The sequence below is a fragment of the Oncorhynchus clarkii genome, chromosome 25 (genome assembly GCF_045791955.1).
Source record: "Oncorhynchus clarkii lewisi isolate Uvic-CL-2024 chromosome 25, UVic_Ocla_1.0, whole genome shotgun sequence".
Lineage (NCBI taxonomy): Eukaryota > Metazoa > Chordata > Actinopteri > Salmoniformes > Salmonidae > Oncorhynchus > Oncorhynchus clarkii.
Window position 1 is genome coordinate 25186989 of NC_092171.1, and position 72089 is coordinate 25259077.

General features: G+C 44.1%; 1 protein-coding gene and 1 pseudogene across 3 annotated transcripts; both read right to left on the reverse strand.

Moving 5' to 3' along the window:
- Positions 1–15740: 15740 nt before the first annotated feature.
- LOC139383603 (RNA helicase aquarius-like) lies at positions 15741–42597 on the reverse strand (annotated as a pseudogene).
- A 17522-nt stretch (positions 42598–60119) lies between these two features.
- LOC139383928 (zinc finger protein 770-like) lies at positions 60120–64856 on the reverse strand. 3 transcript variants are annotated; one of them, XM_071128543.1, is made up of 2 exons: positions 64720–64856; positions 60120–64243 (listed from the first exon to the last, which is right to left on the reverse strand). In XM_071128543.1, exon 2 carries the CDS (start codon positions 64178–64180, stop codon positions 60710–60712), a length of 3471 nt encoding a protein of 1156 aa, XP_070984644.1. In that variant the 5' UTR covers positions 64181–64243; positions 64720–64856; the 3' UTR covers positions 60120–60709. The 3 variants fall into 3 exon arrangements, with proteins under 3 accessions (XP_070984644.1, XP_070984645.1, XP_070984646.1); XM_071128544.1 differs by having other exon boundaries at positions 64670–64844; XM_071128545.1 differs by having other exon boundaries at positions 60120–64239; positions 64720–64839.
- Between the last annotated feature and the right edge of the window lie 7233 nt (positions 64857–72089).

Sequence of the window (72089 nt, forward strand, 5' to 3'; positions counted from 1 at the left end):
TTAAGGCTGTCTGGGTCCTTGGGTCTAGTTAAGGCTGTCTGGGTCCTTGGGTCTAGTTAAGGCTGTCTGGGTCCTTGGGTCTAGTTAAGGCTGAGATGTCATTGAGTCTAGTTAAGACTGTAGAGGTCATTGGGTCTAGTTAAGGCTCTAGGGGTCATTGGGTCTAGTTAAGGCTGTAGAGGTCATTGGGTCTAGTTAAGGCTGTAGAGGTCATTGGGTCTAGTTAAGGCTGTCTGGGTCCTTGGGTCTAGTTAAGGCTGGGTCATTGGGTCTAGTTAAGGCTGTAGGGGTCATTGGGTCTAGTTAAGGCTGTAGGGGTCATTGGGTCTAGTTAAGGCTGTAGAGGTCATTGGGTCTAGTTAAGGCTGTAGAGGTCATTGGGTCTAGTTAAGGCTGTAGAGGTCATTGGGTCTCGTTAAGGCTCTAGGGGTCATTGGGTCTAGTTAAGGCTGTAGGGGTCATTGGGTCTAGTTAAGGCTGTAGGGGTCATTGGGTCTAGTTAAGTTTGTAGTAGTCATTGGGTCTAGTTAAGGCTGAGGGGTCATTGGGTCTAGTTAAGGCTGAGGGGTCATTGGGTCTAGTTAAGGCTGAGGGGTCATTGGGTCTAGTTAAGGCTGAGGGGTCATTGGGTCTAGTTAAGGCTGAGGGGTCATTGGGTCTAGTTAAGGCTGTAGGGGTCATTGGGTCTAGTTAAGTTTGTAGTAGTCATTGGGTCTAGTTAAGGCTGTAGGGGTCATTGGGTCTAGTTAAGGCTATGGGAGTCATTGGGTCTAGTTAAGGCTGTAGGGGTCATTGGGTCTAGTTAAGGCTGAGGGGTCATTGGGTCTAGTTAAGGCTGAGGGGTCATTGGGTCTAGTTAAGGCTGAGGGGTCATTGGGTCTAGTTAAGGCTGTAGGGGTCATTGGGTCTAGTTAAGGCTGAGGGGTCATTGGGTCTAGTTAAGGCTGTAGGGGTCATTGGGTCTAGTTACGGCTGTAGGGGTCATTGGGTCTAGTTAAGGCTGAGGGGTCATTGGGTCTAGTTAAGGCTGTAGGGGTCATTGGGTCTAGTTAAGGCTGAGGGGTCATTGGGTCTAGTTAAGGCTGTAGGGGTTATTGGGTCTAGTTAAGGCTGTAGAGGTCATTGGGTCTAGTTAAGGCTGTAGAGGTCATTGGGTCTGGTTAAGGCTCTAGGGGTCATTGGGTCTAGTTAAGGCTGTAGGGGTCATTGGGTCTAGTTAAGGCTATGGGAGTCATTGGGTCTAGTTAAGGCTGTAGGGGTCATTGGGTCTAGTTAAGGCTATGGGAGTCATTGGGTCTAGTTAAGGCTGTAGGGGTCATTGGGTCTAGTTAAGGCTGAGGGGTCATTGGGTCTAGTTAAGGCTGAGGGGTCATTGGGTCTAGTTAAGGCTGAGGGGTCATTGGGTCTAGTTAAGGCTGAGGGGTCATTGGGTCTAGTCAAGGCTGAGGGGTCATTGGGTCTAGTTAAGGCTGAGGAGTCATTGGGTCTAGTTAAGGCTGAGGGGTCATTGGGTCTAGTTAAGGCTGAGGGGTCATTGGGTCTAGTTAAGGCTATGGGAGTCATTGGGTCTAGTTAAGGCTGTAGGGGTCATTGGGTCTAGTCAAGGCTGAGGGGTCATTGGGTCTAGTTAAGGCTCTAGGGGTCATTGGGTCTAGTTAAGGCTGTAGAGGTCATTGGGTCTAGTTAAGGCTGTAGAGGTCATTGGGTCTAGTTAAGGCTGTCTGGGTCCTTGGGTCTAGTTAAGGCTGGGTCATTGGGTCTAGTTAAGGCTGTAGGGGTCATTGGGTCTAGTTAAGGCTGTAGGGGTCATTGGGTCTAGTTAAGGCTGTAGAGGTCATTGGGTCTAGTTAAGGCTGTAGAGGTCATTGGGTCTAGTTAAGGCTGTAGAGGTCATTGGGTCTGGTTAAGGCTCTAGGGGTCATTGGGTCTAGTTAAGGCTGTAGGGGTCATTGGGTCTAGTTAAGGCTGTAGGGGTCATTGGGTCTAGTTAAGTTTGTAGTAGTCATTGGGTCTAGTTAAGGCTGAGGGGTCATTGGGTCTAGTTAAGGCTGAGGGGTCATTGGGTCTAGTTAAGGCTGAGGGGTCATTGGGTCTAGTTAAGGCTGAGGGGTCATTGGGTCTAGTTAAGGCTGAGGGGTCATTGGGTCTAGTTAAGGCTGTAGGGGTCATTGGGTCTAGTTAAGTTTGTAGTAGTCATTGGGTCTAGTTAAGGCTGTAGGGGTCATTGGGTCTAGTTAAGGCTATGGGAGTCATTGGGTCTAGTTAAGGCTGTAGGGGTCATTGGGTCTAGTTAAGGCTGTCTGGGTCCTTGGGTCTAGTTAAGGCTGAGATGTCATTGAGTCTAGTTAAGGCTGTAGGGGTCATTAGGTCTAGTTAAGGCTGTAGGGGTCATTGGGTCTAGTTAAGGCTGTAGGGGTCATTGGGTCTAGTTAAGGCTGTAGGGGTCATTGGGTCTAGTTAAGGCTGTAGGGGTCATTGGGTCTAGTTAAGGCTGAGGGGGTCATTGGGTCTAGTTAAGGGTGTAGTAGTCATTGGGTCTAGTTAAGTTTGTAGTAGTCATTTGGTCTAGTTAAGGCTGAGGGGTCATTGGGTCTAGTTAAGGCTGTAGGGGTCATTGGGTCTAGTTAAGGCTGAGGGGTCATTGGGTCTAGTTAAGGCTGTAGGGGTCATTGGGTCTAGTTAAGGCTGTAGGGGTCATTGGGTCTAGTTAAGGCTCTAGGGGTCATTGGGTATAGTTAAGGCTCTAGGGGTCATTGGGTCTAGTCAAGGCTGAGGGGTCATTGGGTCTAGTTAAGGCTGTAGGGGTCATTGGGTCTAGTTAAGGCTGTAGGGGTCATTGGGTCTAGTTAAGGCTGTCTGGGTCCTTGGGTCTAGTTAAGGCTGTCTGGGTCCTTGGGTCTAGTTAAGGCTGTCTGGGTCCTTGGGTCTAGTTAAGGCTGAGATGCCATTGAGTCTAGTTAAGGCTGTAGGGGTCATTGGGTCTAGTTAAGGCTGTAGGGGTCATTGGGTCTAGTTAAGGCTGTCTGGGTCCTTGGGTCTAGTTAAGGCTGTCTGGGTCCTTGGGTCTAGTTAAGGCTGTCTGGGTCCTTGGGTCTAGTTAAGGCTGAGATGCCATTGAGTCTAGTTAAGGCTGTAGAGGTCATTGGGTCTAGTTAAGGCTGTAGAGGTCATTGGGTCTAGTTAAGGCTGTAGAGGTCATTGGGTCTAGTTAAGGCTGTCTGGGTCCTTGGGTCTAGTTAAGGCTGGGTCATTGGGTCTAGTTAAGGCTGTAGGGGTCATTGGGTCTAGTTAAGGCTGTAGGGGTCATTGGGTCTAGTTAAGGCTGTAGAGGTCATTGGGTCTAGTTAAGGCTGTAGAGGTCATTGGGTCTAGTTAAGGCTGTAGAGGTCATTGGGTCTGGTTAAGGCTCTAGGGGTCATTGGGTCTAGTTAAGGCTGTAGAGGTCATTGGGTCTAGTTAAGGCTGTAGGGGTCATTGGGTCTAGTTAAGGCTATGGGAGTCATTGGGTCTAGTTAAGGCTGTAGGGGTCATTGGGTCTAGTTAAGGCTGAGGGGTCATTGGGTCTAGTTAAGGCTGAGGGGTCATTGGGTCTAGTTAAGGCTGAGGGGTCATTGGGTCTAGTTAAGGCTGTAGGGGTCATTGGGTCTAGTTAAGGCTGAGGGGTCATTGGGTCTAGTTAAGGCTGTAGGGGTCATTGGGTCTAGTTACGGCTGTAGGGGTCATTGGGTCTAGTTAAGGCTGAGGGGTCATTGGGTCTAGTTAAGGCTGTAGGGGTCATTGGGTCTAGTTAAGGCTGAGGGGTCATTGGGTCTAGTTAAGGCTGTAGGGGTCATTGGGTCTAGTTAAGGCTGTAGAGGTCATTGGGTCTAGTTAAGGCTGTAGAGGTCATTGGGTCTGGTTAAGGCTCTAGGGGTCATTGGGTCTAGTTAAGGCTGTAGGGGTCATTGGGTCTAGTTAAGGCTATGGGAGTCATTGGGTCTAGTTAAGGCTGTAGGGGTCATTGGGTCTAGTTAAGGCTATGGGAGTCATTGGGTCTAGTTAAGGCTGTAGGGGTCATTGGGTCTAGTTAAGGCTGAGGGGTCATTGGGTCTAGTTAAGGCTGAGGGGTCATTGGGTCTAGTTAAGGCTGAGGAGTCATTGGGTCTAGTTAAGGCTGAGGGGTCATTGGGTCTAGTTAAGGCTGAGGGGTCATTGGGTCTAGTCAAGGCTGAGGGGTCATTGGGTCTAGTTAAGGCTGAGGAGTCATTGGGTCTAGTTAAGGCTGAGGGGTCATTGGGTCTAGTTAAGGCTGAGGGGTCATTGGGTCTAGTTAAGGCTATGGGAGTCATTGGGTCTAGTTAAGGCTGTAGGGGTCATTGGGTCTAGTCAAGGCTGAGGGGTCATTGGGTCTAGTTAAGGCTCTAGGGGTCATTGGGTCTAGTTAAGGCTGTAGAGGTCATTGGGTCTAGTTAAGGCTGTAGAGGTCATTGGGTCTAGTTAAGGCTGTCTGGGTCCTTGGGTCTAGTTAAGGCTGAGATGTCATTGAGTCTAGTTAAGGCTGTAGGGGTCATTAGGTCTAGTTAAGGCTGTAGGGGTCATTGGGTCTAGTTAAGGCTGTAGGGGTCATTGGGTCTAGTTAAGGCTGTAGGGGTCATTGGGTCTAGTTAAGGCTGTAGGGGTCATTGGGTCTAGTTAAGGCTGAGGGGGTCATTGGGTCTAGTTAAGGGTGTAGTAGTCATTGGGTCTAGTTAAGTTTGTAGTAGTCATTTGGTCTAGTTAAGGCTGAGGGGTCATTGGGTCTAGTTAAGGCTGTAGGGGTCATTGGGTCTAGTTAAGGCTGAGGGGTCATTGGGTCTAGTTAAGGCTGTAGGGGTCATTGGGTCTAGTTAAGGCTGTAGGGGTCATTGGGTCTAGTTAAGGCTCTAGGGGTCATTGGGTATAGTTAAGGCTCTAGGGGTCATTGGGTCTAGTCAAGGCTGAGGGGTCATTGGGTCTAGTTAAGGCTGTAGGGGTCATTGGGTCTAGTTAAGGCTGTAGGGGTCATTGGGTCTAGTTAAGGCTGTCTGGGTCCTTGGGTCTAGTTAAGGCTGTCTGGGTCCTTGGGTCTAGTTAAGGCTGTCTGGGTCCTTGGGTCTAGTTAAGGCTGAGATGTCATTGAGTCTAGTTAAGGCTGTAGAGGTCATTGGGTCTAGTTAAGGCTCTAGGGGTCATTGGGTCTAGTTAAGGCTGTAGAGGTCATTGGGTCTAGTTAAGGCTGTAGAGGTCATTGGGTCTAGTTAAGGCTGTCTGGGTCCTTGGGTCTAGTTAAGGCTGGGTCATTGGGTCTAGTTAAGGCTGTAGGGGTCATTGGGTCTAGTTAAGGCTGTAGGGGTCATTGGGTCTAGTTAAGGCTGTAGAGGTCATTGGGTCTAGTTAAGGCTGTAGAGGTCATTGGGTCTAGTTAAGGCTGTAGAGGTCATTGGGTCTGGTTAAGGCTCTAGGGGTCATTGGGTCTAGTTAAGGCTGTAGGGGTCATTGGGTCTAGTTAAGGCTGTAGGGGTCATTGGGTCTAGTTAAGTTTGTAGTAGTCATTGGGTCTAGTTAAGGCTGAGGGGTCATTGGGTCTAGTTAAGGCTGAGGGGTCATTGGGTCTAGTTAAGGCTGAGGGGTCATTGGGTCTAGTTAAGGCTGAGGGGTCATTGGGTCTAGTTAAGGCTGAGGGGTCATTGGGTCTAGTTAAGGCTGTAGGGGTCATTGGGTCTAGTTAAGTTTGTAGTAGTCATTGGGTCTAGTTAAGGCTGTAGGGGTCATTGGGTCTAGTTAAGGCTATGGGAGTCATTGGGTCTAGTTAAGGCTGTAGGGGTCATTGGGTCTAGTTAAGGCTGAGGGGTCATTGGGTCTAGTTAAGGCTGAGGGGTCATTGGGTCTAGTTAAGGCTGAGGGGTCATTGGGTCTAGTTAAGGCTGTAGGGGTCATTGGGTCTAGTTAAGGCTGAGGGGTCATTGGGTCTAGTTAAGGCTGTAGGGGTCATTGGGTCTAGTTACGGCTGTAGGGGTCATTGGGTCTAGTTAAGGCTGAGGGGTCATTGGGTCTAGTTAAGGCTGAGGGGTCATTGGGTCTAGTTAAGGCTGTAGGGGTCATTGGGTCTAGTTAAGGCTGAGGGGTCATTGGGTCTAGTTAAGGCTGTAGGAGTCATTGGGTCTAGTTAAGGCTGTAGAGGTCATTGGGTCTAGTTAAGGCTGTAGAGGTCATTGGGTCTGGTTAAGGCTCTAGGGGTCATTGGGTCTAGTTAAGGCTGTAGGGGTCATTGGGTCTAGTTAAGGCTATGGGAGTCATTGGGTCTAGTTAAGGCTGTAGGGGTCATTGGGTCTAGTTAAGGCTATGGGAGTCATTGGGTCTAGTTAAGGCTGTAGGGGTCATTGGGTCTAGTTAAGGCTGAGGGGTCATTGGGTCTAGTTAAGGCTGAGGGGTCATTGGGTCTAGTTAAGGCTGAGGGGTCATTGGGTCTAGTTAAGGCTATGGGAGTCATTGGGTCTAGTTAAGGCTGTAGGGGTCATTGGGTCTAGTCAAGGCTGAGGGGTCATTGGGTCTAGTTAAGGCTGAGGGGTCATTGGGTCTAGTTAAGGCTGAGGAGTCATTGGGTCTAGTTAAGGCTGAGGGGTCATTGGGTCTAGTTAAGGCTGAGGGGTCATTGGGTCTAGTCAAGGCTGAGGGGTCATTGGGTCTAGTTAAGGCTGAGGAGTCATTGGGTCTAGTTAAGGCTGAGGGGTCATTGGGTCTAGTTAAGGCTGAGGGGTCATTGGGTCTAGTTAAGGCTATGGGAGTCATTGGGTCTAGTTAAGGCTGTAGGGGTCATTGGGTCTAGTCAAGGCTGAGGGGTCATTGGGTCTAGTTAAGGCTCTAGGGGTCATTGGGTCTAGTTAAGGCTGTAGAGGTCATTGGGTCTAGTTAAGGCTGTAGAGGTCATTGGGTCTAGTTAAGGCTGTCTGGGTCCTTGGGTCTAGTTAAGGCTGGGTCATTGGGTCTAGTTAAGGCTGTAGGGGTCATTGGGTCTAGTTAAGGCTGTAGGGGTCATTGGGTCTAGTTAAGGCTGTAGAGGTCATTGGGTCTAGTTAAGGCTGTAGAGGTCATTGGGTCTAGTTAAGGCTGTAGAGGTCATTGGGTCTGGTTAAGGCTCTAGGGGTCATTGGGTCTAGTTAAGGCTGTAGGGGTCATTGGTTATAGTTAAGGCTGTAGGGGTCATTGGGTCTAGTTAAGTTTGTAGTAGTCATTGGGTCTAGTTAAGGCTGAGGGGTCATTGGGTCTAGTTAAGGCTGAGGGGTCATTGGGTCTAGTTAAGGCTGAGTGGTCATTGGGTCTAGTTAAGGCTGAGGGGTCATTGGGTCTAGTTAAGGCTGAGGGGTCATTGGGTCTAGTTAAGGCTGTAGGGGTCATTGGGTCTAGTTAAGTTTGTAGTAGTCATTGGGTCTAGTTAAGGCTGTAGGGGTCATTGGGTCTAGTTAAGGCTATGGGAGTCATTGGGTCTAGTTAAGGCTGTAGGGGTCATTGGGTCTAGTTAAGGCTGAGGGGTCATTGGGTCTAGTTAAGGCTGAGGGGTCATTGGGTCTAGTTAAGGCTGAGGGGTCATTGGGTCTAGTTAAGGCTGTAGGGGTCATTGGGTCTAGTTAAGGCTGAGGGGTCATTGGGTCTAGTTAAGGCTGTAGGGGTCATTGGGTCTAGTTAAGGCTGTAGGGGTCATTGGGTCTAGTTAAGGCTATGGGAGTCATTGGGTCTAGTTAAGGCTGTAGGGGTCATTGGGTCTAGTTAAGGCTGAGGGGTCATTGGGTCTAGTTAAGGCTGAGGGGTCATTGGGTCTAGTTAAGGCTGAGGGGTCATTGGGTCTAGTTAAGGCTATGGGAGTCATTGGGTCTAGTTAAGGCTGTAGGGGTCATTGGGTCTAGTCAAGGCTGAGGGGTCATTGGGTCTAGTTAAGGCTGAGGGGTCATTGGGTCTAGTTAAGGCTGAGGAGTCATTGGGTCTAGTTAAGGCTGAGGGGTCATTGGGTCTAGTTAAGGCTGAGGGGTCATTGGGTCTAGTCAAGGCTGAGGGGTCATTGGGTCTAGTTAAGGCTGAGGAGTCATTGGGTCTAGTTAAGGCTGAGGGGTCATTGGGTCTAGTTAAGGCTGAGGGGTCATTGGGTCTAGTTAAGGCTATGGGAGTCATTGGGTCTAGTTAAGGCTGTAGGGGTCATTGGGTCTAGTCAAGGCTGAGGGGTCATTGGTTCTAGTTAAGGCTCTAGGGGTCATTGGGTCTAGTTAAGGCTGTAGAGGTCATTGGGTCTAGTTAAGGCTGTAGAGGTCATTGGGTCTAGTTAAGGCTGTCTGGGTCCTTGGGTCTAGTTAAGGCTGGGTCATTGGGTCTAGTTAAGGCTGTAGGGGTCATTGGGTCTAGTTAAGGCTGTAGGGGTCATTGGGTCTAGTTAAGGCTGTAGAGGTCATTGGGTCTAGTTAAGGCTGTAGAGGTCATTGGGTCTAGTTAAGGCTGTAGAGGTCATTGGGTCTGGTTAAGGCTCTAGGGGTCATTGGGTCTAGTTAAGGCTGTAGGGGTCATTGGTTATAGTTAAGGCTGTAGGGGTCATTGGGTCTAGTTAAGTTTGTAGTAGTCATTGGGTCTAGTTAAGGCTGAGGGGTCATTGGGTCTAGTTAAGGCTGAGGGGTCATTGGGTCTAGTTAAGGCTGAGTGGTCATTGGGTCTAGTTAAGGCTGAGGGGTCATTGGGTCTAGTTAAGGCTGAGGGGTCATTGGGTCTAGTTAAGGCTGTAGGGGTCATTGGGTCTAGTTAAGTTTGTAGTAGTCATTGGGTCTAGTTAAGGCTGTAGGGGTCATTGGGTCTAGTTAAGGCTATGGGAGTCATTGGGTCTAGTTAAGGCTGTAGGGGTCATTGGGTCTAGTTAAGGCTGAGGGGTCATTGGGTCTAGTTAAGGCTGAGGGGTCATTGGGTCTAGTTAAGGCTGAGGGGTCATTGGGTCTAGTTAAGGCTGTAGGGGTCATTGGGTCTAGTTAAGGCTGAGGGGTCATTGGGTCTAGTTAAGGCTGTAGGGGTCATTGGGTCTAGTTAAGGCTGTAGAGGTCATTGGGTCTAGTTAAGGCTGTAGAGGTCATTGGGTCTAGTTAAGGCTGTAGAGGTCATTGGGTCTGGTTAAGGCTCTAGGGGTCATTGGGTCTAGTTAAGGCTGTAGGGGTCATTGGGTCTAGTTAAGGCTGTAGGGGTCATTGGGTCTAGTTAAGTTTGTAGTAGTCATTGGGTCTAGTTAAGGCTGAGGGGTCATTGGGTCTAGTTAAGGCTGAGGGGTCATTGGGTCTAGTTAAGGCTGAGGGGTCATTGGGTCTAGTTAAGGCTGAGGGTTCATTGGGTCTAGTTAAGGCTGAGGGGTCATTGGGTCTAGTTAAGGCTGTAGGGGTCATTGGGTCTAGTTAAGTTTGTAGTAGTCATTGGGTCTAGTTAAGGCTGTAGGGGTCATTGGGTCTAGTTAAGGCTATGGGAGTCATTGGGTCTAGTTAAGGCTGTAGGGGTCATTGGGTCTAGTTAAGGCTGAGGGGTCATTGGGTCTAGTTAAGGCTGAGGGGTCATTGGGTCTAGTTAAGGCTGAGGGGTCATTGGGTCTAGTTAAGGCTGTAGGGGTCATTGGGTCTAGTTAAGGCTGAGGGGTCATTGGGTCTAGTTAAGGCTGTAGGGGTCATTGGGTCTAGTTACGGCTGTAGGGGTCATTGGGTCTAGTTAAGGCTGAGGGGTCATTGGGTCTAGTTAAGGCTGAGGGGTCATTGGGTCTAGTTAAGGCTGTAGGGGTCATTGGGTCTAGTTAAGGCTGAGGGGTCATTGGGTCTAGTTAAGGCTGTAGGAGTCATTGGGTCTAGTTAAGGCTGTAGAGGTCATTGGGTCTAGTTAAGGCTGTAGAGGTCATTGGGTCTGGTTAAGGCTCTAGGGGTCATTGGGTCTAGTTAAGGCTGTAGGGGTCATTGGGTCTAGTTAAGGCTATGGGAGTCATTGGGTCTAGTTAAGGCTGTAGGGGTCATTGGGTCTAGTTAAGGCTATGGGAGTCATTGGGTCTAGTTAAGGCTGTAGGGGTCATTGGGTCTAGTTAAGGCTGAGGGGTCATTGGGTCTAGTTAAGGCTGAGGGGTCATTGGGTCTAGTTAAGGCTGAGGGGTCATTGGGTCTAGTTAAGGCTATGGGAGTCATTGGGTCTAGATAAGGCTGTAGGGGTCATTGGGTCTAGTCAAGGCTGAGGGGTCATTGGGTCTAGTTAAGGCTGAGGGGTCATTGGGTCTAGTTAAGGCTGAGGAGTCATTGGGTCTAGTTAAGGCTGAGGGGTCATTGGGTCTAGTTAAGGCTGAGGGGTCATTGGGTCTAGTCAAGGCTGAGGGGTCATTGGGTCTAGTTAAGGCTGAGGAGTCATTGGGTCTAGTTAAGGCTGAGGGGTCATTGGGTCTAGTTAAGGCTGAGGGGTCATTGGGTCTAGTTAAGGCTATGGGAGTCATTGGGTCTAGTTAAGGCTGTAGGGGTCATTGGGTCTAGTCAAGGCTGAGGGGTCATTGGGTCTAGTTAAGGCTCTAGGGGTCATTGGGTCTAGTTAAGGCTGTAGAGGTCATTGGGTCTAGTTAAGGCTGTAGAGGTCATTGGGTCTAGTTAAGGCTGTCTGGGTCCTTGGGTCTAGTTAAGGCTGGGTCATTGGGTCTAGTTAAGGCTGTAGGGGTCATTGGGTCTAGTTAAGGCTGTAGGGGTCATTGGGTCTAGTTAAGGCTGTAGGGGTCATTGGGTCTAGTTAAGGCTGTAGAGGTCATTGGGTCTAGTTAAGGCTGTAGAGGTCATTGGGTCTAGTTAAGGCTGTAGAGGTCATTGGGTCTGGTTAAGGCTCTAGGGGTCATTGGGTCTAGTTAAGGCTGTAGGGGTCATTGGTTATAGTTAAGGCTGTAGGGGTCATTGGGTCTAGTTAAGTTTGTAGTAGTCATTGGGTCTAGTTAAGGCTGAGGGGTCATTGGGTCTAGTTAAGGCTGAGGGGTCATTGGGTCTAGTTAAGGCTGAGTGGTCATTGGGTCTAGTTAAGGCTGAGGGGTCATTGGGTCTAGTTAAGGCTGAGGGGTCATTGGGTCTAGTTAAGGCTGTAGGGGTCATTGGGTCTAGTTAAGTGTGTAGTAGTCATTGGGTCTAGTTAAGGCTGTAGGGGTCATTGGGTCTAGTTAAGGCTATGGGAGTCATTGGGTCTAGTTAAGGCTGTAGGGGTCATTGGGTCTAGTTAAGGCTGAGGGGTCATTGGGTCTAGTTAAGGCTGAGGGGTCATTGGGTCTAGTTAAGGCTGAGGGGTCATTGGGTCTAGTTAAGGCTGTAGGGGTCATTGGGTCTAGTTAAGGCTGAGGGGTCATTGGGTCTAGTTAAGGCTGTAGGGGTCATTGGGTCTAGTTAAGGCTGTAGGGGTCATTGGGTCTAGTTAAGGCTGAGGGGTCATTGGGTCTAGTTAAGGCTGAGGGGTCATTGGGTCTAGTTAAGGCTGTAGGGGTCATTGGGTCTAGTTAAGGCTGTAGAGGTCATTGGGTCTAGTTAAGGCTGTAGAGGTCATTGGGTCTGGTTAAGGCTCTAGGGGTCATTGGGTCTAGTTAAGGCTGTAGGGGTCATTGGGTCTAGTTAAGGCTATGGGAGTCATTGGGTCTAGTTAAGGCTGTAGGGGTCATTGGGTCTAGTTAAGGCTATGGGAGTCATTGGGTCTAGTTAAGGCTGTAGGGGTCATTGGGTCTAGTTAAGGCTGAGGGGTCATTGGGTCTAGTTAAGGCTGAGGGGTCATTGGGTCTAGTTAAGGCTATGGGAGTCATTGGGTCTAGTTAAGGCTGTAGGGGTCATTGGGTCTAGTCAAGGCTGAGGGGTCATTGGGTCTAGTTAAGGCTGAGGAGTCATTGGGTCTAGTTAAGGCTGAGGGGTCATTGGGTCTAGTTAAGGCTGAGGGGTCATTGGGTCTAGTCAAGGCTGAGGGGTCATTGGGTCTAGTTAAGGCTGAGGAGTCATTGGGTCTAGTTAAGGCTGAGGGGTCATTGGGTCTAGTTAAGGCTGAGGGGTCATTGGGTCTAGTTAAGGCTATGGGAGTCATTGGGTCTAGTTAAGGCTGTAGGGGTCATTGGGTCTAGTTAAGGCTGTAGGGGTCATTGGGTCTTGTCTAGAAAAAACACCACTACACAATTTGGAAAGACTCAAACTATTTTTATTTCCATTTTCATCAGTGCTTTTCCAGGGCAGAAGTTGCTCACAGACTAGTGGAGGCTAAAACTTGGAATGGAGTTTACTTGATGGTATATTCATTTAGCCACGTCACACCTCAGGTAAGTCTCAAAAGCCAGTCCACTTTATACACTACAGACCCTAACACAGAATAACACATATAAACAGCTCAAGACGATAGGAGAAGCCTGGGACTGGGAGGCTGCCTTGGCTGCTAACGATTGTCCCGGCACATGCCAGTGAGTGGTTTGTGTGTGTGTGTAGAGTTGTTTTACGACTGTGCTGATAGCCATGCTGCCATATTTACTCCCCAGCAGTCACCCAATAAATAACAGACAGATCCCTGTGCCAGCTATGAGTCACCAGGCCAGGAATAAGCTTCATCAAAGCAAGGCAGCTGTGTGTGTGTGTTAGTGAATGTGTGTGTTTCTGTGGATGAGAGGCTGAGTGTTTGCGAGGCAGTTGTGTGTGTGTGTGTGTGTGTGTGTGTGTGTGTGTGTGTGTATGTTTTCGAAGCAGCTGTGTGCGCGCTCCATCGTCACCTTTTAATTTAGTGGAGGTGCTTTCAGGGCAGTAATTCACTAAGAGGGCCTGACTGAGATCTGCAGGAGTGAGGAGGAATGGAACGCTAAATAACTCCACATTACTAGTGTCTGAGGGAAGGTCCTAGCCAGTCCCCTGCGTCAGAAAGAGTAGTTACAAATCCTCAGCTCTTCAAGAAGCCAGGGCCAATAATACACCTGTCATAGGTAGCCAACAACCCACTCTGGGCTATGAGTGATTGAAAAGCACAGCATAACCAACGAGCCAATGGATAGGAGACTTCAGCTGTGGCTCAAACTTTTAATGCTGTCCGTCTATTGCCTTGGTTTACTCAAGTGGCTAGATATGAGTGGTCAAAAAACATTGAAATGTTTTTTTTACCAGACAAGATGTTTGATCTTGACCACATCTTAAATTATGAAAATCAATATTGTCAATGGTTCTATGGCCAGTATGAGTTCAGTTTATTGTATTAGTATAAAAATGTAAGTAGCAGACAAGAGGTAAACATAAGACAGTAAATGTTCTTACCATAGTGGGTTCAGGCTGCATCCCAGCATGGATGGCTTCAATCTGAGTTGGTGTAAACTGGATGGTATTTCTGTTCAAACACACACACAGTTATCACTCATGGTTAGAGAATTTGTTTTATTTTTATTATTTTTTATTTTTTATTTTTTTGAATTTTACCCCTTTTTCTCCCCAATTTCGTAGTATCCAATTGTTGTAGTAGCTACTATCTTGTCTCATCGCTACAACTCCCGTACGGGCTCGGGAGAGACGAAGGTTGAAAGTCATGCGTCCTCCGATACACAACCAACCAAGCCGCTGCTTCTTTAACACAGCGCACCAATGCGCCGGAGGAGACACCGTGCACCTGGCCACCTTGGCTAGCGTACACTGCGCCCAGCCCGCCACAGGAGTCGCTGGTGCGCGATGAGACAAGGACACCCCTACCGACCAAGCCCTCCCTAACCCGGGCGACGCTAGGCCAATTGTGCGTCGCCCCACGGACCTCCCGGTCGCGGCCGGTTACGACAGAGCCTGGGCGCGAACCCAGGACTCTGATGGCACAGCTGGCGCTGCAGTACAGCGCCCTTAACCACTGCGCCACCCGGGAGGGTTAGAGAATTTTAAGGAGCATGTTGAAAGCTTGAGAAGCAAAACAAGAGCTGTTTTCAACAATATTTAGATACTTTGACCCCAAGTTTCAATTTGTATATATATAGGATTTTTAAGCCTTGAGAGAATTGAGACATGGATTGTGTGTGTGTGCCATTCAGAGGGTGAATGGGCAAAACAAAAGATTGAAGTGCCTTTGAACGGGGCATGGTAGTAGGTGCCAGGTGCACTGGTTTGAATGTGTCAAGAATGCTGCGGGGGGTTTTCCATTCTCAACAGTTTCCCGTGTGTATCAAGAATGGTCCACCAACCAAGGGACATGCAGCCAACATGACAACTGTGGGAAGCATTGGAGTCAGCCTTGTGGAACTTGTAGAGTCCACGCCCTGATGAATTGAGGCTGTTCTGAAAGCAAAAAAAGAGTGTTCCTAATGTTTTGTACACTCAATGTATATGTTTTGTACACTCAACGCAATTTCAATGTACATTCAATAAATTGTGCAGACCTAGCTTGTTTGCACATGAAATCGACGGCAAGGGTCTGAAATTACACTCAACATGTAAAACACACATTCTTTCAAGCTCTTTAAAGGGGTTAAAACACTTGAGAAACAAAAAATAAAACCAAGATAGTTAGTTAGTGGCTACATTTAAATTTCCACGATAACTGGCGCTCTTAGCCATTTCTGCCAGCAGCAGCCTCCTCTGGTAGCGCAACCAGATCTAACAGAATGTGCATCGTACTACAAGCATGACTCCAGAGATGGATGCCTAGAGAGACGAAGGGAAGGTCACACTCAGCTACAAGGGCCTCTGTCTGGGGTCAGTGGGGGGGGATCAGGGGCCTTGAGCTGGTGGTAATCCTGGATCACCCCAAGGGTCTCAGCTCCCAGACCCAGCGGGACCAGTCAGTGATTGATCGAAGCCTGGGGGCTGTGCTCAAATAAAGGGAGGAATGAGGGAAGGAAAGAGGCAGGAAGCAAAGGATAGGTGGAAGGTGAGAGGTAGTATGAAAAGGAAGAAGGGATGGAGGTAGGGATATAGCGAGAGGGAGTGTAAATACCAAACTGGGTCATGTTTAATGTGCAGTAATACAGTCCCCCCACTAGCCTTGAAGTTGTTCTCCTTGGGTTTGCGTCTCATGATGATGTTGAAGGACTCATGGGGGTCCCTCAGTGCCGTTCTGGATGCTGTCAATCATGTCCTACTGGTACTGGTTAGGGTTCAGCCACACTCTGAACGTCCTGGTCAAGGCCTGGGGAATAGGAGAGAGACAACAAACGGTTATTGTAGTACACTATGGTAAAGATTGCACAAAGGCAAAAATTGTACCTCTTAATTTCCAGCAGGAATAGGATAGTAGATAAAAAGTGTATTCAACAAAAATATGACATGATTGTTAATTTTAAAGGTTTAATATTTTGAAGCTATTGATTTTAGTCCTCATTCAATTAATTTTTAAAGCATTTTTTAAGAACTACTTACACCGACTGTACAAAACATTAGGAACACCTACCCTGACAGACTGACCAGGTGAAAGCTATTATTATTGATGTCACCTGTTAAATCCACTTCAAATCAGCGTAGATGAAGGGGAGGAGACCATTTTTTATGAAGGATTTTCAAGCCTTGAGACATGGATTGTATGTGTGTGCCATTCAGAGGGTGAATGTGCAAAACAAAATATTGTTGTCAAAGTGCCTTTGAACAGGTTACGGTAGTAGGTGCCAGCAAAACAGCTGGGTTTTTCACACTTAACAGTTTCCCGTTGATATCAAGAATGGTTCACCTCCCAAAAGGACATCCAGCCAACTTGACACATCTGCGGGTAGCATGGGCCAGCACCCCTGTGGAATGCTTATAACACCTTGTAGTCTATGCCCCGACGAATTGAGGCTTTTCTGAGGGCAAACGGGGGTGCAACTCAATATTAGGAAGGGGTTTTACACACTCCGTGTATATAATCTTGCGGTATCTACAGTGAGCCAGTGTTATATAGTTTGGGGGAAATGCAAAGCAGAATCTGTTATGCTATGTTTCCTCAAGAGATCCACATAGAACGTTGGGGGTGATAAAACAACGGAAGTGCATTCATGAAGCACGCAAAGTGGGCGGGGGGACCGTTGGGCGATGCGAGCATGGGTGAGGGACTTGAACAGGGAAGGACCAAAGTTGGAATAAGCTGAACTTAATTCAATACTCTGCGACATCATGTTGTGGTTGACCAAATCGAAGCACACTATAGTTTTCAGCCCCTACTGGAATGGCTGTTGATACACTTCCGGCGCCGACAGAGATGGCCGCCTCGCTTCGCATTCTCAGGAAACTATGCAGTATTTAGTTTTTTTTATGTATTATTTCTTACACTGTTACCCCAGGAAATCTTAAGTTTTATTACACACAGCCGGGAGGAACTATTGGATATAAGAGCAATGTCAACTCACCAACATGTCGACCAGGAATCAGACTTTCCCGAAGCGGATCCTCTGTTTGGTCCACCACACAGGACAATAGATCGGATCCCAGCCGGCGACCAAAAACAACGGCGCCGCAGAAGGGGTCTTTGGGTCATGCTCCGTAGACGGGCATATCGCGCAGCACCCCTGAGCATACTACTCGCCAATGTCGAGTCTCGTGACAACAAGGAAGACGAAATCCGAGCAAGGGCTGCCTTCCAGAAAGACAGAGATTGTAACATTATTTGTTTCATGGAAACATGGCTCACTCGGGATACGTTATCAGAGTCAGTACAGCCACCTGGTTCTTCACGCATCGCGGAAACAGAAACAAACATTTCTCTGGCAAGAAGGGCGGGGGTGTATGCCTTATGATTAACGAGACGTGGTGTGATCATAACAACATACAGGAACTCAAGTCATTTTGTTCATCTGACCTAGAATTCCTTACAATCAAATGCCGACCGCATTATCTACCAAGAGAATTCTCTTCGATTATAATCACAGACGTGTATATCCCACCATAAGCAGACACAGACGGCCCTGAAAGAACTTCATTGGACTCAATGTAAACTGGAAACCACATATCCTGAGGCTGCATTTATTGTAGCTGGTGATTAATCTGAAGACTAATCTGAAAACAAGGCTCCCTAAATGTTATCAGCATATCGAATGCACGACCCGGACTGGCAAAACTTTGGATCATTGTTATTCTAACTTCCGCGATGCATACAAAGCCCTCCCACACCCTCCTTTCGGAAAATCTGACCACGACTCCATTCTGTTGCTCCCAGCCTATAGACAGAAACTAAAACAGGAAACGCCCGTGCTCAGGTCTGTTCAACGCTGGTCCGACCAAACGGATTCCCTGTTTCAAGATTGCTTCGATCAAGTGGACTGGGATATGTTCCGCATAGCGTCGGACAATAACATTGATGAATACGCTGATTCGGTGAGCGAGTTTATTCGCAAGTGCATCAGTGATGTTGTAACCACAGCGACTATTAAAAGCTTCCAACCAGAAACAGTGGATTGATGGCAGCATTCGCGCAAAACTGAAAGCGCAAACCACTGCTTTTAAATCAGGGCAAGGCGACCGGGAACAGGACCGAATATAAACAGTGTAGCTATTCCCTCAGCAAGGAAATCAAACAATCTAAGCGTTAGTATAGAGACAAAGTAGAGTCGCAAATCAACGGCTCAGACAAGAGAGTTATGTTGCAGGGTCTAAAGTCAATCAGGGATTACAAACAGAAAACCAGCCCCATCGCGGACCACAAAGTTTTGCTCACAGACAAACTAAACAACTTCTTTGCTCGCTTTGAGGACAATACAGTGCCACCGACACGGTCCCCTACCAAAACATGCAGGCTCTCCTTCACTGCAGCCAACGTGAGTAAAACATTTAAACGTGTTAACCCTCGCAAGGCTGCCGGCCCAGGCGGCATCTCTAGCCGCATCCTCAGAGCATGCACACACCAGTTGGCTGGTGTTTTAACGGACATATTCAATCAATCCTTATCCCAGTCTGCTGTTCCCACATGCTTCAAGAGGGCCACCATTGTTCCTGTTCCCAAGAAAGCTAAGGTAACTAAGCTAAATGACTATCGCCCTGTAGCACTCACTTCCGTCATCACGAAGTGCTTTTAGAGACAAGTCAAGGACCATATCACCTCCACCCTACCTGACACCCTAGACCCACTCCAATAGGTCCACAGACGACGCAATCGGGGCGACAGGGAAGCCTAGTGGTTAGAGCGTTGGACTAGTAACCGAAAGGTTGCAAGTTCAAATCCCCGAGCTGACAAGGTACAAATCTGTCGTTCTGCCCCTGAACAGGCAGTTAACCCACTGTTCCTAGGCCGTCATTGAAAATACGAATTAGTTCTTAACTGACTTGTATAGTTAAATAAAGGTAAAAAAAATCAAATCACACTGCACACTGCCCTGGACTGGGATATGGACAAAAGGAATACCTATGTAAGAATGCTGTTCATCAACTGCAGCTCAGCATTTAACACCATAGTACCCTCCAAACTCATCATTAAGCTCGAGACCCTGGGTCTCGACCCCGCCCTGTGCAACTGGGTTCTGGACTTCCTGACTGGCTGCCCCTAAATGGTGAGGGTAGGAAACAACATCTCCACCCCGCTGATCCTCAACACTGGGGCCCCACAAGGGTATGTTCTCAGCCCTCTCCTGTATTCCCTGTTCACCCAGGACTGAGTGGCCATGCACGCCTCCAACTCAATCATGAAGTTTGCAGACGACACTACAGTGGTAGGCTTGATTACCAACAACGACGAGACGGCCTACAGGGAGGAGGTGAGGGCCCGCGGAGTGTGGTGTCAGGAAAATAACCTCCCACTCAATGCCAACAAATCAAAAAAGATGATTGTGGACTTCAGGAAACAGCAGAGGGAGCACCCCCCTATCCACATCAACAGGACAGTAGTGGAGAAGGTGGAACGTTTTAAGTTCCTTGGCTTACACATCACAGAAATACTGAAATGGTCCACCCACACAGACAGTGTGGTGAAGAAGGCGCAACAGCACCTCGTCAACCTCACGAGGCTGAAGAAATTCGTATTGTCACCAAAAACACACAAACTTTTACAGATGCACAATCGAGAGCATCCTGTCGGGCTGTATCACCGCCTGGTACGACAACTGCTCCGCCCACTACCGTAAAGCTCCCCAGAGGGTAGTGAGGTTTGCACAACACATCACCGGGGGCAAACTACCTGCCCTCTGGGACAACCTACACCACCCGATGTCACAGGAAGGCCAAAAAGATCATCAAGGACAACAACCACCCGAGCCACTGCCTGTTCACCCCGCTATCTCCATAGCGCATCAAAGCGGGACTGAGAGACTGAAAAACAGCTTCTATCTCAAGGCCATCAGACTGTTAAACAGCCATCACTAACATTGAGTTGCTGCTGCCAACATACTGACTCAAATCTCTAGCCACTTTAATAATAAAAAATTGGATGTAATAAATGTATCACTTGCCACTTTAAACAATGCCACTTTATATAATGTTTACATACCCTACATTACTCATCTCATATGTATATACTGTACTCTATACCATCTACCGCATCTTGCCTATGCCGTTCGGCCATCGCTCATCCATATATATTTGTATGTACATATTCTTATTCATTCCTTTATACTTGTAAGGTAGTTGTGGTGAAATTGTTTGATTACTTTGATTACTTGTTAGATATTACTGCATGGTCGGAACTAGAAGCACAAGCATTTCGCTACCCTTGCATTAACATCTGCTAACCATGTGTATGTGACAATTAACATTTTATTTGATATATAGCACTACCTAGCCTGCTTGCTAGCACCAACATGAAGCAAGCGTGCTTATCCAAATGTACATGTCAAAAGGATTATGTCCGTTAGTGATCATGTGACATGCAACTCAACTAACGGCAGAATATAAATACAGTGAGGTTGAATTCATTCTCAAGAATAGTGTATACTACCCAATAGACCACTAGTAGATACTAAAGATGTGTGGTGGGTATATGAGCCTGGGAATGTTCATTGCTTATGTAACAACCAAGGACACAAACATACAGAGAGTGATAGAGGAGTGCAAAAGAGGGCGCAAGAGAGACAAAATAAATTAGAGAAACATTAGCTACATTGGCCAGATCCCCCCCCCAAAAGCCAGCCCATTTTAGAAGACATTGTATGCCTCTAATTTCATAAATCCTAGGGCATCTTCCCTGGTCCCCAAGACAGCTAAGCTCTCAAATCCTGGTCCAGACAACACATCTCCCATCTCAGCACCAAGACGCATTACATTCTCATGCCTCTCACACACACAGGCCAGAGGCTTTAGACTGATTCCCATTGGAAGCCTCTGATGCACCTGTGTGTGAGTCTTGCGTTTCACAAACATTTAAAATGGGGTTCTCGCATGATGCCATTGTGCAGTGCCCTGGTGGTGAAACTCAAGCCAGGTGGCTCCTGTCCCATGCATTTCCTTTAAATCTGCTCTACTAAAACGAGTGTGGTGCGATTGACGGATGAGTGGGTTGAAGAAGGGCACTAAACCCACTGGGATAAAGGGCTGAGGACAACTGTCTGTGAAGAGCTAAGCAGGTAAGTAGCCAGGCAGGTAGCCAGGCAGGTAGCCAGGCAGGCAAGTAGGCAGGTAGCAAGGCAGCTGGGTAGGTAGCCAGGCAGATAGTCAGGCATGCAGGTAGCCAGGCAGGTAACCAGTAGAGAAAAGTAGCCAAAATCAGATTGAGGTGTTTGTTTCTTTGAGCTCATTCCAGCTTTACTTTATCTAGTTTCACAGCTTATAACAAGTTTGGCCAGGCCAAAAGAAAACCTTATATAATAGCTTTTAAATCTCAAATGGGGTTGCTGAGTAAATGGAGGATGAATAAATACATCGAAATGATGGTGCCACTTCACACAAAGCGCCCGGCGATACAGGTGACATGATCGTCTCTGGCTCGGCCCTGTGGGCATCAAAGTTTAAACAGCGCTAGACAACAGAGTTAGATTCATTACTACATACACCCTGGTCCAGTTAGCACCACTCGGTACATTTTTAATAAAGTGGGAATATGGAGAGGAGAAGCGAGGGGACATAGTGCTTTGGTAGAGGTACACACTGCCACATGTTCACACAGGGGGAAGGAACACTTAGTACACTTAGCATGTCTGGAGGTTAACCTGATATTATATCCATGCCAATAAACGTCTCTGAGCTCTGCTGGTGGAAGAGGAAGATTCTGGGTACAAGTTGCCTGCGCAGATCTAGGACCAGCTAGCCCCCCTAAAGATGTAGGACCAGCTAACCCACTTACAGATCTAGAACCAGCTAACCCACCTACAGATCCAGGACCAGCTAACCCACCTACAGATCAAGGACCAGCTAACCCACCAACATATCTAGGACCAGCTAACCCACCTACAAATCAAGGACCAGCTAACCCACCGACAGATCTAGGACCAGCTGACCCCCCTACAGATCTAAGACTTGCTAACCCACCTACCGATCTAGGACCAGCTAACCCATACAGATCTAGGACCAGCTGACCCCCCCTACCAGCTAACCCATACAGATCTCAGTAGGACCAGCTAACCCATACAGATCTACAGTAGGACCAGCTAACCCATATAGATCTAGGACCAGCTGACCCCCCCTACCAGCTAACCCATACAGATCTAGGACCAACTGACCTTGGGATCCACATTGAGCGGTATCATGACAGAAAGTCTCATTTGAAAGCCAAACCACAGGGGATATTATTTTTTTATTTGAGCTTTATTTAACTAGGTAGGCCAGTTGAGACCGAGTTCTCAAATTTCGAACTGCGAAATGGCCAAGATAAAGCAAAGCAGTGAGACACAAACACAGAGTTACACATGGGATAAACAAACGTACAGTCAATAACACAATAGAAAAGTCTAAATAAATAGGCAATAAATAGGCAATAACTAGGCCATAGTACAATTTAGCATTAACACTGGAGTGATATATGTGTAAGTAGAGATACTGGGGTGCAAAGGAGCAAAATAAATAAATAACAATATGGGAATGAGGTATTTGGGTGGGCTATTTACAGATAGGCTGTGGAGAGTTTACAGTCTAACCAGACACCTAGGTATTTGTAGTTGTCCACATATTCTAAGTCAGAACCGTCCAGAGTAGTGGTGCTAGACGGGCGGGCGGGCGCGGGCAGCGATTGGTTGAAAAGCATGCATTTAGTTTTACTTGCATTTAAGAGCAGTTGGAGGCAACGGAAGGAGAGTTGTATCGCATTGAAGGGCCAGAAGTATACAGAATGGTGTCGTCTGCGTAGAGGTGGATCAGAGAATCACCAGCAGCAAGAGCGACATCATTGATATATACAGAGAAAAGAGTCGGCCCGAGAATTGAACCCTGTGGCACCCCCATAGAGACTGCAAGAGGTCCAGACAACAGGTCCTCCGATTTGACACAATAAATATCTGAGAAGTAGTTGGTGAACCAGGCGAGGCAGTCATTTGAGAAACAAGGCTGTTGAGTCTGCCGATAAGAATGCGGGGATTGACAGAGTCGAAAGCCTTGGCCAGGTCAATGAATACGGCTGCACAGTACTTTTATCGGTGGCAGTTATGATATCGTTTAGGACCTTGAGCGTGGCTGAGGTGCACCCATGACCAGCTCGGAAACCAGATTACATAGCGGAGAAGGTACGGTGGGATTTGCCATAACCATGGCAAGCCCAGTCACAGCTTCAATAGGATGAATTTGAGACTATGGCTGTCAAGGTATTCTGGAGTCTAGAGATGCCCGTCATGCTCTTCTACCACAGTAAAATCAAATAAATAAAACACTGAGAGGCATTCAGGTGTGATGGGTTTTCCTAAGGTTAATGGAACGTTAACGAGAACAGGTCATGTCTCTGAGTGTCACCATGACAACCCCACTAGACCTCAAGGGCTGGAGGTTAAGGGTGAGGAGAATGGTGTGTGACATGAGTTTGTGAGTGTGTATAGGCGGGGTGTGGGTGTCTGTGTGTGACAGTGGGAAATGTATGTATATGCATGCACTTCTTTGTGTGTGTGTGTGTGTGTGTGTGTACGCCTGTGTGTGGACAGATGTCCATGTGTGTACCAGCCTACCTTCCTCGATGACGCGGTTCTTGTCGTCCAACATGCCCTGCACCTCGCAGCCACTCACGTAGGCCAGGCCTGTCTGCTCCACAAAGGGCTGGCGCCGGTCGAGGCGCGTGCCGAAGGGCAGATTGGGCCACACCGTGACCAGAAAGCAAACGTCGTGCTTCCGCAGCCCTGGGAGAAGGAGAGCGAAAACTCCCTGTCAGCGCTCGGCTGATCTTTAAAACATGAAGCTCTAATTATACAATGGGGAGGGGTGATGAGGGAGGCAGACAGGGAGAATCACATCACACACCTCTCAACTGAAAGACAAAAAGAAGGAGAATGTGAACCCGTAAAAGAGGTGTGGAGGTGGGAGAGAAAGGGAGGGTGATTCTGGTAGCACTAGACTATCCTGACATCCTCCTGCACTCGGAGGTTCGCTATTTGTTGAAGAGCAGACTCCTTTAGTAAATCTACAGATTTAAAAAAATAATCAATCCACTAATTGACGAGCAAAGCATTTTACATGTCTCTTACTAGCTTATTTTTTGCTACAACTTACACTGAGTGTAAAAACATTATGAACACCTTCTCTTTCTATGACAGACTGACCAGGTGACCAGGTGAAAGCTATGATCTGTTATTGATGTCACCTGTTAAATCCACTTCAATCAGTGTAGATGAAGGGCAGGAGACAGGTAAAAGAAGGATTTTTAAGTCTTGAGACATGGATTGTGCATGTATACCATTTAAATGGTGAATGGGAAGACAAAAAATTGAAGTGCCTTTGAATGGGGTATGGAAGTAGGTGTCAGGCGCACCAGTTTGAGTGTGTCAAGAAGTGCAACACTGCAGGGGTTTTCATACTCAACAGTTTCCATGTGTATCAAGAATGGTCCACCACCCCAAGGACATCCAGACAACTTGACAACTGGAGGAAGCATTGGTCAACAAGCCTATCTGTGGAATGTTTATTACATCTTGTAGTCCATGCCCTGATGAATTGAGGCTGTTCTGAGGGAAGAAGGGGGTGCAACTCATTATTAGGAAGATGTTCCTAAAGTTTTGTACACTCCGTGTATACAATCTCTTGGTAGCTACAGTCAGCCAGTGTTATATGGTTTGATATGTTCATGGTAAAACAGAAAATCAATGCCAGGGAGGATGCCACCAAATGGTTAACATTATCTACAGCAGCCCTGCTGTACCAGTTGGGAGAAGAAGATAAGGAAATAAAACACTGAAGCTAAGTGATCAGGGCTGGTAGGAAACAACACGTCTACAGGCAGACACAATGTTAGAGGGGGTGGGGTCACAGGTTAAAGTATAGCAGGTTTGGACAGATGGTCTGGATCGACAGACTTCATGGAGACATACAGTGGGGCAAAAAAGTATTTAGTCAGCCACAAATTGTGCAAGTTCTCCCACTTAAAAAGATGAGAGAGGCCTGTAATTTTCATCATAGGTACACTTCAACTATGACAGACAAAATGAGAAAAAAAAGAAAATCACATTGTAGGATTTCTAATGAATTTATTTGCAAATGATAGTGGAAAATAAGTATTTGGTCACCTACAAACAAGCAAGATTTCTGGCTCTCACAGACCTGTAACCTCTTTAAGAGGCTCCTCTGTCCTCCACTCGTTACCTGTATTAATGGCACCTGTTTGAACTTGTTATCAGTATAAAAGACACCTGTCCACAACCTCAAACAGTCACACTCCAAACTCCACTATGGCCAAGACCAAAGAGCTGTCAAAGGACACCAGAAACAGAATTGTAGACCTGCACCAGGCTGGGAAGACTGAATCTGCAATAGGTAAGCAGCTTGGTTTGAAGAAATGAAGCAATTATTAGGAAATGGAAGACATACAAGACCACTGATAATCTCCCTCGATCTGGGGCTCCACGCAAAATCTCACCCCGTGGGGTCAAAATGATCACAAGAACGGTGAGCAAAAATCCCAGAACCACACGGGGGGGACCTAGTGAATGACCTGCAGAGAGCTGGGACCAAAGTAACAAAGCCTACCACCAGTAACACACTACGCCGCCAGGGACACCCCTGCTTAAGCCAGTACATGTCCAGGCCCGTCTGAAGTTTGCTAGAGAGCATTTGGATGATCCAGAAGAAGATTGGGAGAATGTCATATGGTCAGATGAAACCAAAATATAACTTTTTGGTAAAAACTCAACTCGTCGTGTTTGGAGGACAAAGAATGCTGAGTTGCATCCAAAGAACACCATACCTACTGTGAAGCATGGAGGTGGAAACATCATGCTTTGGGGCTGTTTTTCTGCAAAGGGACCAGGACGACTGATCCGTGTAAAGGAAAGAATGAATGGGGCCATGTATCGTGAGATTTTGAGTGAAAACCTCCTTCCATCAGCAAGCCATTGAAGATGAAACGTGGCTGGGTCTTTCAGCATGACAATGATCCCAAACACACCGCCCGGGAAGGAGTGGCTTCGTAAGAAGCATTTCAAGGTCCTGGCGTTGGCTAGCCAGTCTCCAGATCTCAACCCCATAGAAAATCTTTGGAGGGAGTTGAAAGTCCGTGTTGCCCAGCAACAGACCCAAAACATCACTGCTCTAGAGGAGATCTGCATGGAGGAATGGGCCAAAATACCAGCAACAGTGTGTGAAAACCTTGTGAAGACTTACAGAAAACGTTTGACCTCGGTCATTGCCAACAAAGGGTATATAACAAAGTATTGAGATAAACTTTTGTTATTGACCAAATACTTGCAAATAAATTCATTAAAAATCCTACAATGTGATTTTCTGGATTTTTTTTCTAATTTTGTCTGTCATAGTTGAAGTGTACCTATGATGAAAATTACAGGCCTCTCTCATCTTTTTAAGTGGGAGAACTTGCACAATTGGTAGCTGACTAAATACTTTTTTGCCCCAAAGTAAAGGCTTTATTACTGGAAGGGAGTGGGATCCACGAAGAGAGAGGGAGGGAGACAGAGTGCATGAGAAAGGAGAACAAAAGACAGAAAACTAGACGGTATATAGAGGGAATGCTGAAAGGTAGAGAAGAGAGAGGGAGAGCAGGGGATTGAGAGATGGCACAGCCATGTGCCTTCCCACTCGTGTTTGATGTGGTCTCGTACGTTGAGGTTGACAGCGATGGCTTAGCTACCTCCACGATGGAGAAGGCTGTGATGTCTGAAACTTCCTGGCTGGCCCCCAAACACCACACTCTGACTGCATAACGGAAGACAAGACAGCAGGAAAACCCACAAACACCACACTATCATACTACGAGACAAAAATGATAAATTCTAAGTAAACAGAAATGTGGGAACATTTTCTTACCATCAGTTATAGGTGTGTGTTCTCTGCTCACCATGGTTTCATGCGAGTCACAACAACCTCCACGTCATGTTTAATCTCGTAGGTGGACTCCAGACGGAACAGGTTGAAGTTTCTCAGCAGGCAGTCGTGGAGGGTCAGGAACTGCAGGTTCCGTTTAGGAAGAGCCAGACAAACTGGAACACAAGGACAAGGGTTAAACAGAGAGACATGACAAAATAATCCTCTGTAATTGATGTCATTGGTATAGATCTATTTACCTACCTATTTCAGTGTAACATAAACAGGACCCCGAGTTTTCTATGACCAGGAACAAAACTAGCTATGTGACAGGGACAATCCCTTCGATATAACAGCTGCAGAGTAGACTAGAATGCTAATTTACACCTGTAATCTCTTGGAAGGCTAAAACAGTTAAGATAGCCTTATAGACGTCGATAGGCTCATGGATTTCAATGGGATTACAGGGCTTGTAGGCATCTTAGCCTGTGAAGGTGCCCCTGCTAGCCTAAAGAGGATTGCCCATTAAGAGGGTGCCAGCTCACTGCCTCTGTGGTGTGGGATAACACAGCAGGGTGTGTGTGCGCGAGACGAGTTTGCGCAGAGACACAGTAGACAGACACACACCTTCACCAGAATAGTACTCATTCGGGACTATGTTCTCATCCAGATAATCTCCTCCGTTGGCTAAAGAGGCATCTGGTTAAGTTGCTCGATCTGGGAGATTCGTCTCTCATGACGAGACACCTGTTAGTGTGAGAGAGGGAAGAAAGTGAGACAGAAAGAGAGCTGGAGAGAGAGAAAGAAAGACATTGGGTGAATGCACCATCCCCCCACTCTTACCCTCCCCTCACTCACTTGACAGTGGTATTAAAAACAAAGTTTTGTAAAAATATTAATGTCAGATGCATCACACTACTTCACCGTCTGTCATGACAACCCCTTCATTAGAGACCATCTCTCTCATACAGTTTGGCTTGTATCTCTTCAGTGAGCCTGCAGGCTGTTTTTTTTTTTAGGTCAGGGGCCTAAATGTAGTAGCATCCCTGATGGTTGTGTGCCAAATATGATGCAGAAGTCTATATAATCCCTGTGTTTAATATGTGATCAGTCAGTCACTAGCCGCCATGCTAAACTAATCCTGTTATACTGCGTGTTCCCTGCCAGTTACTACCTAACCCAGGGTTTTGTCACAGTCGTCCATCTTGTTACACCGCCGTGTTCCCTGCCAGTTACTATCTAACCCAGGGTTTTGTCACAGTCGTCCATCTTGTTACACCGCCGTGTTCCCTGCCAGTTACTATCTAACCCAGGGTTTTGTCACAGTCGTCCATGTTGTTACACCGCCGTGTTCCCTGCCAGTTACTATCTAACCCAGGGTTTTGTCACAGTCGTCCATCTTGTTACACCGCCGTGTTCCCTGCCAGTTACTACCTAACCCAGGGTTTTGTCACAGTCGTCCATGTTGTTACACCGCCATGTTCCCTGCCAGTTACTATCTAACCCAGGGTTTTGTCACAGTTGTCCATCTTGTTACACCGCCGTGTTCCCTGCCAGTTACTATCTAACCCAGGGTTTTGTCACAGTCGTCCATGTTGTTACACCGCCGTGTTCCCTGCCAGTTACTATCTAACCCAAGGTTTTGTCACAGTCGTCCATCTTGTTACACCAACGTGTTCCCTGCTAGTTACTATCTAACCCAGGGTTTTGTCTTAGTCATCCATCCGGGACTGGTAGAGAGGTACATAGATCTAAAGACTGCAGAACCCTGATTGAGACTAATACCCATCGAGCCCATCTCGGACAGTTATTGCAAAACGAAGCAAAAATTCCAGAATGAGGGATAAAAAAAATCCACTGCAATGTCGGTAATCTAAATAGGAAATTATTATTTCAAGAGTGGGTGGCTCATGGCTTTGAGGAATTATGTAAATAACCCCAAGAACAGTGATAGCTAGACGCTCAGTAGCACTCTGACCAGGTCATCCTCTCATTCCCCAGGTTTAATTACAGACTTTCTCTGCAGTGTGTCTGTGGGACCTGCTCTGCTCCATCCTGCACAGCTCAGCTCTACACAGCACATCTCTAAACAGCAGATCTCTACACAGCACAGCTCTACACAGCACATCTCTAAACAGCAGATCTCTACACAGCACATCTCTACACAGCACATCTCTACACAGCACATCTCTACAAGCCTCTGGCACCGGCGACCAAACAAATAATGCATAATACCAAAGTGGAATCTGGAGATTTTCGGTTGCTCAGGGCAACCCAGGGCCACGCAAATGAGTCCCCTGACAATGGCTCTGGGAACAATCTAATCAGCTAATTATTGAAAAGCTTCTCTTCAGTGGTGGGGCAGAGGAGAGGAGGACTAGAGAAGACTTGAAGTGGGTAATTACAGCAGTAGGGACAGAGCAGGTCAGTGGATGGACTGGTCGCATGGTGATGGGGGGTTATGGGGATGAGACTTGTTAACAACACACTGTATGTCTGCTTATAGGAGGGACTAAGGGTGGGTGGGTTTGGGGAGCAAATCAGATCAACAGTGGTGTTTTTTCCTAGGATAAGAGAAACCTTAGTGCTCTTTCCTCATTAGTCTCTCTCTACCTCCCTCTCCTCCACTTCATCCACTCCATCTCTATCACCAATGTTGAGCCCTAATTGGATTCAAAGGCAAATTCAAGGGCGGAGAGGAGTGTGTGTGTGGGGGGGGGGGGGGGGGGGGGTTGCATACTGTATGTACTCCAAAAGCATTAATTAATGTATTTTAAACGAGCCACGCCAACCCTATTATGATGCTATGCTCTCTGGGCGGTTATTGTTCCGCAAGCCAACATATCCTGACTTCGCTTCGGTTTAGCCAAGCCGTAAATTGAGGAGGGGTTCTCTAACCATAGATCTAGGATCAGATAAAACTTCCCCAATTCCCACATTTTAAGCATTAGAACGATGAAATACATATCTGATCCCCTATCAGCGGTTAGGGACAACATCTCCCCGTTTCGAAACAGCACCTACCAGCAGCTCCAGGAGGACCTCTTTCTCAATGGTGGTGTCCTGTCCCTCTGCCAGCTCTGGTAACAGACCAGAGGCCATCCAGTGGAGAGTGTTGGGACTGTAGGGAGAAAAAACAACTTCAGCATATTTTACATTATGAACTATGACCTTCCAATTCATGTGTATTTTCTTTGAGCATCATGGTTATATTTTTTGCAACGCTTTTTTATTGAAATAAATATATGAAATGAAGACCCAGGGTAAAAACGCACCATGCAGATTATGTTTTTCTGAGGAAAATTATCCTATTTCAAAGTCGCTACCTTTCATCTGACAATATGAAAAGTGTCCCATTCACCTAAGACACAGATTTTCTTAAGTCCTGTGCTGGTAAGCATTGCGATGTACTGTACGCTAGTCCTCGTGTTTTCCTACTCTGCCCTGCTAACTAAGGCCACTGCAGTCCTGCACTGTCAGCATGGTGTGTACAGGGGCTGGGGCCGCATCAATGCGACGGGATTATGAAAATCCAACCGCATCTCCATTTCTCAGAGCTGAAGCAGAGGGTTGAAAGGCTGCTGTCTGAATAGAAGGCTGTTTTAATCAGACAGATGTGACATGTGCCACCATGACACAGACAGGGGTTGGTATAGAGAGAGACACTGTCTGTGACAGAGTCCTATTCAGACAGACCGGGAGATGTGTCATTGTAGGCAGCAGTGTGGCCAGACCCGTGATGCCATGTTTAGTTTGACCACATGGGTCTGGGGTTTTGCTGACCATGCAGTTGGTCTGTCTAGGGACTGGCATAGGTCACGTTGCTGTACTGTACTCCATGACAAAGCTAACATAGCTGCTTCCATTGAGTCATTAGGGAGATGAGGCTGGACGCAGGACAGATCTGAGAGCTGTTACTTTTTGTTAGGGCCATGAGCCCACTAGCCTGCCTAATTGTAATTTTATCTCCACTAAATCTCTAGCCAGACGACACGCAATGAGGAGTTCTTAAAAATGAAAGAGAAAAATACTGTGTGTGTGTGTGTAACGCCCTGCCTGTGAGGGTTTCCGTTAGGAAAATGTGGTGCCAGACATTTGACCGGCAGCATTTACATTTACTGGACATTTTATACATTTACTGGACCCATATGCATTGGGTTCATAACCTGATTAGGGGTCCACCCATGGTGCTCAGAATGACAGAGCTCACAGAACATGCCATTTGAGGATACAAGGATAGGCGGTCCTTCTTACCGAATTCTTATGCCCACTTTGAAGAAGTTAGAATAACTGTCCACACGTACTTTTCCTCAGCCAATATGACTAGTAATGAACAGCAAAATCACTAGTCTGTCAATCTACTATCCCCCATAGTAGGAAAGTTTAACTACTTTATTGGTTAGCTTGTCAAGAAATAAATGGTCTATTTAAACTGACACTGGGACAGTTGTGGGACGATAGATCCCAAATTCATAAAACCAATAGGCCTAGGCTACATAAAAAAATAAATCAAAGAGTCTGACGCAACAAATCAGAACGCGGCGCTGGAAATGTTGATAAACTATTATTTCTTCACATTACACAGTGCATTCAGAAAGTACTCATACCCTTTAACCTTTTCACATTATTCTACGTTACAGCCTTATTCTAAAATGGAGTAAATACAACTATTTCCTCATCAATCTACAGAAAAAAAACAGAAATACCTTATAAGTATTCAGATCTTTTGCTATGAGACTGGAAATTGAGCTCAGGTGCATTCTGTTTCCAATGATCATCCTTGAAATGTTTTTACAACTTGGAATCCATCTGTGGTAAATTTGATTGATCAAACATGATTTGGAAAGGCACACACCTGTCTATATCTGTCTATAAGGTCCCACCGTTAACAGTGGATGTCAGAGCAGAACCAAGCCATGAAGTCGAAGGAATTGTCCATAGAGCTCAGAGACAGTATTGTGTCGAGGCACAGATCTGGGGAAAGGTATAAAAAAATATCTGCAGCACTGAAGGTCCCTAAGAACACAGTGCCCTCAATCTTTGAGGGTCAAAAATTGGAACCGCCAAGACTCTTCCTAGAGCTCGCCGCTCGGCCAAACTGAGCAATCGGGGGAGAAGGGAGGTGAACAAGAACCCGATGGTCACTCTGACAGAGCTCCAGAGTGCCTCTGTGGAGATGGGAGAACCTTCCAGAAGGACAACCATCGCTGTAGCACCCCACCAATCAGGCCTTTATGATAAAGTGACCAAATGAAGCCAGTCCTCAGTAAAACGCACATGACAGCTCGCTTGGAGTTTACCAAAAGGCTACCCAAAGGACTCTCAGACCATGAGAAACAAGATTCTCTGGTCTGATGAAACCAAGAATGAACTCTTTGGCCTAAATGCCAAGCGTCACATCTGGAAGAAACCTGGCACCATCCCTATGGTGAAGCATGGTGGGGCGGCAGGTAGCCTAGTGGTTATAGCATTGGACGAGTAACCGAAAGGTTGCAAGATCAACTCCCCGAGCTGACAAGGTAAATATCTGTTGTTCTGCAACTGAAGTAGGCAGTAAACCCACTGTTCCTAGGCCATCATTGAAAATAAGAATTTGTTCTTAACTGGGAAAGGTGAATGAAGAAAAGTACAGAGAGATTCTTGATGAAAACCTGCTCCAGAGCACTCAGGACCTCAGACTGAGGTGAGGGTTCACCATTCAACAGGACAATGACCATAAGCACACAGCCAAGACAACGCAGGAGTGGCTTCGGGACAAGTCTCTGAATGTCCTTGAGTGGCCGAGTCAGAGCCCGGACTTGAACCCAATCTAATGTCTCTGGAGAGACCTGAAAATAGCTGTGCAGCGACGCTCCTCATCCAACCTGACAGAGCCTGAGAGTATTTTCAGAGAAAAATGGGAGAAACTCCTCAAACACAGGTGTGCCAAGCTCGTAGCGTCATACCCAAGAAGACTCGAGGCTGTAATCACTGCCAAAAGGTGTTTCAACAAAGTACTGAGTGAAGGGTTTGAATGCTTATGTAATTGTAATATCAGTTTTTTATTTGTAATAAATTTGCTAACATTTCTAAAAAACCTTTGTCATTATGGGGTATTATGGGGTATTGTGTGTAGATCGATGAAGGAAAAAAAACGATTTAATGAATTTTAGAATAAAGGCTGTAATGTCACAAAATGTAGAAAAAGTCAAGAGGTCTGAATACTTTCCGAAGGCACTGTAAATGCAGCAATGTGCACAAAGCAGTAGGCTAGGCACGAAAGTTTGTCCCATAATGCAATTAACGGGAAAACACCATTGTCAAAGCACATGTGAGCGGTTTCATTTGACAGATGAAGAAATTTAGGAAGAGGGGAGATCTAATATGCAACAACTAGCATTGGTTGCTAATATGACTAGGATTGTGCCTTTGGCTACTGGACTATGAAAGAAAGTTGATATAAAATTATTGCCTCCTAGGCTGTGGTCTGACTTTGGCTAGGCTACTTTGAAGCAAGGTAAGACATGCCTCATAATATGTTGTAAAAGTTCAGGTTTCAAACAATGTAAGTATGTTTTCAAAATGCATACTGCCTCCAGCTCATTGCAAAGTGGTGTGTGATGTGCTGATGAGGCCTGCCTTCCGTTGCCTATACATTTGCTGTTTGAGATGCTGTAGAAGCAGTTCTCACACTGTCTTTGACAGATTTTCTGTATGGCTCTGTATGCTGTACGCATGTGTTAAGATACATAACAAATATACTGTACAATATATTCCACAAAATTCTGCAAATTAACCTATAGACCGATAAGCGTTACCAGAAAAATATATTTCCATCAACTGGTATTTCCATCAATGAATAGGCTAAAAAGCATTATTTCGCAAAGGGATTTTTTCCCAAGACAATCGGTCGGTGGCAATTTTATTTATCGGCTTTGTTCTTTGTTCTTTTTTCGGCTAAAAGCCAGTTATTACCGGCTAACGGAAAACCTGCTGCCCATGTGTTTTGGGGACTTAGCAAATCTATCTGGAATAATGGATGAGGGGCAGTTTAGCTTCTGGGTAGCACAGCTGGAATAGCTGGCAGTAATAAGAGGGTTTTGTGGGTAAAAAGCGCCTTGTTAAAAGTGATGGAAGCCTTTAAAGCCGGGGGGGGCTCGGTGACAATGCAGAGCCTGGCTTTATCCATGAGACAATAACACAGAGGGGAAAGAGAGTCTCAGCAGCACCTAGGACCAGGGTCAGAAGGAAAGGAGAAAAGGATAGGAAGCACACACACACTAACAAAGGCCCAGCCCCAAGGCCACTTGCTAATATGATCTGACAAATACAGCTGTTCAAAGAGTTTATTCTCAAGCCCCTGCAAATGGCTGAAATTAATGAGGCGAGTCTCTCTCTCTTGCTGGTACCACACTACTCTGCACATTCAAGGACTCACATGCTGCCAGCCATTTGCGGTCAGGGGGGCAGCAGTTGGGATGTTAGCGATACGACAGTGACAATTCAGCATTTGTCATCATGGTAGCATAAAGGTTAGGATGTGTATGGATGTTTTTTGGGGTTCACAATCCCAGATATGGGAGATGGCCAAACTGAGATGGCCAAACTGTTTGGTGAGGGATTCCTGTGTGTCCACCGCTCCCACATTGGACAGGGCAAAGTCCTGCAGCTCTGGGAAATGGGCAAAGGCTGCCTTCTGAAAGGCAAGACACAGCAAACATTTAGAGATCATAAGGAAACAACTTCTTACCCACACACCCCGGAGACCGTGTGATGTCAGGCACCTTTTTCATTTCCCTAATGTACTAATCCAACATCTGTGTGGGGCTAGAGAGAGGTAGGGGAATGAGCGAGAGATGGACAGATGGAGAGAATATTAGGATGAACAGATGAACCAGCCTACATATTTCCCTTTAAATGAATTTGATCATATCAAGTTGAGAGGTAAAAATCCATGTAAGACTGAAATCTAAAATATTGAGAATTCTCTCTAGGACTGACTTTGACTTGATATTCTTTCTTGTAAATGGCATATGGAAGCTGTCACTAAATTATGAATGTTCCATATTCATACATGTACAACTCACAGCATGGGTTATGTCTCCCAGGTGCACACAGTACACTTAGGTAAACTTTTTCCAATCTTTAACGCTTAAATGTGCAAATGATGTTCAAAACTGATGCATATCAACGATTTGAAAAATCGAGAATCATTTGTGATGTGGACAGGTCAAGTAAACAACCAAACAAAACAGAGTAACTCATCTATCCATCCTGGGTAGTACTGTATACAAATACCTGCAGTGATGTGATTCTGTCGTAGTGGAGCGTGGTCATCTCCTTCTCTGTCAGAGCGTTGCCTCTCTGGTCGTTGATCCCAAAGCCGGTGTAGAACAGCATGTCCAGTAACTGGCAGAAGAGGTGTCCCTCCTCCTCTCTCTGCATGAGGCTGGACACCAGGTGGGAGTCATCACCACCAGGTGGGAGTCATCCAGCACCGTGTTGAACCAGCAACGTGTTAGGAGCAGGGCCAGGGGACAGACATAGAAGGGAACCACACATTACACATCATGGTAAAACAATGAAACCGCTGCCCTTATACAAGACTATAGGCTCAATAAATATGATCTTAAAATGTTGTTTTTTAAATAAATATTCACGCATCTACCTATAACTAGAAAAAGCATAATTTGGGTTCAATTGGGGTCAATCAGATCAATCCATCTACAAAACAGAATTCCCAGCCTTGAGGCCCAGAGAATAAATAGGGCCCTATTGATTCAGAGTCTATTTCAGCAAGGTGGCTTGGACGATTTTTGGCATTTCATAGATGAGGGTTGGAAGTCAAATTTCAAAAAGTGGAAAGGAGAAAAACAATGACAACATCCTACACAGTGACCTCTACTCACAAAAATAACAGCAAAAATGAAAAGAAAAAATGCCATGTCTTCTACTGAGTTCACCTCTCTGCAGATGATACTACTCCCGCAACAAGACAGACAAGCTTTATCTACGGCCACAGCTTTGATCTCCAGAGACCTGTCACAGACGGCTCAACCTAACAGACACACAAAATGTAGGATCTCTTTTTCCATACAGAGATTCACAGGGTCTTATCACATCATCCCAGAGGGAATCATGAGATTTCAGCCATCCCTTTGTAAATTGATACTGTTGAGGGGGAAAGGACTTCTCCGGAGGCAGCTTGCCTTGCCAGTGCCAGGAAAAGGATAGCATGTCATCGGATAGGGGGAAAATCAATCCATCCGATCCTCCCTCGGGGGGAACAGGAGAACCGTGGCCACGCAGCCCAGAGAGGGAAGGAAACATCTTGACTATGTGACATCCTCTCTGTGTGTCATGATGAAGCCAAACCAGACCACAGAGAAGAAAGCACACTACACCATGACGTTAAACCTCAAATTTTCTACGCTAGAAATAACCTGTATTTTCTCAACGTCATCAAAAAACAATCATTCAAGGTTGTATACTCTACACATATCAAGATATAAATAGGTGTACAGGTATAGGTAGGTACAGCAACCTCAAACGTGTCTTTGCATGCTCAGTGAATGCAGATATTCAGTTGATTCTATATAAATGGATGCCTAGCACACTTCATACATATGCTACACAACACCACCATAGATTCCCTTATAAATAGTGTGTTTCTTACCTCCAGGTGAATCATGAGCTCGATGAACCTCACGCAGGAATGGACCTTCCCCCCAAGGGCCTGAGAGAGACAACACAGGGAGACATTCAGTTCAGGTAATAACATACACAACACACATGACCACCATCACACACACTCAAACACAGAGGGGGATATGGGAGATGAAGGAGGGTTTTCAGCAAACAACTGTGGACGACACCATGGCGTGTGTGTGTGAGAGAGAGAGGGGGAGGGAGAGGGAGAGAGAGAGAAAGAGAGTGTGCTGGGGCCAGGAAGTGGCCTGGCCATGCACGAAGACCCCGGTATGTTTGTCTCTCCTCTGGGGCACTGCAATGTATGCTGGGAGATCAGCCCTCATTAGGGGAGGTAGGTGTGTGTGTGTGCCGTAGCACATGTCCATTGTGCTACATACCACCGTGTGTGTGTGTGTACATCCCTGTGCTGTGTACCAATGCTCTGACAGGGAGGATTAGAGTCTGGGTCTCAGCAGGACTACCACCACCCAGCTACATGTTGGGAGAGATGCTATTCTGAGCACACAGGTTGGGCGTGTGGGGTGGGGGGAGAGGGGTCTGTGTGTCGCCTTACATTACATCACCACACAGACTGTCACTGTGGGCGTGGCGGGGGGCAGCTGGACAGGGCTGCTCTTTCAGAGTTGGGGTCAAGTCAGGAGGAAAGGATGAACTTTGGGACTGATAAAAGGTTGGAAATGGTGCATCTCACACCGGTAATGAGGGACTTTTGGACTGTAGAAATGTCACGTATAAAGACTAGGAGGTAAAGGCATGTGCATGGGGTGTCCTAGTTTGCCTCTGGTACCCAAGTAAGATGTCTGTCTCTCTGCTAAAGCTTAAAATAAACAGCAGAGTATTTTTAAAGTGGCACAATAAGTTGTGAAAACCTTTCAGCATGAGGAAAATGTTGTTGAGCACCATTTTAAGCCTTGAGAATCTCATCTTTCTCCTCCGGTAAATGTGGCCTCCCGCTGCGGTGTCCAGCTGCTTACGGAAATACAACAAAGCTGCATTGTTCATAAATCACAGCTGTGTTGCTAAATGTTTACCTGCTGGGGAGACGGACATCAGAACCACCAAAAACTTCTTAATGAGCTCAGAAAGGAATGTCCTCTCCATCTTGCCTCTGGAAATAAAAGGCAGGAAATAATAATTAGCGACACGCAACACAACGCTGTGCCTTTGATGGAACTATTCTAATTTCTGAGGGGACTATTATACTTTTGATGGGACTATGGACAAAAAAAAAACGATTTCGGATGAGACTACTATATTTCGGATGAGACTACTATATTTCGGATGAGACTACTATATTTCGGATGAGACTACTATATTTCGGATGAGACTACTATATTTCGGATGAGACTACTATATTTCGGATGGGACTACTATATTTCGGATGAGACTACTATATTTCGGATGAGACTACTATATTTCGGATGAGACTACTAAATTTCGGATGAGACTACTATATTTCGGATGGGACTACTATATTTCGGATGAGACTACTATATTTCGGATGAGACTACTATATTTCGGATGGGACTACTATATTTTGGATGAGACTACTATATTTCGGATGAGTACTATTTCGAATGAGACTACTATAATTCGGATGAGACTACTATATTTCGGATGAGACTACTATATTTCGGATGAGTACTATATTTCGAATGAGACTACTATATTTCGAATGAGACTACTATATTTCAGATGGGACTATTATAATTTGGACAGGACTATTATACTTTGGAGGGACCATTAGATTTTGGATGGGACTGTTTCTACAGCTGGTGCAGGCACATGGCAGAAGCTTTGCCATCCAGAAGCTTTGACACTTTGCCATCCAGCTTGTCAAAATTTTCTTGATCAGATTCAAAAACTTTTGGAGCTTGCGAACATTCGTCAACTCGTGTTGGAGTCAAGGCTGTACAGATGACAGACAGTGCGTCTAATGACGCTATAAAAAATAGCAAAATATTGAGACAGTTTGTCTTTGGTTGACTGACCCTTTTCTACATAATAAATCCCTATTCAGTAATGCAAAAAATATTTTGGCATATTCTTCAACATTATGCATATCTAACAGTGTGACAGTTCTAAAGAAAGGAGCACTGCAGGATAAGGGAGAGAGGAGCTCTTACTGGTAAGAGACACATCCACATGGGGAGTAAGATGAGCTGCTGCACCTGCTCTCTGATCAAATACACCTCCTGAGAGACAGACAAACAGAAAGGAGCAGAGGGAGAGCAGAGAGAAAGACAGAGAGAAAATGGGAGAGGGGGTCAGAGAGGGACATAAGGATATTTGAGAGTTGGTAGAATAATTGCATTGCACCAAATAGATTCTAACCATTGCATATGCTTCAGTAGAATCAGAGGGATAACAATCGAATTTCAGAGTGAGACTGGTGCAGTGGCTACCCATTGTTTTGAGCAGGAGTGGGGAATTCAGATATGCTTGGGTGGCACCTGAGTATAAAGTGTTTTGAAGTGTAATACTGCCACCTAGTGGAAGCTAAACCAAACTACTTTCATGGAAACCACATCCAGAATGTTTTTCCCTGACTTCTGCTCGTCCGCTCAGCTTTGTGGATCTGAGACTAGGGCGGTCATGGAATTTTGTCAGCCGCTGATTGTCAAGCAAATAACTGCTGGTCTCACTGTAATTGACCGTAAATGAACACAAACATTTAGCATCTCCTGGCATCCACACATGGCCTACAAGGCACTGATGCAGCCCTTTGGAATGTCTACATTTTAAAAAATCTAACAAATCCATGTAATATAGCCTACACCATCACAATATATCCATGACTTATTTTAGACAGGTCTAAAGAAACATGATATGAAGAAAAAGTAGTCTATTTCAGAATAACATATTCTGAAGAGTCCTTATGTTAGGTCCTGATCTGGCTATGACATACAAGTATGGCTGTGGGCTACACTAGTTGCCTTAGCAGACAAGATTTGATTAGAATTCTGTGGCATTATTTTATAATATTAATTTCACAGCGGCATCCCCTTGTGTGAATGTAATGCCCCCTAAAAAAAACTGCTTTATTAGAAAGGTGCATTTTTAAATGGTGAAAATTACCTTCCCCAATCTTGAAACTAACACGCCGACAATTTATGCCAGTTAGGCTCCACACCATTTGTAAAGCATGTGCTGAATTTTAAGAAGTTGTTTGGCCACTTCAGTTGCAAAACAAATATAGACCTATGGGCTAGGATACATGAGGTGTGCGACTATGATAAATTGCATGCGCTGTTTCTTGCCTTACTGCACAAGCTGGGCATCATTCACAAGTGATTGGTTAATATTGTCACCCATCAGACTATTCTTCATTTAATCTTGTCGTTACATATACTATATATATATACAGTGCCTTGCGAAAGTATTCGGCCCCCTTGAACTTTGCGACCTTTTGCCACATTTCAGGCTTCAAACAAAGATATAAAACTGTATTTTTTTGTGAAGAATCAACAACAAGTGGGACACAATCATGAAGTGGAACGACATTTATTGGATATTTCAAACTTTTTTAACAAATCAAAAACTGAAAAATTGTTTTGCATTGTTGCCAAAAAGTTCAATTTTGGTTTCATCTGACCAGAGCACCTTCTTCCACATGTTTGGTGTGTCTCCCAGGTGGCTTGTGGCAAACTTTAACCAACACTTTTTATGGATATCTTTAAGAAATGGCTTTCTTCTTGCCACTCTTCCATAAAGGCCAGATTTGTGCAATATACGACTGATTGTTGTCCTATGGACAGAGTCGCCCACCTCAGCTGTAGATCTCTGCAGTTCATCCAGAGTGATCATGGGCCTCTTGGCTGCATCTCTGATCAGTCTTCTCCTTGTATGAGCGGAAAGTTTAGAAGGACGGCCAGGTCTTGGTAGATTTGCAGTGGTCTGATACTCCTTCCATTTCAATATTATCGCTTGCACAGTGCTCCTTGGGATGTTTAAAGCTTGGGAAATCTTTTTGTATCCAAATCCGGCTTTAAACTTCTTCACAACAGTATCTCGGACCTGCCTGGTGTGTTCCTTGTTCTTCATGATGCTCTCTGCGCTTTTAACGGACCTCTGAGACTATCACAGTGCAGGTGCATTTATACAGAGACTTGATTACACACAGGTGGATTGTATTTATTATCATTAGTCATTTAGGTCAACATTGGATCATTCAGAGATCCTCACTGAACTTCTGGAGAGAGTTTGCTGCACTGAAAGTAAAGGGGCTGAATAATTTTGCACGCCCAATTTTTCAGTTTTTGATTTGTTAAAAAAGTTTGAAATATCCAATAAATGTCGTTCCACTTCATGATTGTGTCCCACTTGTTGTTGATTCTTCACGAGAAAATAGTTTTATATCTTTATGTTTGAAGCCTGAAATGTGGCAAAAGGTCGCAAAGTTCAAGGGGGCCGAATACTTTCGCAAGGCGAAATGTATTCGGAAATGTGTGAAATGTGTTTTTATTTAGAATGGACAATCATGATGAACCTGTCTCAGAACAAGCAGGAGAAAGACATATGTAATCAATGCACTTAAATAGCTAACGGAGAATCCTTTCCCGTGGTTCATTTTATTGCCAGCCAGGTAGGCTATACTCCTGTTGTAAAGCGAAGCAATGTGCTTAATATTAGGAAAGTATAGAAATAAATGTAAAAGGCCTAACTGACATAAAGCTGATAGGATCCTCTTTTAATTAGAGGCCATCAAAACTCTGTTTTCTAACATAACTGCATAGCCTATAGAAATGTTGCTGCAACATGAGCTCATGGGCTCTCATGAAGTGTTTGATTTTCGATAACATTTGCATTTATGTCAGAGTGATTAGAGGGACAATAGAGTACTGAGTAGCAAGCAGTTAGCAAGTTTGGTAGGCTATTAATGACCATCAGCAGCATCAGCGCTTGGTGAAGCCTAATTACTGTGACTAAACAGTCACGTGGAATTTGACTGCAGTCGTGACCGCCAGAGTGGTAGTAATACAGTCACCGTAACAGCCCTATCTGAGACGACTGAGACTACTGGGTAGGCATGACTAGTAGCTCTATCTACAGTACCAGCCAAAAGTTTGGACACACCTACTCAATCAAGGGTTTTTCTTAATTTTTTAATATTTTCTACATTGTAGAATAATGGTGAAGACATCATAACTATGAAATAACACACATGGAATCATGTAGTAACCAAAAAAGTGTTAAACAAATCAAAATATATTTTATATTCTTCAGAGTAGCAACACTTTGCCTTGACAGCTTTACACACCCTTGGCATTCTCTCAACCTGCTTCACCTGGAATGCTTTTCCAACATTCTTGAAGGAGTTCCCACATATGCTGAGCACTTGTTGCTTTTCCTTCACTCTGCGGTCCAACTCATCACAAACCATCTCAATTGGGTTGAAGTTGGGTGATTGTTGAGGCCAGGTCATCTGATGCAGCACTCCATCACTCTTCTTCTTGGTCAAATAGCCCTTACACAGCTTGGAGGTGGTTGGTCATTGTCCTGTTGAAAAACAAATGATAGTCCCACTAAGCGCAAACTTGATGGAATGGCAAATCGCTGCAGAATGCTATGGTAGCCATGCTGGTTTAGTGTGCATTGAATTCTAAACAAATCACTGACAGTGTCACCAGCAAAGCACCCTCACACAATCACATCTCCTCCTCCATGCTTCACGGTGGGAACGACACATGCGGAGAACATCCGTTCACCTATTGCGTCTCACAAAGACAAGGAGGTTGATAACAAAAATCTCAAATAAGGACAGATTTCCACCGGTCTAATGTCCATTGCTCATGTTTCTTGGCCCAAGTAAGTCTCTTCTTATTATTGTTGTCCTTTAGTAGTGGTTTCTTTGCAGCAATCCGACCATGAAGGCCTGATTAACACAGTCTCAACACAGTTGAGATGTGTCTGTTACTTGAACTCTGAAACATTTATTTGGGCTGCAATTTCTGAGGTGCAGTTAACTCTAACCCTGGGTCTTCCTTTCCTGTGGCGGTCCTCATGAGAGCCAGTTTCATCATAGCACTTGATGTTTTTTTGCGGCTCCACTTGAAGAAACTTTCAAAGTTCTTGAATTACACAAATTAACATTTAAGGCACACCTGTTAATTGAAATGCATTTCAGGTGACTACCTCATGAAGCTGGTTGAGAGAATGACAATATTGTGCAAAGCTGTGACTACTTTGGGTGGCTACTTTGAAGAATCAATATAAACAACATAAAATATATTTAGATTTGTTTAACACTTTTTTGGTTACTACATGATTACATGTGTGTTATGTCATAGTTGTGATGTCTTCACTATTATTCTATAATGTAGAAAAAAGTACAAATAATGAAAAACCCTGGAATGAGTAGGTGTGTCCACACTTGACTGGTACTGTATACTTCAGCTATATTGCTTCCACCGGTACAGTTCCATCAGGTCCAAGAAGGGGAGTGAACAAGGGAAAGGGAAGGGACTATAAAACAACCTCATATACCCAATATGCTTATATAATATGTGCTGATTCAGCCAATAACAAATCCCCATTTCCAGAGAGGTAGAAATTGGTTGGTGTGTGACATACCAGGCTGTACCAAGCAGTGGTGGAGGAAGACAAACAGTACAGTCTGTTCCTTCGGAGACACGTCCTCCATCACACACTTAAAAAAGTAGGGAAGTGGCTTGAAACCTTCTTAAACACCTGGATACACATAATAAACCAAGGGTTAAAAACAACATTAGAGGACATTGATATAGAAGACATTGATCAATGCTCGCTGGAGACATTTGCCTTAAGTAGATGTATTGCTGGGGCTGTCCATGTACAGGCAACACACAACACCCACATTCACAACAATATAGCATGTACAACAACACACTCACTGATTGTTAACACAGCTAAGCATTTGCTATGTGAACCAAAAATCTACAACCAAGGATGAACATTTCTGTTTGACAGGCCAGGGTATTCATTCTTACCTCACAGGCAGGGACGTTCTCTCTGATGATAAATTATTATCATTGATAATGTATTGAGGCCACATTAAAAAGGGTCAAAAATCCACCTGAACTCCAGTAACATGATCTTCCTAATGGCGAACCTGAAGATAAAATAGCAGACATGGAGGACTTGGTTAACCATTTATTCGACTTGTGGTGAGAAGATTTAACATTACAAAATACTGACACTATTCAACTATTCAGTTGAGTTCACTCACACGGACTTTAGAATCACTTTCTCATAGACATCCTCCAAGACCTGAGTGGGTGACAAATACCGTTTGTTAGAGCAAGCAGACCGTCTCCACTATATTCATAAATCAATTATATATCTAAGTAGGAGGCTAACCTTTGGGTCGAATGGTAGTTTATTCTTGGGGCACCTAGTATCTATTAGCCAACTTGAAAAATAAAGTGAGAGAGGTTATTATAACAAAAACTATAATCTCGGCATCCCATAAGCAAATGTTGTGTGAGTGCACTGGATTTGTTTCTGGGAGTGATGGTAAGATGTCTGGCCCAGAGTGAGTGGAGGAACCAGGAGGGATTTGCTTTGGTAGAGAACACCAGCTCCTCTGAAATCATCTTGGCCAAGTCAAATGGGGGAAATGAACCCCTCCCGGAATTCAGAAGATGCCAGCCAGGGTTGCATTCAGTACAACAGAACGGTGTTCAATGTGGAATTCAACAGAAATGGAACTCAAATAAAATAAAAGTTCACTCGTCGCATACACATATTTGCAGAGGTTATCGCAGGTGCAGCAAAATGCTTGTTTCTAGCTCCAACAGTGAAAGAAAACTGTACTGAAAAACCAGTTGGAAAACTTTGTGATTATGGTGGCCCAGAGGGCGATGACCTGGTGTGCTGCACAAGTTTAGCAATTTCAGATGGTCACATCCATATTGATCAGGCCACACCCACCAAATGTAACTCTAACCAGCAGATCCGACCCGCTTGCTAACAGCTGCACTAGGGCCGGACAGCCTTCAGTCTGTAGATTTAGACACTGCATAGCTGGCGCGAGATATGGCTCAGAAAATGTACCTCATTCCAGAAATGAGAAATGCAATATACTTCCCATGAATTGTCCCATTATCCCAACTGTTACACCAGGAAGATTGTTTCTCCTGAAAACTTACCTTTTTGTCCTCATGCTAGGTCGCAAAAGCCACAGCAGCCATTTTGGGATGGCAGTGTCAGCCAATCACCTCCTTAGTTGTTCAACACTGCGTGCCATTCCATAATGGCTGCTGTGGCTACTGCTAGCTAGCATGAGGACGAAAACGGCAGTTAACTAGCAGTCTATAAAACTTCTTGGTGTAACAGTTGGGATAATGGGACAATTTGGGTACAACGCATTTCTCATCCTGGGATTGCAGGACAATTTCCAAGCCATATCTCACAACACCTCTGCTGTGTGTTAATCAACACAGGAAGCCTTCCTATCCCATTGCAACTGTAAGCAAGCGGGTCGGACCTGCTGGCTAACGTACCTCAAAGGTGTGCAGCAAAAACGTGTTGTTCAGCACAAACCGTCACGCAACCTTGCAAACGCACCACAGGTATACCCCGGTGACTGGACACCCCGCCAAATCGTGAATTCGTTCAACTAATCAGTGATGTAAAAAACACACACCTGTAGAATAGCGGTTAAACAAGGAAATAGTTCCAATAGATTTTTTTAAACACTTCAAATAAGGGCTGTGTTTGGTGTAGGCTTACCCTGGCATGACGTATTGATAACCATGTAAATCTCTCTAGGAGAGTACCACAGTGTATATATTTTGTATTTACACCAATTTTCGATCTTGTGTCATCGCTACAACTCCCCAACGGGCTCGGGAGAGGCGAAGGTGGAGTCATTCGTCCTCTGAAACATGACCCGCCTAACCACACTCCTTAACACCCGCCAGCCTAACCCGGAAACCAGCAGCACCAATGTGTCAGAGGAAACAGTCCAACTGGGACAGCCTGCAGGCACCTGGCCCGCCACAAGGAATCACTAGACCGCAATGAGCCAAGTGAAGCCCCACCGGCCAAACCCTCCCCTAACCGGGCGACGCTGGGCCAATTGTGCGCCAGGTTAGTTACTATGGGCCTCCCGGCCATGGCCGTTTGTGATACAGCCTAGGAATGAACCCGGGTCTGTAGTAACGCCTCTAACACTGCGAGGCAGTGCCTTACACCACTGCGCCACTCGGGAAGCCCGGAAAATATTTAATTTAATAAATTGTAGAATAAGGCTGTAACGTAACAAAATGTGGACAAAGTCAAGGGGTCTTAATACTTTCCGAATGCACTGTTCCTGAAGAGCTACCCTCCTGTAGGTTTTCACTCCAACCCCAGTTGTAACTAACCTGGTGTAACAGTATAGCTTCCGTCCCTCTCCTCACCCCTATCTGGGTTCAAACCAGGGACCCTCTGCACACATCGACAACAGCCACCCTCGAAGCATCGTTACCCACCGCTCCACAAACGCCGTGGCCCTTGCAGAGCAAGGGGAACAATTACTTCACGGTCTCAGAGCGAGTGACGTCACCGATTGAAACGCTATTAGCGCAACCCCGCTAACTAGCTAGCCATTTCACATCGGTTACACTGGTTCAGCTTATCAACATGCTAATTATTAGAATCAGGTGTTCTAGATTAGAGTTGGCATGAAAACCTAGAGGACGGTATTTCTTCATGAACCGGGTTCAATTGCCCTGATGTAGAACCACCAGAAAAAAATATGGATATTTTCTATCAATCTTTGAAATTTGTCTGCCCTTATGGATTCGCAGAAGATATTTATATAAACTGTACAGGGCTCTGTAGTTTCAAACAGATACTAGACAATTAGATATCAAATTAATGTTTGTCAAATTCAAAAATACAAGGGAGTATACACTATTTAAAGCTAACTCAAGAGAACTGGGTATTCAACAAGAATGTTATAAAGGAGCATTTTTTTTTATTGAAACCGACCCCCTGCAACTGGGCATGGACATTTTACGAGACTCCTGTTTCCCCGAATCGAGAACGAAGACTGCATCGATAAGGTTGGTTAAATTCTCTGTGCTTGTTACGCCTTGTACTAACACACTGTAATCAATTGCTGAAATGTTAGACAAAGGAAAAACACCCTCCAAAATGAAGGACTGGGCTGCCCCAGTGTCTCGCATTATCTTCATCGGCTGCTTAACAGCATCGCCACTCTGCAGAGACACAAACCTGTATGAAACAAAGGGTTCATACACATCTGATCTAAAATCTTGTTTAGGAGATACGCCAATCCCAACCAGAGACTTAATGGGCTAATTGTCCCTAGAATTTCTAAGCAAATAGCTGGAGGCAGGGCTTTCTCCTATAGAGCTCCATTTTTATGGAATGGTCTGCCTACCCATGTGAGAGACGCAGACTCCGTCTCAACCTCTAAGTCTTTACTGAAGACTAATCTCTTCAGTAGGTCCTATGATTGAGTGTAGTCTGGCCCAGGAGTGTGAAGGTGAACGGAAAGGCTCTGGAGCAACCGGTTCCCCTCTCTCCACTGGGATTCTCTGCCTGTAACCCTATTACAGGGGCTGAGTCACTGGCTTACTGGTGCTCTTTCATGCCGTCCCTAGGAGGGGTGCGTCACTTGAATGGGTTGAGTCACTGACGTGATCTTCCTGTCTGGGTTGGCGCCCCCCCCTTGGGTTGTGCCGTGGCGGAGATCTTTGTGGGCTATACTCGGACATTGTCTCAGGATGGTAAGTTGGTGGTTGAAGATATCCCTCTAGTGGTGTGGGGGCTGTGCTTTGGCAAAGTGGGTGGGGTTATATCCTTCTTGTTTAGCCCTGTCCGGGGGTATCATCAGATGGGGCCACAGTGTCTCCTGACCTCTCCTGTCTCAGCCTCCAGTATTTATGCTGCAGTAGTTTATGTGTCGGGGGGCTAGGGTCAGTTTGTTATATCTGGAGTACTTCTCCTGTCTTATCCAGTGTCCTGTGTGAATTTAAGTATGCTCTCTCTAATTCTCTCTTTCTTTCTCCCTCTCGGAGGACCTGAGCCCTAAGACCATGCCTCAGGACTACCTGGCATGATGACTCCTTGCTGTCCCCAGTCCACCTGGCCGTGCTGCTGCTCCAGTTTCAACTGTTCTGCCTGTGGCTATGGAACCCTGACCTGTTCACGGGACTTGCTACCTGTCCCAGACCTGCTGTTTTCAACTCTCTAGAGACAGCTGGGGCGGTAGAGATACTCTTAATGATCGGCTATGAAAAGCCAACTGACATTTACTCCCGAGGTGCTGACCTGTTGCACCCTCGACAACTACTAAGATTATTATTATTTGACCATGCTGGTCATTTATGAACATTTGAACATCTTGGCCATGTTCTGTTATAATCTCCACCCGGCACAGCCAGAAGAGGACTGGCCACCCCACATAGCCTGGTTCCTCTATAGGTTTCTTCCTAGGTTTTGGCCTTTCTAGGGAGTTTTTCCTAGCCACCGTGCTTCTACACCTGCATTGCTTGCTGTTTGGGGTTTTAGGCTGGGTTTCTGTGCAGCACTTTGAGATATCAGCTGATGTATGAAGGGATATATAAATACATTTGATTTGACCCTCCCTTTTCAGGGACACATTATTCCATTTCTGTGGAACTTGTTCAGTTTATGAAAAATATTTGAACCTTTATTTTATTTTTTTTGTACCTTTATTTAACTAGGCACGTCAGTTAAGAACAAATTCTTATTTTCAATAACGGCCTAGGAAAAGTGGGTTAACTGCCTTGTTCAGGGGCAGAATGACAGATTTTTACCTTGTCGATCTTGCAACCTTTCAGTTACTAGTCCAACGCTCTAACCACTAGGCTACTTGTTATGTTCATACAAATATTTACACATGTTAAGTTTTCTGGAAAATAAACGCAGTTGACAGTGCGATTACGTTTATTTTTTTTCCAGAGTTTAGTTACCTTTGTGACATATTCTGCGTTGATTTGGGACACAATGGGCGCAGACGCTTTCCTCGCATGGGTTTGATTCTCCATGTCTGCCTGTAGTTGGCTAGCTTACTTTCCTAATTAAAAATGGTAGCAGTATGTTAACAATACGATGGAAAACTACGTATCCCATTAACATTGGTCCTTTTAACACACCAGCATGTTAGCTACATTGGCAAAGTGGCAACTGAAGTTGACTTCAAAGTACAGCCAGGTAACGTCAGCTAGCTAGCAAATTGTAAGCCAATGCTAACGTTAGCTATAGTAGTAGCCAACTAGCTGGCTATGGTATCAACTAATATTAGCTAATAAAACAAATGGCTTGATTTTTTTGTAAATGGCAATCAACAAGGCGAAATAATTGTGGAAACCAAACTTGGTGTTTCACAACATCTGTATGATTCCCGCTACGCATGTACACAAGGAAACACGTTATGTGCGACACATTTCCGGGTTCGCCATGTTTAGATTCCTAGTGACACAAGGGGTGTAAACGTAATGGCTCCTACTAGTAATGCGCAGGTTGACCGATAACCCAACATTTTGTGGCTCAAGGGCGGGTTGAATAAAGATACACAATACCTTAACAGTCCATAAATGTATTATTATTCAGCGATTTATATGGGCTACATTGAGGTTATCTTTCATTGCCGTAGGCTATCTGGTATTACTGCATTAGCCTAAATGTTAGGGTTTAACTGTAAGCGCGCCAAATAGCATTCACAGACAATCCGTAGAAAAAAATGCACGTCAATCCACGGAGGCAAAAATTATATTGTCGAAGTTTAATTCAATAAGACAAAAGCTGCGAAAGAGAGTTGAAAATAAAGAGAAGGAAGGGTCAGAAAAGTAATGTTTGGAAAATATTTGTTGAAGTGGTAAAAGAGGATGATAGCAGTGCCGGACAGGTGTTGTGCAGAAAATATCCCCCCTGCCCGAATTCTTACCCCCCCCTTCTAATTTTCTTAATTTTGTGGCTAGAGTCAAATACTTTCTACAGAACAACCTTCGCCTCAGGATAGGAAACCGAAATTAATAATGCATGTATATGTATTATATTAAACATAGAGGAGGGCGCCATATTGAAACAAATTGGCAAACCGAAAACTGCAGACAAAAATGCTTTCTGCTACTAAGATCAGTGAAATGTAGGCTAAACTGACAATGGAGTGAAAATCAGAAATCTCAACTAGCATGCAAGCCGCAGCAATGAAGAACGCGAAGGGGGAGGAGATCATTCTGTCAGGGGGAGATTGTGAGGCTCTATACAAATTCGACTGAGGTAAAGTTGGTTTCATATTCACACATAAGGACATTCAACAGACATTCATCAAACATTCGCCAAAAGCCATCTAAAAATGTAAAAAGCAATAACTAATTCACCGTTTGTCACAGAATCAAGCTATATATGATTTATTCTATAAATGTCTAGCATTTACAACCTTTTTTGAGTAGAAATTCCAGTTTTGACTTCATAACATCTTTGAAATGCCATTTAAAGTGATATAAATCAATAACTAATGCACTGTTTGTCACAGAAACATCAAACTATGTATGATTTATTCAATACATGTCTAGCATACCTTTACAACCTTTGTTTTGAGGAAAAATTCTAGTTTTGATTTGATAGAGGGCATGTAGTCCGTCTAGAGGGTGTGGTCAAAGTTCTAATGAGTCTGTTATACCATATTAGAAGGGGCCTGGTAAAAATCTTGCATCTTCAGTCATATTAAATTAGATTACAGAAATTACCATGTGATGAAGGGGTCAGGCCTGACTAACAAAGAAGACAGGTGGATGGATCAAGAGGACCAAGGTAACCAAGAAGATCAACATGGACAACATTCCACAGTGGAGATAAGGAAATCTAAGAGTGAACCATATCCATAACCATATATTAGCATGGTTATTGAACGATACCAGAGGGTGGATAACATAAAAAAACACTAATATAAGAAGTAGATGGTACATGTTTGGTTTTTGGGCTGAATGTATACATTATGATTTGCCTCTGAACTGTATGTGAACTCCTCTGCAATCTACTGGCACTAACCATAAAAAACTAGGACTTCAACCAGGCTGTCCCTATGCTATTTGCTCTCTTAAACTGCTAGCACAAAGCCTATGTGAAAATTTGTTTTTTCACAAAAGATCATGAAAAGAAATATCAACTGTCCCAAATCAGCTCTACATAATTCAGCAGGGAGGTGTGCAACTACCACACATTATACTAATTACACCAGTGTAGAAACTATGTCACCTACATAGGTATTACCAAATCCTTTTCAGTTCATATTCCTTGCAGAAAGAACAATTTGCAAACATTTTATAACGTCCAGAAAGACAGTTATCTTAGAAGGGTATTTCTACTTTAAAATACCTATTTTATGTGAATGGATGTGAATTAAATAATTTTGCCATTGTTTTAATGTCCTAGTTTCATATTTTTTTCTTTACCTCCAACTCTATATAACCAAGTGAGCCTATGAGGACCTTGGGGATCAGATTTACCATTATACCAGTATAAAATATAGACACTGCTCAAAATGAGTTGTTTGTGATATCTACACTCAGTTGCCACTTTATTAGGTTCACCACCCTATTCACAAAAATAAATTGCTCCTACATACACCAAGTCCAGTGGTCTTGGCTTATTAGGCACTAAAGCATGCATAGACGTATTCAGGTATTCTGTTACTGTTTGTTTGAACTTTAGTGCAAAATGACAGCACAGTCTGTGATGGTCTTCTGTATCTCAGAAAAGTTCCAAAACTGTTTTTTTTATTTTTATAATTCCAACACTCAGCTTGTACTGACTATAATAAAATCCAACTGGACTTCAAAACTTGAACAGTCTATCTCCTTTCCCAGTTTCATCAACTGTTATGAATTCACGTTGTTCCAGATGCAAAAGGTGTTGTACCTAATAAAGTGATGACTGAATCTATAGACTTTCCAGAATGTGTTCTGGGAATACCCGGGTATTAAATATTTGGCTGTAAGTGTTGAACAGTTGAATCTATTACCTTAGGGGGGGGAAATGAAAAAGGAAATACTGATACTGGAAAATACATTTTTGGAGGTTTAATGTACTTTGTTGTAGGTTTGATGTACCTACTGTTGTTTTTGTAATTCATCTTACATATATTTCTAAATCCCACATGGTGATCTCATGGAACCTTGCTGCTTTTATGTCTTAGCCATTAGAGGGAGGTGTTGTTTTTATTCTGCATTAGGCTAACAGGATATAAAGGAAAAAGGGAGGGAAATTCTCAGACTTAACAGTAGATTACAACAAGGTTGACAAGGTGTTTGAGGTAAACTTTTGACTCTAATGGGTCGTGTAAAGCAGAAAGAAGATCTTTGGTGGAACCCTTTGCTTCAGGGTGTGGGAAGGAGGCAAAGCACAGACAGTGAGAGAACAATGTATCTAACTGTAAAGGACAGATTGTCTTTGAAGCGCAACCTTTAGAACTATGGGTTCCAGAAAGTGTCTTTAAATGTCTCAACAATGCATAAATGTGGTCCTCTTTTTTTTTAGTCTTCAACGTGAAGCAATACTGCTCAATGTGCGCTTTGAATCATCCAGAGAAAACTGATGATCATCTGACCAACTGGGTTTGTATTTGTGTAATATAAAAGTAGACTATGAAAACTCATGTAGTTTGATCCTTCAAGACATTTAGAAGTATGAAACTTTGTCTTGAAACTTTTTTTATCAGGGTTATCCTCGTGTTATTGCTAGGGTTGCACATTTTGGGGAATATTCAGAGGTGGAAACTTTCCGTGGGAATTAACGGAAATATATGAGAATTAACGGAAATATATGCAAATTAATATGAATACCATTTAAATGTAGATGTTTTTTTGCATTGGATATATTTACCATATCATATGGAGACAGAAACATAAACCTTTTACCTTCTCATAAGTAGACAAATTGCAAATTATTAAATCCTTCCAATAGAAAAAAAATCATTGTTACGAATTTAACTTTAATTAAATGAGTTGACTCTTCACATGGGATGATTTCACTGAACAACAAAAGAAAGGGAATATTAAATGATCCAAAAAACATTTTCAACATGATAGTCTTGAAACTAAAGCTTTGGTTGTCTTCCTCTCAGGCTTCCATGTTTTCTCCCTGGACCTCCTCAATATTCACCTCTTGAACATCAGACTCTGATGCCTCATCTTTACTAACACTTTTCAACCTTAATGAGGATGGCTCGTTGTCAGGCTCAAAAAGCCTCAAATTTGCCTGGATGGCCACCAATTTTTTAACCTTTGTATTGGTCAGCCTGTTGCGTGCTTTGGTGTGTGTGTTCCCAAACAAGGACCAGTTGCGCTCTGAGGTGGCTGATGTTGGTGGGATTTGGAGGATGATGGAGGCAACAGGGGAAAGAGCCTCAGATCCACAAAGTCCCTTCCACCAGGCGGCTAATGAGATATGTTGGCACGACTGCCATATTGCATCTCCAGCCCTTGCTTGGAAGTGTACTTCGCAAGACTGCCAAGAACCTTGCCCTCATCCAAACCAAGGTGGCGAGACACGGTAGTAATGACACCATAGGCCTTGTTGATCTCTGCACCAGACAGGATGCTCTTGCCAGCATAGTTGGGGTCCAACATGTACGCTGCTGCGTGTATGGGCTTCAGGCAGAAGTCTTCACGCTTTTTGATGCATTTCAGAACTGCAGTTTCCTCTGCTTGGAGCAACAGTGAAGTGGGCAGGGCTGTACGGATTTTTTCTCTTACATCTGCAAGCAGTCTGAACATCAGACAATATGGCATTGTCTCCCTCAATCCGTGCACTGGCTCCTGCTATAGGTTTCAGGAGTTTCAGGCTGCTTACCACTCTCTCCCAAAATACATCATCCAGGAGGATCCTCTTGATGGGGCTGTCCATATCGGCAGACTGTGATATGGTCATTTCTTGGAGAGACTTCTTCCCCTCCAGGAGACTGTCAAACATGATGGCAACACCACCCCAATGGGTGTTGCTGGGCAGCTTCAATGAGGTGCTCTTATTCTTCTCACTTTGCTTGGTGAGGTAGATTGCTGCTAAAACTTGATGACCCTTCACATACCTAACCATTTCCTTGGCTCTCTTGTAGTTTATCCATTGTTTTCAGTGCCATGATGCCCTTGAGAAGCAGATTCAATGCATGAGCAGCACAGCCAATGGGTGTGATGTGAGGGTAGAACTCCTCCACTTTAGACCAAGCAGCCTTCATGTTCACAGCATTGTCTGTCACCCGTGCAAATATATTCTGTGGTCTAAGGTCATTGATGACTGCCTTCAGCTCATCTGCAATGTAGAGACCAAGGTGTCTGTTGTCCCTGGTGTCTGTGCTCCCTGGTGTGGAGATGACATAGTTCATTATTCCTTGCCCACAAATGTTCGACCACCCATCAGAGATGATTGCAATAGTCTGCTTTCTCTATTATTTGCTTGACCTTCACTTGAACTCTGTTGAACTCTGCATCCAGCAAATGAGTAGATAAAGCATGTCTGTTTGGGGGGTGTATGCTGGGCGAAGAACATTCGTAAATCTCTTCCAATACACATTGCCTGTGAGTATCAGAGGTGAACCAGATGCATACACAGCTCGAGCAAGACATTCATCAGCATTTCTCTGACTACGTTCCTCCATTGAGTCCAAAGAAAATAAGGCGTCTGATTCATCATTTTCACCTCGAATAGAAATAGAGGGACTTTTGTCAGAGGTTGCTTGTTGTGAGCGCTGAGGGAACTTTATGCACTTGGCCAGATGATTCTGCATCTTTGTTGCATTCTTCACATATGACTTGGCACAGTATTTGCAAATGTACGCAGCTTTTCCTTTTACATTAGCGGCAGTGAAATGTCTCCGTACAATTACCGTACAACAGACCATGTATTCACCCTGCACACCCTAATTGACAACCAAACAAACCAAAACAAAGGCAAAGTCTTCTCATGCTTTGTTGATTTCAAAAAAGCCTTCGACTCAATCTGGCATGAGGGTCTGCTATACAAACTGATGGAAAGTGGTGTTGGGGGTAAAACATACGACATTATAAAATCCATGTACACAAACAACAAGTGTGCGGTTAAAATTGGCAAAAAACACACACATTTCTTCACACAGGGTCGTGGGGTTAGACAGGGATGCAGCTTAAGCCCCACCCTCTTCAACATATATATCAACGAATTGGCGCGGGCACTAGAAAAGTCTGCAGCACCCGGCCTCCCCCTGCTAGAATCCGAAGTCAAATGTCTGCTGTTTGCCGATGATCTGGTGCTTCTGTCACCAACCAAGGAGGGCCTACAGCAGCACCTAGATCTTATGCACAGATTCTGTCAGACCTGGGCCCTGACAGTAAATCTCAGTAAGACCAAAATAATGGTGTTCCAAAAAAGGTCCAGTCACCAGGACCACAAATACAAATTCAATCTAGACACTGTTGCCCTAGAGCACACAAAAAACTATACATACCTTGGCCTAAACATCAGCGCCACAGGTAACTTCCACAAAGCTGTGAACGATCTGAGAGACAAGGCAAGAAGGGCATTCTATGCCATCAAAAGAAACATAAATTTCAACATACCAATTAGGATTTGGCTAAAAATACTTGAATCAGTCATAGAGCCCATTGCCCTTTATGGTTGTGAGGTCTGGGGTCCGCTCACCAACCAAGACTTCACAAAATGGGACAAACACCAAATTGAGACTCTGCACGCAGAATTCTGCAAAAATATCCTCCGTGTACAACGTAGAACACCAAATAATGCATGCAGAGCAGAATTAGGCCGATACCCACTAATTATCAAAATCCAGAAAAGAGCCGTTAAATTCTACAACCACCTAAAAGGAAGTGATTCACAAACCTTCCATAACAAAGCCATCACCTACAGAGAGATGAACCTGGAGAAGAGTCCCCTAAGCAAGCTGGTCCTGGGGCTCTGTTCACAAACACAAACACACCCTACAGAGCCCCAGGACAACAGCACAATTAGACCCAACCAAATCATGAGAAAACAAAAAGATAATTACTTGACACATTGGAAAGAATTAACAAAAAAACAGAGCAAACTAGAATGCTATTTGGCCCTAAACAGAGAGTACACAGCGGCAGAATACCTGACCACTGTGACTGACCCAAAATTAAGGAAAGCTTTGACTATGTACAGACTCAGTGAGCATAGCCTTGCTATTGAGAAAGGCCGCCGTAGGCAGACATGGCTCTCAAGAGAAGACAGGCTATGTGCTCACTGCCCACAAAATGAGGTGGAAACTGAGCTGCACTTCCTAACCTCCTGCCCAATGTATGACCATATTAGAGAGACATATTTCCCTCAGATTACACAGATCCACAAAGAATTCGAAAACAAATCCAAATTTGAAAAACTCCCATATCTACTGGGTGAAATTCCACAGTGTGCCATCACAGCAGCAAGATTTGTGACCTGTTGCCACGAGAAAAGGGCAACCAGTGAAGAACAAACACCATTGTAAATACAACCCATATTTATGCTTATTTATTTTATCTTGTGTCCTTTAACCATTTGTACATTGTTAAAACACTGTATATATATATATATATATAATATGACATTTGTAATGTCTTTACTGTTTTGAAACCTCTGTATGTGTAATGTTTACTGTTAATTTTTGTTGTTTTTCACTTTATATTTTCACTTTGTATGTTGTCTACCTCACTTGCTTTGGCAATGTTAACACATGTTTCCCATGCCAATAAAGCCCTTGAATTGTCTCCACACATCAGATAGTGCTCATGGCATTTTCCTGTAAAGATGAGAAGAAAATGAGTAAAAAAAACAACAAATACAATTCCATGTACAGATAAATAGTTAAGCAGTTAGATTAAACAACTCCTTTGTAAGGAGATTATTTCACTTATAATTCACTGTATTACAATTCCAGTGGGTCAGAAGTTTACATACACTAAGTTGACTGTGCCTTTAAACAGATTGGAAAATTCTAGAAAATGATGTCATGGCTTTAGAAGCTTCTGATAGGCTAATTGACATCATTTGAGTCAATTGGAGGTATACCTGTGGATGTATTTTAAGGCCTACCTTCAAACTCAGTGCCTCTTTGCTTGACATCATGAGAAAATCAAAAGAAATCAGCCAAGACCTCAGAAAAAGAAATGTAGACCTCCACAAGTCTGGTTCATCCTTTGGAGCAATTTCCAAACGCCTGAAGATACCGTGTTCATCTGTAAAAACAATAGTATGCAAGTATAAACACCATGGGACCACGCAGCCGTCATACCACTCAGGAAGGAGATGCGTTCTGTCTCCTAGAGATTAACATACTTTGGTGCGAAAAGTGCAAATCAATCCCAGGACAACAGCAAAGGACCCTGTGAAGATGCTGGAGGAAACAGGTACAAAAGTATCTATATCCACAGTAAAACGAGTCCTATGTCAACATAACCTGAAAGGCCCCCTAGCAAGGAAGAAGCCACTGAGGCTGTGACGCTTGCAAGCCGCAGAACACCATCCCAACTGTGAAGCATGGGGGTGGCAGCATCATGTTGTGGGGGTGCTTTGCTACAGGAGGTACTGGTGCAGTTTACAAAATAGATGGCGTCATGAGGAAGGAAATTTATGTGGATATATTGAAGCAACATCTCAAGACATCAGTCAAGAAGTTGCAAATGGGTCTTCCAACTGGACAATGACCTCAAGCATACTTTCAAAGTTGTGGCAAAATGGCCTAAGGACAACACAGTCAATGTATTGGAGTGGCCATCAAAGCCCTGACCTCAATCCTATAGAAAATTGATGGGCAGAACTGAAAAAGCGTGTGCGAGCAAGGATGCCTACAAACCAGACTCAGTTACACCAGCTCTGTCAGGAGGAATGGGCCAAAATGCACCCAACTTATTGTGGGAAGCTTGTGGAAGGCTACCTGAAACGTTTGACCCAAGTTAAGCAACTTAAAGGCAATGCTACCAAATACTAATTGAGTGTATGTAAACTTCTGACCCACTGGGATTGTGATGAAAGAAATAAAAGCTGAAATAAATCACTCTACTATTATTCTGACATTTCACATTCTTAAAATAAACTTGTAATCCTAACTGACCTAAAACAGGGAATTTTTACTAGGATTAAATGTCAGCAACAGAGAAACTGAGTTTAAATGTATTTGGCTAAGGTGTACAGTCGTTGCCAAAAGTTTTGAGAATGACACAAATATTAATTTTCACAAAGTCTACTGCCTCAGTTTGTATGATGGCAATTTGCATATACTCCAGAATGTTATGGAGAGTGATCAGATGAATTGCAATTCATTGCAAAGTCCCTCTTTGCCATGCAAATGAACTGAATCCCCAAAAAACATTTCCACTGCATTTCAGCCATCCACAAAAGGACCAGCTGACATCATGTCAGTGATTCTCTCGTTAACACAGGTGTGAATGTTGACGAGGACAAGGCTGGAGATCACTCTGTCATGCTGATTGAGTTTGAATAACATACTGGAAGCTTCAAAAAGAGGGTGGTGCTTGGAATCATTGTTATTCCTCTGTCAATCATGGTTACCTGCAAGGAAACACGTGCCGTTATCATTGCTTTGCACAAAAAGGGCTTCACAGGCAAGGATATTGCTGCCAGTAAGATTGCACCTAAATCAATCATTTATCAGATTATCAAGAACTTCAAGGAGAGCGGTTCAATTGTTGTGAAGAAGGCTTCAGGGCACCCAAGAAGGTCCGGCAAGCGCAAGGACCGTCTCCTAAAGTTGATTCAGCTGCGGGATCAGGGCACCACCAGTACAGAGCTTGCTCAGGAATGGCAGCAGGCAGGTGTGAGTGCATCTGCACGCACAGTGAGGCAAAGACTTTTGGAGGATGGCCTGGTGTCAAGAAGGGCAGCAAAGAAGCCACTTCTCTCCAGGAAAAATATCAGGGACAGACTGATATTCTGCAAAAGGTACAGGGATTGGACTGCTGAGGACTGGGGTAAAGTAATTCTCTCTGATGAATCCCCTTTCCGATTGTTTGGGGCATCCGGAAAAAAGCTTGTCCGGAGAAGACAAGGTGAGTGCTACCATCAGTCCTGTGTCATATCAACAGTAAAGCGTCCTGAGACCACTCATGTGTGGGGTTGCTTTTCAGCCAAGGGAGTGGACTCACTCACAATTTTTCCTAAGAACACATCCATGAATAAAGAATGGTACCAACACATCCTCCGAGAGCAACTTCTCACAACCATCCAGGAACAGTTTGGTAACGAACAATGCCTTTTCCAGCATGATTGAGCACCTTACCATAAGGCAAAAGTGATAACTAAGAGGCTCGGGGAACAAAATATCAATATTTTGGATCCATGGCCAGGAAACTCCCCAGACCTTAATCCCATTAAGAACTTGTGGTCAATCCTCAAGAGGCGGGTAGACAAACAAAAACCCACAAATTCTGACAACCTCCAAGCATTGATAATGCAAGAATGGGCTGCCATCAGTCAGGATGTGGCCCAGAAGTTAATTGACAGCATGTCAGGGCGGATTGCAGAGGTCTTGAAAAAGAAGGGTCAACACTGCAAATATTGACTCTTTGCATCAACTTCATGCAATTGTCAATAAAAGCCTTTGACACTTATGAAATGCTTGTAATTATGCTTCAATATTCCATAGTAACATCTGATAAAAATATCTAGACACTGAAGCAGCAAACTTTGTGGAAATTAATATTTGTGTCATTCTCAAAACTTTTAGCCACGACAGTATGTAAACTTCCGACTTCAACTGTGCATACTATGACAGCAATTCACTGTAATAGGTACACACGTATCGGGCACAAGTGACGATTCAACTGATTTGGATTTCAAAAACTGCCATTATTATAATGTTTGATATAACAAAATTGATGTGTGATATCTTTTTTATCAACATGTACGTTTTTTGCAAATGCATGCCTTTATTACTATACGATTTATATTGCCTGAATACTCAACGATGATGAACACCTCAGTTATGTGTGCTTCTGTCAGGGTTGTGGTCAAATGCATGGCATTTAAAGTCAATTTAGCAATTGAACAAAAATCCAATTCAATTTGAAAATGTTCCTAATTGCAAAAGCATGTAACAGAATTTGGGTATTTCAGAACTGTAATTTACATGTAAATAAACATAACCCTGTTTTATGTTTTTAATATTGTAGATAGAATGCTTTTTGTGCCAGAGATACCATTCAGCCTGTCTGGGGATGAAGGACAAAATAGAAAATGATTGGAAGGGGCCTCTTTGCTGTTAAATTAGAGGCGTATAAATAAAGGACTGTTGTGCTTTGTAACTACTTTAAAATGTGGAACTGTTGCACTAAAAATGCAAACATTGATTTGGCAAACAATTTAAGATTGTAAACATTGTACAACTTTATGTAAACATTGTCTAACTTCATATAGAACAAATTGCATTTGAAATGAACATTTCTTTAATGTTATTGCAAATAAAAGCATATTTTCACTTTTTCCTGAGACAATCACTGAATTAGATTTCTTCATCTTTAAATGCAATATGTGAAATGATGTATTTCTGTCAAATCAAAACTGGAATTTCTACTCAAAACAAAGGTTGTAAAAGTATACTAGACATTTATAGAATAAATCACACCTAGTTTGATGATTCTGTTATTAGTGAAAACGTTATTGATTTATATAGCTTTAAATGGAATTCTATAGATGTTATGTATTATCAAGTCAAAACTGGAATTTCTACTCAAAACAAAGGTTGTAAAAGTATGCTGAGTTCGTTTGCGGTTTGACAATAACTGATTAGGGCATATCCTCTGGCGTGTTGATGCTAATGTGTTGATGTTCTCTGTATCCATAGCAGAATGATTTTGCAGTGCATGGTGATCGAACAGGTTTCCTGTTATATTCATCAGCGGTATAGGGAGGGGGAAGTCTGAATCCAAAAAATAGTAAATAAAATGTTCAGTATACCTGCAAACACAAAAGTGAGCAGTTCAGTCATCTGCACCCAAGCCTTCAACATATTCTTAACTCTTTGTTGATTGATATCCATTGAATTGTGTCCCTTTTCTGTTTTTAGAAAGATTTGCATAAATATGAAAAGATAGATCGTCATAAAACAATATAAATTTAGATCATACAAGGGACAAACCTTCCCTTAAATTGAGATCTTTACATTTTTCAGTTAAGTGCCTGCACCTGCTACCCTTTCAAATCCAAATGTTTCAGTTGGGGAGTTAGGTTCCTGCACGAACCCCCACCAACTAAGGAGGTTCCTCGATAAACCCCACCTATGGGGTTCTTGGAAGAACCTTTTGGGTGCCATTTTCAGAGCCAAGAACCCAAAGGTTCTTCAAATAAGAACCCTTGTTGAACCCCTACTTTTTAGAGTGTATCAAGATAGCATGTTAATGATTAAGTAACCAGTTATGATGTCAAGTAGAATTTTGCATAACTCAATTGACTAATCAAGATAAAATCGCAGAGAAATACTTTTATTTATACATTTATTTGTTCTGAATATGTCATCTAAAACTTGGATTAATAACAGCAAATTATGGCAGATATACAGGTGATAAATAACCAATAAATAACAAGCACACCGTTATACAATTCCACAAATGGCTTGGCTTCACAACAGTAATTTCACAATAATTTCAATTACAACACAAGGCAGTTTATTAAACCATTAATATGGTAATTTTGTCCTTTCTGAATAGTGATGTGGGAATGTTAAACTAAACGGAGAAAAGATGAGAAAGAAATCATATTAGATATAGGTCAATAAAAACAGAAATATATGTTTAGTCCATGTCTGATTTGTGTGTGCGCTGGTGGGTTTTTAGATGAGACGCTTGTGTGAAAGTCTTCTCACACACTTTACACTGGAATGGCCTCTCGCCTGTGTGGGTGACATAATGTCTCTGGAGTTTGGAAGGAGTCTTGAAATCCTTGAAACAAATTGCACACCGATATGTGCTTGACTGAGTAACCCCAATTTGATTTCTTGAGGCACATTTATGGAGCTGAAGATCCCTTTCTGTTTCAAAAGATGTGATGCATTTATCACACTGAAATGACATGTGAATTGGTTCACGCCAGTAATGATCAAGCCTCTCATTTTGGATAACATTATGACTGTCTGCATCTGCTATGACTTGATTGGTTTGAAATTCCATTTGCATAGAATGCATGTGACCCCCCATTTCCTGTTGCAATGAATTATGACCTGTCATCTCATTGTTTAGGGCATGTCTGTGAACAATAAGATGAGTAGCAAGTTCAGATGGTGACAAGAAATTACTGTGACACTCAGTGCACCAATAGTCCTCGCTTTGTCTACTCCCAGATTCCATATTATCATTTGCTAGGCGTATGTCTTGTATTGCCACAAAGCTTGGGTCTCTTGCCTCTGAAGAATGACCTAAACCCTCATCAGTGACTGAGCAGTGATCAGAACTGTCTTTGTAGGACTGTGGCATGTCTCTCAGTTTATTTCCGTGAGCAGAGGCAAGAGTTTCATGGTCAGGGTCCCTAAATGTGCTGTTATCCTGGACATCACTACATGTTTTAATCTCATGTGTTCGTCGTTCATGACTTCTCAAGTGGCAAGGCTGTCTGAAAGTTTTAGTGCATAAACTGCATTTGAATGGTCTTATCCCAGTGTGTATGAGAAAGTGTCTAGATAGTTTCGATGGCGTGTCAAAGCCCTTCTGACAAATCGTGCACAGGTGTGCTTTTCTTTTAGCACAGGTCACCTTGTTTGGTATGGACTGCTTAGAAGTGCTGTTAATGTTGTTGTCCTGTTGTGCCTTTGGTTGATTACTACAGGTATCCTCAAAATTGTCCTGGCATGGTCTCCATTCATTCACACCATTTGAATGGAATGTCTCTGCTTTCATAGAACTCGTTACAGGAACTTGAACACAGACTTTAGGGTACTGAAGTTGTTGCGGCCTTCTTACTTTCATTCTATTTCCCTGTCGAGAGGCAGGTCTGAAGGGTCTCCACTTGTGAGTTCCCTCGTGGACTTTCAGGTGTGTGGCCTGTCTGAACGTTTTTCCACATGCCAGGCATTGGAATGGTCTCAAGCCACTGTGTACAAGGTTATGTCTTTGTAGTTTAGAGGCAGATGGGAAATATTTGAAACATAGCAAACACTGGTGTTTCGTATGGCTTGTACTCCCCACAGAGATGGCGTCAGCGCCTTTCAAAGCCAATTCTGGACCTGTACTCAGGAAAGGGGCATCACTAACTTTTCCTGTTGAAGGCATTGCTTGATTTTTCAATTGCAAGTGGCCACTTTGATCCAGTGTTGTTTCTGGTGGCATTTGGAGAGGGAGCTGAGGCTTGGATAGGGAGGATGTTGAATGCTGAAACCAATGCATTTTCCTATTGCTTTCATTGTGTCCACAAGCAAAAGTACTGCCTTGACCTGACTGTTTCTCTGTAGGGGACTTGAGGTGAACGTTCCTATCAGAATTGTGCTTTTCAGGAAGCTTTTCCTGAAATTGGACACCCACTGGAGACTCTCGGTGTTCAGTAATTCGAAGTGATGGAGGTCTAGAACGTGGAGCATATCTTTGCTTTCCATTTTTGGACCACAGATGAGTGTGGGAGTGGATCCTCAAATGTGTTGGCTGGCGAAATCGCTTCCCACACGTGTGGCACCCAAAGGGTCTTTGACCAGTATGGGTCAACATATGCCTCTGCAGTTTGGATGGAGAAGGGAAACATTTAAGGCATGCAAGACACTGATGGTTCAGTTGCTGATTCTTTGCTTTCTGGTGAGATTTTGCAGTTGATTCAGGTTCCTGCAGAGTGGAAACTGGAAAGTCTTTATCATCTTTCACATTCAGCTTCCAGTGCTCTGGTTTAACAATAATATTGAGTTCAAGAGCTTTCGATTCATTAGGCTCTGGAGAAGTCATACCTTTGTCTGAATTTTGGTAAGCATGTTCAGTCTTCGACACAGACACGGCACCCCTTGGATCATCCACCTGACTTGTGTTCTGAGATTCATCTTGGTTCTTATGACTGACTTGGTGCCTCTTTAAATGGGTCGAAAGACGGAAGGTTCTGCCGCAGACACGGCACTGAAAGGGTCTTACTTCTTTATGCATCATGTAATGCTGCCTGTGTCTAATTGAACTGCTGAATGTTTTTGAGCAAATGCTACACTCAAATTGACTGGTACCACTAGCATTCGGCTCTACTTTGACAGGAAGCGAAGACTTTTCTAACTTGTCCAGGTGCTGCGGGGCACCGACACTTATTTCACACTGTAGTTCCATATCTACATTTGTGTTCCTAGCATCTATTCGCTTTTCTTTTTGTTTGGTACACACATTTTGGAGACTTGATTTATTATGGGAGGCATATAGGTGGGTTTTCAGGTGTGACACCTGCCTGAATGTTTTCCCGCAGTCCTCACAGGAAAAAGGCTTCTGGCCAGTGTGAGTAAGAAAATGACGCTTTAGTTTGGATGGAGAACAGAATGTCTTTGAGCAGGTTGGACATTCGTGGTTCACCCTCATTCTACCTCTGAAAGAGCTTTGCTGAGACCCAAGAATGGGGATAGTCTTAGAAAATCCAGTAGGCCTGCGTTCATGTATTTGAGAGTGCATTTTCAAATGGGCCCTTAGTCTGAAGGCCTTCCCACAAATGTTACACTCAAAAGGTTTTGGCTGACTGTGAACTGGTAAGTGCCTCTGAAGCTGGTGAGGGGAACTAAAACACATCAGGCACACTGTACATGTGTAGACATCATCTGTGTGCCATGCACTGTTCTCCATTCCATCAGAGACGATCATGTTATCATGCAGCAAATCTGTGAAGAAATGGCCTCCTGGCTGGGTGTTTTGTTGGCTGCTAAATAAACCATTATCAGCAGGTGAGATAAGTTCAAGTTGCGGTTTGATCTCTGAGGCTGTAGTGTACATCTCTGGTGGTGTCCTCTCCATGGTCCCATCTCTTTGAAAATATGCTGCAGGCAACAGTGGGGTATCTGTAATTAAATCATGTCCAGATTTCTCAAGAGCTGGATCAGGGTTTATGGGTACTGGTATAGTATGTTGCAAACTGTCTGTGGGTGGACTCCAATTGTGGTAATTCCCTGTGTGGGTCTCGGAGTGCTTCTTTAAATGTACAGATTGTCTAAAGGCTTTGCCACAAACCAAACAGGTAAATGGCTTTTGGCCTGTGTGTATGAGATAGTGTCTCTGGAGTTTAGAGGCACTCGGGAAACCTTTACAACAAACGCTGCACTGATGCATTGTCGTCTTCTTCGTTCCTGTGATGTTCGACAAATGCTTGATGATTCTCCTTCATTGAGCTATCTAGGAAAAAATATCAAATATGATGTGGGTAAATACACATAGAAAAGGTGTAATGTATAATTAATTTAATCAAATACAACGGCATTCTTCAACCTAGCATGAGCAACAAAAAAATATATTTCAAATCCATTCATGGCTCTTTTAGCGCGATTTCGTAATGAAATATTTCACCTGATCAATAAAACTCCCTTACAGTAAGTAACATAAAATAGGCCTGTTGAGACGTAGCTAGCTACATGTTACGGGATAGCTAGCTAACGTTACATTCATAGCTATATATACATCAAACTCCCAGGTAACATAAAATAGGCCTAACTTGCAGTCAACACATATTAGGACTGAGTTAGCTAGCTAACGTAACATTCAAGCTAGAATGGCAAACTGAAAAGGATAGCGCTACTAGCTAGCTTAGCTAGCTAACCTTACATAATGTTTCATTTGCCAGTTTCACCAGGATAAATGTTTAAAATAGTCACCATGCACGAGTCCAGTTGATGGTAATTCTCAAGAATAAGAAATACAAGTAAAATTGATGCTAGTGCGGTACAAAAAACGACGAAAAATGTCGATTACGTGAAAACAATGTTCAAAATAAACAACAACTGTGTCCGTCTCTCAATAACGCTCGGATGGAATCAGTATTACTTATTTAAGGTTCCCACACTGCTGTTCTGACGTCTACCGTAGTGGCAGTATCTATTTATGAGTTTTAAAAACGTTTTCAAAATTAAAAGTGTTATAGATGATGTGATTATGTATTTCATGTATATGTGCTAATATAGTAGCCCAATTACTTACAGCCTAGAAAGTAATTTTTGTTTAAAAGGATAACCAAATTTGCAGGAACAGCTTCCAAACTCTTCCGGTATTTTCATTCACAGACCCAGTTAGTGGGGACATTCAGACACATCCATCAAATCCATTTGTTTGGACATGGATTCAAATTTGAAAACCCAAGAAACACTCTTTGAAGATGTTATTTGTAATATGATTATGGTTGGCTTGGCACGCCAATTGTGACACAAACTCTAATTATACAGCCTCATCTCTGGGCTTAATTTTAGTGCAAATTTAAGATTCTATCCACAATCCAAATCTCCTCCGAACTCATTGAACTAACCTGTACATCAGGACATAATCAGCCATATGCGTTAGAGCTGCAATCTGACCTTGTTAATTCAATGCAGGCAAGACTAAATACGTGTTGTTCTCTAGTTCACACAAGAATATTTAAGATTAATTACATATTTATTCATTGGATGGTTCTCCCATTGATCGGATTCCCACCTACAAATATCTGGGCATTTGGATTGACAAAGACTTATTCTTTAAAAAACATATGGATGAGCTTGTTGAAACGCTAAAATTTCAAGTGGCTTGTTTTTTTAGAAATATAACTTGCCTCTCCCTAAGTAGCAGGAAGCAGATTGTACAGTCACATTTATTTAACTAGGCAAGTCAGTTAAGAACAAATTCTTATTTTACAATGACAGCATACCCCTGCCAAACCCTTCCCTAACCCGGATGACACTGGGCCAATTGTGAGCTGACCTATGGGACTCCCAATCACGTCCGTTTGTGATACAGTCCAGGATCGAACCAGGGTCTGGTGTGACGCCTCTAGCACTGAGATGCAGTGCCATCCTGGAGCCCAAATGTCCCAAATACAAGAAGTGTAGACCTTACTGTGAAATGCTTACTTACAAGCCCTTAACCAACAATGCAGTTCAAGAAATAGAGTTCAGAAAATATTTACTAAATAAACTAAAGTAATAATTTAAAAAATTAAGCAACACAATAAAATCACAATAATGAGGCTATATGTCGGTGGTACCGGTACCGAGTCCATGTGCAGGGGTACAGGTTAATCGAGATCATTTTTATATTCGGTAGGGTTAAAGTGTCTATGCATAGATAATAAACAGCGAGTAGCAGCATTGGTAAAAACAAAAGGTGGGTGGGGGGGAGGGGGGTCAATGTAAATAATCCGGGTTGCCATTTGATGAATTGTTCAGCTGTTTTATGGCTTGGGTGTAGGAACTGTTAGGAACCTTTTGGAACTAGACTTGGCGCTCCGGTACCGCTTGCCGTGCGGTAGCAGAGAGAACAGTGTTTTTAATATTTTTTAAATTTAACTAGGCATGTCAGTTAACAACAAATTCTTATTTACATTGACGGCTTATCCCAGCCAAACTCAGGCGACGCTGGGCCAATTGTGCGCCACCCTATATGACGAATGTGATACAGTCTGGATTTGAACCAGGGACTGTAGTGATGCCTCTTGCACTGAGATGCAGTGCCTTAGACCGCTACGTCACTCTGGAGCCACTCAGGTGACTGGGGTCTTTGACAATTTCCCTGCCAGTTCTTGAATATGGCGACACCATTTATCGGAATGCAGCAGCCAATACTCTTAAACCTTTGTATGCTGTCTATCATAGCGCCCTATCTCTGGTGATAGTTTTAATATGCATCACTGCATCCAGTATCAAAAGGTTGGCTGGTTCTTATTAAAGTCCCGTTGGTCACATTGTTACTTATTTACCTTTGTTACAAAGCTCTAATGGACAAGCATCCAACACACCTCACTTCGTTGTTTAAGTTTAAAGACATGAGTTACTAAACACGTTGACAGGGTTGGTTAAGTCTTGAGGTTCCTCGGGACTCCACCGAATTGTGTAGATCCGCTTTTAGTTTTGATGCGCCCCACTGCTGGAACAATCTGCAGATCTCGTTGAAATTGGATGTTCTGGTGCCGCTCAGGCAGTTTAAGGTATTGATTGAAGACCTGGTAGCTGAGAGATGTAGAATTTATCAATGATTGTATTTCAGATTTTTGTGTATTCTAACTGTTGCTTGTATTCTATAAAATGTGTCAATTGTCAAAGGCAAGGCTCCCTGTTGAAATAAAGGTAAAACATGTATAAAAAAATACCTGTCTGTCAGAGGTATAGTTAGTCAGAAACGGAGAAAGGGTTGCTAAGTTTTATTGGAAATACAATTATAGAAGTATATGTTTACCTCAGCCCAGGGTCAGATTTGGACTGGAGATCGGCCTTGGCATTTCAAACACAGCGGCCCATTTTTTCCCTTGAGGCCCCCACACGGCCCATTTTCTTCCTCCAGGACCCCACACTGGCCCATTTTCTTCCTCCAGGATCCCACACCGGCCCATTTTCTTCCTCCAGGACCCCACACCGGCCCATTTTCTTCCTCCAGGATCCCACACCGGCCCATTTTGTTCCTTGAGGGCCCTATTATTAGCCAGATAATTATTATTATATTATATGGGCTAAAAATGGACCAGTCTGTCCCTGCCTCAGCCTCAACTTAGATGTCCCATATCCTGTAGTGTAATTAAAGATTAACAAATTAACCTAGTGGCTTTCTAGCGCTGGAGCTTTCTAGAAGCTTACTGTTTACTGCCTGCACTCAGTCACCCTCGGATTAGATGTTTGACTAAATACTTTAAGAGATGCAAAAATACACAAAAGAATGGACAAACAAACTTTTAATGGAATTAACAAGAAGGCCTCCAGTGAGCTCTACCAGAGCTGCTATTTGGCTGCAATTCATACAATCAGACATAAGAGGGCTGCAGACACCACACAATAACCTGCTTCATCATGAAGCCTTATAAAGCATTGTCTATAAATCAGACTGTTGCCATGGTTACTCCATGATATCAGTCTTAAAGAAGTCACTGTAAAAAAATATGCAATAGTCTCTACAAGCGAAGTGGAAGTGGAGATAGGGTAACCACAGGAAAGTGTTGCTTACTCAACTTTTTACGGTACCGGTAGGTTCTGTTGCTTGTATTCAAATCAAATCAAAGTTTATTTGTCACTTGCGCCAAATACAACAGGTGTAGGTAGACCTTACAGTGAAATGCTTACTACCAGGCTCTAACCAATAGTGCAAAAAAAGGTATTAGGTGAACAATAGGTAAGTAAAGAAATAAAACAACAGTAAAAAGACAGGCTATATACAGTAGTGAGGCTACATACAGACACCGGTTAGTCAGGCTGATTGAGGTAGTATGTACATGTAGATATGGTTAAAGTGAACATGCATATATGATGAACAGAGAGTAGCAGTAGCTTAAAAGAGGGGTGGTGGGTGGTGGGTGGCGGGACACAATGCAGATAGCCCGGTTAGCCAATGTGCTGGAGTATTGGTTTCCATCTCCAGACGCATTACACGTGACGCACAATATCTAAACAATAGCCGAATGTAACCGAATGTTGTCGACCAAAGTGCACTCCCTTGCAATCAGATGGAAGTGCTTGTGAAATTTTCCAGCTGATTGCATTGGACAAAGTTTGGTCTGTGCTTCGGTTAAACTCGCCCATTGTTGACATACGCAAGTTGCTTGCGTTAGCATTGAAAATACAACCAGTGTACTGAAGGTCGGGTTAATAAACAATTATCTGTGGATACATATAAGAACAAAATCAGCAGACAACAGCTAAAGTACGTTCAACGTTTATTCAACAGTCTGACTTGTGATGGAACTGTTCACAAAAAGTGAGCCTACATGTTAAAAACCAGAGAGAAGTATTACATTTTCAGAGTCGTAGAGGCTACATAAAGGAATACATGGAAGCACCAACATGTCAGTGATACATGTCTGATATGATGGTTGCTGGTATTCACAGTTGTAAAAATAAAATAAAACCTTTTTTTGAAGAAACACAAATATGAACACTTTCAAAAAGATTCAAAACATGACAATCGTATCAGCCCCCATGGATTTTAAACTAGAGGCCACAGTGTCGGAAGCCCCAGAGACATCCTAACACGGTCTCCCCCACTGTATAAAACTGCCAGGGGGAAGGAAAACTGTGAAGCCAGCCTGGGTAGCCTGAAGGAGCTAGCACACAGTCAAAGTCCATGTGCCTGGCCACAATGACAAGGGCCGCAGGGTGGTACACTGCACACAAAGGACAATGTTAGCCACAACAACTACTAGTTTGTGTGGCTGGCTGCAGGTTTCTTGAGTAGAGGATGTTTTTTTTTTACATAAAAAAATAAAATGTCACCATACATTTTTCTGAAGATACAATGGTAATAACTTTGAGCAGTTAACTTCGACAAACACCACAGTCTGTAGATAAGGTTGCAAAATTCCAGGAACTTTCACTAAATTCCCTGGTTTTCCCAATATCCCGGTTGGACGTAGCCCGGATCAGGAGGGAATAAGCAGGAAATCCAGATTTGTCCAACCAGGATTCATGGAAAACCAGGGAATTTAAACAGGTCAACATACACAAGGCTGCGGGGCCAGACGGATTACTGGGATGTGTGCTCCGGGCATGTGCTGACCAACTGGCAGGTGTCTCCACTGACATTTTCAACATGTCCCTGATTGAGTCTGTAATACCAACATGTTTCAAGTAGACCACCATAGTCCCTGTGCCCAAGAACACAAAGGCAACCAGCCTAAATGACTACAGACCCGTAGCACTCATGTCCGTAGCCATGAAGTGCTTTGAAAGGCTGGTAATGGCTCACATCAACACCATTATCCCAGAAACCCTAGACCCACTCCAATTTGTATACCGCCCAAACAGATCCACAGATGATGCCATCTCTATTGCACTCCACACTGCCCTTTCCCACCTGGACAAAAGGAACACCAATGTGAGAATGCTGTTCATTGACTACAGCTCAGCGTTCAACACCATAGTACCCTCAAAGCTCATCACCAAGCTAAGGAACCTGGGACTAAACACCTCCCTCTGCTACTGTATCCTGGACTTCCTGACAGGCCGCCCCCAGGTGGTGAGGGTAGGTAGCATCACATCTGCCACGCTGATCCTCAACACTGGCGCTCCCCAAGGATGCGTGCTCAGTCCCCTCCTGTACTCCCTGTTCACCCACGACTGCATGGCCAGGCACGACTCCAACACCATAATTAAGTTTGCTGACGACACAACAGTGGTAGGCCTGATCACCGTCCACGACGAGACAGCCTATATGGAGGAGGTCAGAGACCTGGCCGGGTGGTGCCAGAATAACAACTTATCCCTCAAAGTAACCAAGACTAAGGAGATGATTGTGGACAACAGGAAAAGGAGCACCGAGCACGTCCCCATTCTCATCGACGGGGCTGTAGTGGAGCAGGTTGAGAGCTATAAATGCCTTGGTGTCCACATCAACAATAAACTAGATTGGTCCAAACACACCAAGACAGTCGTGAAGCGGGCACGACAAAGCCTATTGCCCCTCAAGAAACTAAAAAGATTTGGCATGGGTCCTGAGATCTTCAAAAGGTTCTACAGCTGCAACATCGAGAGCATCCTGACCGTTTGCATCACTGCCTGGTAGGGCAATTGCTCGGCCTCCGACCGCAAGGCACTTCAGAGGGTAGTGCGTTCGGCCCAGTACATCCCTGGGGCAAAGCTGTCCCTCTACACCAGGCGGTGTCAGAGGAAGGCCCTAAAAATTGTCAAAAACCCCAGCCAACCAAGCCATAGACTGTTCTCTCTACTACCGCATGGCAAGCGGTACCGGAGTGCCAAGTCTAGGACAAAAAGGCTTCCCAACAGTTTTACCCCCAAGCCATAAGACTCCTGAACAAGTAATCAAATGGTTACCCGGACTATTTGCATTGTGCATTTCACTGTAAGGTCTACACCTGTTGTATTCGGCGCACGTGACAAATAAACTTTGATTTGATTTGATTTGAATTTATTGAAAGTTCCTGGAAATTTGCAGCCCGAACTGTAGCCCTACAGATGTGTACAGCCATGTCCAGGGAAGTGACAACATGTCTGATGTCTCTGCTTGCCTGTCTGCATGTCTGAGACATAATTGTTTTCTGTGGTGATCGACAAGTCTGTCTGCCTGTCTGTGTGTGGCACAAAGTCTGTCTGTGTGTGGCACCAAATGTTGTGGCTGGGGCATTCTGAAATGCTGACACCATCCCCCGTAGGCCTACCACATTCAGATTAAAGGGTGTATAAAAAAAAGCTGTAGGATTGTACAGACCACAAGATTCCTACCTCGGGGTGCCTACTCAAAGATCTGCTTGGTATTTCAGTAAGGCAAAGGAATGCTTTGGACTTACAGTTAAAAAATAAACTGAGAAGAGTCAAAACTTCTAACATGTGTTCAGCATTTTAGTAAGGATCTTATTACACATTTCTAAATTGAGTGCTGCTGTTATTCCATATTTGTGCCCTTGCATTTCCGTTAGGTAGGCTAAACCCACATGGTTAATCTTAACATGTAGAGTATTGTATTGGTGTGTTGTTTTGCTCAGCCTCATAGATAATTGCTTGTTTGTTTTTGGGACCTTCAGGATCTGTCGTTTGCTCCTATTGTCAATTTTTTGATAAGTGCAATGAAAACCACAGATAGATGGGTTGAGATCAATAGCCCACTCTGCTCCCTCCATCACAAGCACAACGGAGAGAATAGAGCTTGAGTAAAGATGCATTCCAATTGAGCTCTTCGATATGGTTCAAGATCTTTGAGAAAATAAATGTTCCTGGAGCAAAACCATGGCATGGTTTTCTTCACACGCCACACACACAAACACCAGATATAGACTTGTTGCCAGACCCATCAAACACACACACACTCTCTCTGTGTGGACACCTGCACTGCAGCTGTGTAGGCTAGGGAAACGACCTTCTCCTATTAACCAGACTGAGTTAGAATCGATGGGCAACGTAAAGAGGCTTCATCTTTTCAGGTGCTTGGTTCTGATTGCCTATTACACAATAATAACACGTTTCTGGCCCGCCAAGCATGAGGGAGAAAAACAAAACATAACACCCTAAAAACAAATCAATGTATAGCTTTTCTGTCACACAAAGCTTTTATTATGGGTGTTAGC

Excerpts from the sequence above, each read along its gene's own strand:
- LOC139383928 (XM_071128543.1), bottom strand. The coding sequence starts at position 64,180 with ATGCATCAGTGCAGCGTTTGTTGTAAAGGTTTCCCGAGTGCCTCTAAA.